Genomic DNA, 60101 nt, shown 5'->3' on the forward strand with positions numbered 1-60101 from the left:
CCCTCACTCCCCATCACCCTACCGCATCACCTCCATCTCCCCCTCACTCCCTATCACTCTCCTGCATCACCTCCAACTCCCGCTCACTCCCTATCACTCTCCCCATCACCTGCATCTCGCCCTCACTCCCTATCACTCTCCCGCATCACCTCCATCTCCCCCTCACTCCCTATCACCCTCCTGCATCACCTCCATTTCCCCCACTCCCTATCACCCTCCCGCAACACAACCATCTCCCCCTCACTCCCCATCACCTCCATCTCCCCCTCAGTCCCTATCACGCTCCTGCATCACCTCCAACTCCCGCTCACTCCCTATCACTCTCCCCATCTCACCCTCCCGCATCACCTCCATCTCCCCCTCACTCCTATCACCCCCCGCATCACCTCCATCTCCCCCTCACTCCCTATCACCCTCCCGCATCACCTCCATCTCCCCCTCAGTCCGCATTTCCCTCCCCACCACTTCCATCTCCCCCTCACTCCCTATCACCCTCCCCATCACCTCCATCTCCCCCTCACCCTCCCGCATCACCACGATCTCCCCTCACTCCCCATCACCCCATCTCCCCCTCACTCCCCATCACCCCATCTCCCCCTCACTCCCGATCACCTTCCCCATCACCTCCATCTCCCCCTCACTCCCTATCACCCTCCCCATCACTCCATCTCCGCCTCACTCCCTATCACCATCCCACATCACCTGCAACTCCCACTCACTCCCTATCACCATCCCGCATCACCTCCATCTCCCACTCACTCCCTATCACCCTCCCGCATCATCACTATCTCCTCCTCACTCCCCATCACTCCATCTCCCCATCACCCTCCCCATCACTCCATCCTCCGCTCACTCCCCATCACCCTTCCCATCACTCCATCTCCCCCTCACTCCCTATCACACTCCCCATCACTCCATCTCCCCCTCATTCCCTATCACCCTCCCGCATCACCTCCATCAACCCTTCTCTCCCCATCACCCTCACCATCATTCCATCTCCCCCTCACGCCCCATCACTCCATCTCCCCCTCAGTCCCTATCACCCTCCCCATCACCTCCATCTCCCCCTCACTCCCTATCACCCTCCCGCATCACCTCCAACTCCCGCTCACTCCCTATCACTCTCCCCATCACTCCATCTCGCCCTCACTCCCTATCACTCTCCCGCATCACCTCCATCTCCCCCTCACTCCCTATCACCCTGCCGCATCACCTCCATCTCCCCCTCACTCCCTATCACCCTCCCGCATCACCTCCATCTTCCCCTCACTCCCTATCACCCTCCCACATCACCTCCATCTCCTCCTCACTCCCTATCACCCTCCCCATCACCCCATCTCCCCCTCACTCCCCATCACCCTCCCCATCACCTCCATTTCCCCCTCAACCCCTATTACTCTCCCCATCACCCTCCCCATCACCTCCATCTCCCCTTCATTGACAACACTCTCCCCTATCACCCCCATCTCCCCCTTACTCCCTCTCACCTTTCCGTATCACCTCCAGCTCCGCCATTACTCCCAGTCCCCTTCCCCTAGGACCCCCAACTCACCTGACACTCCCTGTGTCTCTTCCTCCCCATCCCCCACCCTTCCCCATCACCTAGAGATTTCCATCACTCCCAGCTTCCATTATCTGCCACCATAAAGAAGCATGTAAAGATTGGCTGTCACTGAGCTGAAGTCAGATCTCAAGGAGTACCTCAAGCTCATGAAATTGAATCTCGGGGGAGGGGAGGGTGGGGGGTGGGGTGGGGTGGGGGGTGGGGGGGTGGGTGGGGGGGGAGGGTGTGGGGGGGGCTGGGGGGGAGGGGGGGAGGGGGTGGGGGGTGTGGGAGGGAGGGAGGGAAGGGTGGGGGGGAGAGGGGGAGGTGGGAGGGGGAGGGGGGAGGAGGGGGGAGGAGGGGGAGGAGGGGGGGAGGAGGGGGGAAGGGGGGAGGAGGGGGGAGAGGGGAGGGGGGAGGAGGGGGGGAGGAGGGGGGAGGGGGGAGGAGGGGGGAGGGGGAGGGGTTGGGGGGGAGGAGGGGGGGAGGGGTTGGGGGGGAGGGGGTGGGGGAGGGGGAGGGGGGGAGGGGGAGGGGGAGAGGGGGAGGAGTGAGGGGGTGGGAGGGGCGAGGGGGGAAGGGGGAAGGGGAGGGGGTGGGAGGGGCGAGGGGGGGGGGTGGGAGGGGGTGGGAGGGGCGAGGGGGAGGGGGTGGGAGGGGCGAGGGGGGAGGGGAGGGGGGGAGGAGAGGGGGGATGGGGGGAGGGGGAAGGGGGGAGGGGGGATGGGGGATGGGGGGAGGGGGGATGGGGGAAGGGGGGAGGGGGGGATGGGGAGGGGGGGATGGGGGGGATGGGGGGAGGGGGGGATGGGGAGGGGGGGGAGGGGGAGGGGAGGGGGTGAGGGGGAGGGGGTGGGAGGGGGGATGGGGAGGGGGGGGAGGGGGAGGGGAGGGGGTGAGGGGGAGGGGGTGGGAGGGGCGAGGGGGAGGGGGAGGGGGAGGGGGTGAGGGGGAGGGGGTGGGAGGGGCGAGGGGGAGGGGGAGGGGAGGGGGTGAGGGGGAGGGGGTGGGAGGGGCGAGGGGGGAGGGGGAGGGGTGAGGGGGGGGGAGGGGAGGAGGGGGAGGGGAGGGGAAGGAGGGGAAAGGAGGGGAGAGGAGGGGGGGGGAGGGGAAGGGGGGAGGGGAGGGGAAGGTGGGGGGAGTGGGAGGGGAAGGGGAGAGGAGGGGGGGAGGGGAAGGGGGGAGGGGAGGGGAAGGTGGGGGGAGTGGGAGGGGAAGGGGGGAGGGGAAGGTGGGGGGAGTGGGAGGGGAAGGGGGGAGGGGAAGGGGGGATGGGAAGGTGGGGAGGGGAAGGAGGGGAGGGGAGGGGAAGGAGGGGGTAGAAGGGAGAAGGGAGAGGGGGGGCAGAAGGGGGGGAAGGGGAGGAGGGGGAGGAGGGGAAGGTGGGGGCAGAAGGGGGGGAGGAGGGGAAGGTGGGGGCAGAAGGGGGGGAAGGGGAGGAGGGGAGGAGGGAGGGAGGAGGGGAGGGAAGCGGGGAGAGAGAGAGGTAGGGAGAGGGAGAGAGAGAGAGTGGTAGGGAGAGGGAGAGAGAGATGGGGATAGTGAGAGGGGGGATAGGGAGAGAGAGAGGGAGAGAGGGGGAGAGGGAGAGAGATGGAAACCCTGGGAGCTCTTCAGGAACCAGCTTCACCAATCTGCAAATAGTCAGTTTTGGACATTAGACTAACAATAGCTATTCTGTATGGTCAAGTCAGGGGGTTTCTAATTAATAATAAAAACAGAAAATGCTGGAAAACTCAGCAGGTCTGACAGCATCGGTGGAGAGAGAAACTGAGTTAACATTTCGAGTCGCTATGACTCTTCTTCAGAGCTAACCAGAAGGCTCATACGGACTCGAAACGTTAACTCTGTTTCTCTCTCCACAGATGCTGTCAGACCTGCTGAGTTTTTCCAGCATTTTCTGTTTTTATTTCGGATTTCCAGCACCCACAGTATTTTGCTTTTATGTTTCTGATTAATGTTTTGTCGCAAGTAACGAATAAAGCAAATTATCAAACATGTTACTATCTCCAAAATCAAAGCAAAGTATGACAGAAGCCGGAGATCTGAAATAAAACTCAGCAGTATCTGTGGAGAGCGAAATAGAGTTAACATTCCGAGTCCATCTGATTCTTCACTGGAACTGAAGAGAGGTAGAAATGCGATGGTTTAATGCTGTTGGAAAAGGGGGGAGGGGCAGGTGGAGCAAAAGAGAAGGTCAGGGATTGGTTAGAGGGCAAGGTAGATTAAATTACAAAGATGTCATGGAACACTAGGCAAAGGCAGTGGTAAGGGTTGGAGAAAAGGAACAAAGCATTGGTCTTGTGGATGTGTTAGTAGCAGAATAAAGGTCAGCTCTGTCTGAAAATAAAAACATGAGAACAAGATACAAGACCAGCACTTGGCAAAAAAAATTCAAAATGAAGGTCAGAGATCATGGTCTAAAATTGTTGAACTCAATGTTAAGTCCAGAAGGCTGTAAAGTGCCTAGTCGGAAGATGAGGTGCTGTTTCTCCGGTTTGCGTTGGGCTTCACTGGAACATTGCAGCAGGCCAAGGATGGACATGTGGGTATGAGAGCAGGGTGGTGTGTTGAAATGGCAAGCGACAGGGAGGTCTGGGTCATGCTTGCGGACTGAATGGAGGTGTTCCGCAAAGCGGTCACTCAGTCTGCGTTTAGTCTCTGCAATGTAGAGGAGATCACATGGTGAGCAGTGAATACAGTAGACTTAACCAAAAGAAGTACAAGTAAATCACTGCGTCACTTGGATATAATGTTTGGGGCCTTGGACAGTGAGGAGAGAGGAGGTAAAAGGGCAAGTGTTACACCTCCTGTGATTGCATGGGAAGGTGCTGTGGAATGGAGATGACGTGTTGGGTAATAGAGTGGATCAGGATATCGTGGAGGGAACGGTCCCTTTGCAATGCTGGCAGGGGAGGGGAAGGTGTGTTTGGAGGTGGTGAAGATGGTGGAGGATAATTCTTTGAATGTGGAGGCTAGGGACTTTCCTCACTTCCCACCCTACCAAGCTTGAGGAACAGCACCTCATCTTCTGATTAGGCACTCTCAGCCGTCTGGACTCAACAATGAGTTCAACAACTTCAGACCATGAACTCTGTTCTCCATTTTGATTTTGAATTTTTGCCACATGTCAGTCTGTATCTTGTTTACATTATTTTACTTTTTCAGACAGAGCTGCCCATTATTCTGCCATTAACACTTATACTGGACTAATGCTTTGTTCCTTTACCACAACTATTACCACTTGTTTTCCTTTTTGTTTCATGACATCTTAGCTATTTAATCTCCTCCTCCCTCTAACCCATCCCTGACCCACCCTTTTGCTCACCCTGCACCCCGCCCTGACTTCTCCAACAGCATAAAACCCATCACATTCCTAACTCCCTACAGTCATATTGGACTGGAAACGTTAACTCGGTTTCTCTCTCCACAGATGCTGCCGGAGCTGCTGAGTTTTTCCAGAGTTTTCTGTTTTTAATTTCATATTGCTATCTCTTGTTGCATGAATTTGTTAAAAGGATATGGAAAGAATTGTCCACCGTTTTATTTGGACTTCAGTGCAGGGAGGAGGACGAGTGTGTGGGACAGGGATCTGCAGCTTTGGGGGTGCCAGAGAGATAAAAGCATTCCAAAGAAACTAAAGTTTTCTGAATTTCGACCCTGTACTTGACGGTAATCATTTTTCTAATCTTTTACAGGGCATTACAAGGGCGGGATTTGCAGATGGGTAACTCAACCCAAAAATTAAATTGAGATCTGACATAATTGCTCGATTCATTAGGACCTGAATAGCACCCCCTTGAATGTGAAAGGGGAAATATTTATTTGTTATGTCCGTGGGAAAAGATTTCACACGTCAGTGTGACTGGAAAAGCACCGAGACACACACCCGAGTTATTGTTCCAGTTCACTGACTGTAGAGAGACCTTGAACACCAGATGTACAGCCTGAAAGAGGGTGGGGTCGGGGGGAGACTATACATGTTGTGTGTGTGGACGAAGATTCAACTGATCATCCGACCTGGAGGGACATAAAGACACCCACAACACAGGGAATGTGTTGAAATGTGGAGACTGTGGGAAGGGATTCAGTTTCCCATCCCAGCTGGAAAATCATCGTCGCGGTCACACTGGGGAGAGGCCGTTCATCTGCTCCGTGTGTGGAAAAGGATTCACTCGATCATTCAACCTGCTGGCACACCAGTGAGCTCACTCTGAGGAGAGGCCGTTCAGCTGCACTGACTGTGGAAAGAGGTTCAGGTGTTCATTCAGCCTCATTGCACACCAGCGAGTTCAGACTGGGGAGAGGCCGTTCAGCTGCTCGGTGTGTGGGAAGGGATTCATTCAGTTGTCCCGTCTGCTGGCACACCAGCATGTTCACACTGGGGAGAGGCCATTCACCTGCTCTGTGTGTAGGAAAGGATTCACTCAGTCATCCAACCTGCTGACACACCAGCGAGTTCACACTGGGGAGAGGCCATTCACCTGCTCAATCTGTGGGAAGGGGTTCACTTAGCTTTCTACCCTCCTGATACATCAGCGAGTTCACACTGGGGAGAGGCCATTCACCTGCTCAATATGTGGGAAGGGGTTCACTTAGCTTTCTACCCTCCTGATACATCAGCGAGTTCACACTGGGGAGAGGCCACTGCTCCATTTGTGGGAAGGGATTCACTGATTCATCCAATATGTTGAAACACCAACGAGTTCACAAGTTACTTCAGGGATTGGAATCTGCTGTTGCTGCTGCTATTATCACATCCAGGACTGAACCGTGCTCATTCTGACATTGGGGTTTGTTTCTGCTGATGTTAATAATCCCTGTAACTGGGCTGGAGTTTAATATTCTGGATCTATAGCTGATTGTGTTCTCGGGGCTGCAGTGTCACTTTCAGAACCGCTGTCTCTGATCATCTCCCATAACTCAGGAACTCTCATCAGAAAATCATTTACAACAAGATTCTGAACCTTTACTTCAATCCCAAATTGGTCTTTGGTTCAAAATCTACAGTTCGGCCTCAGCAAAAATTAACATCTCCAATTAGACAGTGCTGATGAATCCTTACTGACTTACACATTACACACAGTGACACCTTCATTATCCACCAGAAAGAAGGGGAATGGGAATTGGGGTTGAATCGAGCGTCTCCAAATGTTAGCCCTCCCGCCTGGTACAGCAATCCCCTCAGCACAGGAATGGAGACAAGTCCAATCCAGCTCATTGGCTGAGTTAAATCTTTGTGGGCCTGCAGGACTGGTTTATTTCAGACAGGAGCAGATTGGTGTCAGTGGTGATGGAGCTGGTTTATCCCATCATCATCATTTAGGCTATGTGCATCCAATGTAGCATGTTGCCCTCTTCATGCCTTGTGTGTTCATCTCTACTCCTTTGACTTCTGACCCATGTGGTTCCAAGATATTAGATGTCATCTGTCCATCCCCCATCTCTTTCCTGTTCTTACCTGCCTCTCCATTGACCTTTTCTTGTTCACATGTCATCATTTTTTCAAGAAACATGCCCAGCCCATCTCCGTTTGGCTTTTTATCTTCTGACGATGTCCTTAACTCTGGTTTTCTGGCCTATTTCATTGCAGCTGATTTTATACCCAATGGGTTTGTGCAATATCTGTCTTTCCGTGTTGTATAAATTGTTTGTTCTATATATTTAGTAGTAGTCCATGGTTCTGCCTCATACATCATGGTCGGTAGCATCCTCCCCCTTAATGCCAGTGGTATTTTCTCATCCTGCCAGATTCAATACTTCTTCATTTGTACAATCCTTCATCTTAAACGTTTAGCCCAGGCATTTGTATTCAGTTACTTCTTCAATTTCTTAAATCTTCAGTTTGTGTATATCTTCTGTCTTGAAGTTCATTATAGATTTTGTTATTTTCTTTTATGCATTTTTAGTCCAATATTTTTACCCTCTTTGTTTTAGTTCGATTGTGCTTCCAAGTCTTTAACAGGTGAAGTAATTTGTGCAACATCATTTACAAAACCCAAATCTGTTATTTTCTCCATCAATATTTAACCCTTTCTCCTCTAACATTATCTTCAGTATGTCTTCCATTACTGTGCTGAATATTTTTGGTGAGATTATATCACTTTGTCTCATTCCTCTTTCAATATTTATCAATAATTTTACATCTTTGTCGATTGTGTATTCTGGCCTGTGCAGATATGTGTTACGATCTTCAAATAGCCCTCATTTATCCCTGTTTTCCTTTAAAGCTATAAATAAACCTGGGTTCCACTGAATAAAATGCCTTCTCAAAGTTAATGAATCCAACACACAGGTTCAGCTGGTATTCATTTGTCTTTTCAATTAGTTTGTTTATTGTATTTTAGATGCTGTACTGTAGAGTATCTTTCTCAAAACCCTGTCGGTTCCCTTGCTATTTGCCTAATACTGTCTCGATACTATTTTGAGTAACTCTAGTTGAATTTTGTACAAATGAAATAATAGACAGGTGGGTTTGTGGATCTAAATGTCAGTTTTATCTCCTATTTAGAACTATAGAACCATAGAAAAGTTACGATGCAGAAAGAGGCCAATGAGCCCATCATGTCTGCACCAACCAGAAAGAGGAAAAAGAAACTAGCTGCTCATATTTATCCCGCTTTCCAGCCCTGGTCTGTAGCCTTGCAGGTTACAGCACTTCAGATGCAGATCCAGGTACCGTTTAAATGAGTTGAGCATTTCAGCCTCAACCACCAACTTAGGCAGTGAGTTCCAGACACCCACCACCCTCTAGGTGAGAACATTTTTCCTCATGTCACCTCTAATCCTTCTACCAATCCCCTTAAATCTGTGCCCCCTGGTAATTGACCCCTCATCTAGGGGAAACAGGTCTTTCCTGTCTACCCTATCTAGGCCCCTCATAATTTTGTACACCTCAATTAGGTCACACCTCTCCTATGGAAAACAGCCCCAGCCTATCCAATCTCTCCTCAGTTGCAATTTTCAAGCCCTGGCAACATTCTTGTAAATCTCCTCTGCACTATCTCCAGAGCAATTATGTCCTTCCTGTAATGAGCTAACCAAAACTGTACACAAAATTCCAGCTGTGGCCTAACCAGCGTTTTATACAGTTCCAGTATTACATCCCTGCTTTTGTATTCAATACCTCGTCCAATAAAGGAAAGCATTCCATATGCTTTCTGTACCACCTTATCCACCTGTCCTGCCACCTTCAAGGACCTGTGGACATGCACTCCAAGGTCTCTCGCTTCCTCAACCCCTCTCAATATCCTCCCATTTATTGAGTATTCCCTTGCTTTGTTTGCCCTCCCCAAATGCATTACCCCACATTTTTTCAGACTGTATTCCATTTGCCACTTTTCCACCCACTCAACCAAACCATTGATATAATTCTGGAGACAACAGTTATCCTCTTCACTATCAACTACATGGCCAATATTTGTGTCATCTGCAAATTCCCCAATCATACCTCGCACATTTAAGTCCAAATCATTAACATATGCAATAAACAGCAAGGGACCCAACACTGAGTCCTGTGGAATGCCACTGGAAACCGCTTTCCATTTGCAAAAACATCCATCGACCATTACCCTTTGCTCCCTGTAACTGAGCCAGTTTTGGGTCCAACCTGCCACCTCCCCCTGTATCCCATGGGATCTCACTTACCTGACCAGTCTGCCATGTGGGACCTTGTCAAATGCTTTACTCAAATCCATGTAGACAACATCCACTGCACAATCCCATCAATTCTCCTTGTTACTTCCTCAAAAAATTCTATTAAGTTAGTAAGACACGATCTTCCCCTAACAAAACCATGCTGACTATCCCTGATCAGTCCGTGCCTTTCTAAGTGACAGTTTATCCTGTCTCTCGGAATTGATTCCGATCATTTTTCCACCACCAAAATTGGACTGACCGGCCTATAATTTTTTGGCCTATCCCACACATCCTTTTTAAATAATGGTACAACATTCACAGACCTCCAATCCTCTGGGAGCTTGCCTGTATCTAGTGAAGATTGGAAAATGATCCTCAGAGCATCCGCTATTTCCTCCCTGGCTTCCTTTAACAGCCTGGGATCCAATCAATCTGGCCCTGGTGACATCAAGGATGCCAGTCCCTCCAGTACTCCATCCCTCACTATACTTATTGTATCTAATGTTTCACATTCCTCCTCTTTAACTAGAATGTCTGCATTGTCCCTCTCCTTAGTGAAGACAGAGCCAAAGTACTCAATGAGAACCCTGCCCACATCTTCTGCAGCAATGCACAAGTTACCATGTACATCTCTGATAGGCCCGACCCTTTCCTTAGTTATTCTCCTGCTCTTAATGAACTGGTAAATATCTTTGGGTTTTCCCTGCCAATATTTTTTCATGTCCTCTCTTTGCTTTCCTAATTTGCTTTTTGACTTCACCCCTGTACTTTCTATACTCCTCTAGGCTTTCTACGGTATTAAGCTGTTTGTGACTGTCATGAGCTTTCTTTTTCGGCTTTATCTTACCCTGTATGCTTCTGGATAATCAGGGGGCTCTAGATTTGGCAGTACCAACCTTTTTCTTTGTGTTGACATGTCTACACTGTGCCCGTAGAATCTCGCTTTTGAATGCCTCCCATTGATTTGACACCATTTTCCCTTCTAATAGCTGTATCCAGTCCACTCTCACCAGCTCACCTCACAGCTTTGTAAAATTTATCTTCCCCCAATTTAGAATTTCACTCCTGTTCTATCTTTGTCCTTCTCTATAATGATGCTAAGTCTAACTGTATTATGGTCACTATCTCCAAAATGGACCCCACTGCTACTTCATCCATTTGCCAAGCTTCATTCCCTAAGACTAAATCTAGAATTGCACCCATCTCATTGGGCTTGTTATGTGCTGGCTGAAAACGTTCTCTTGAATGCAGTTCAAAAATTTTGCACCCTCTGTGCCCCTCACACTTCATATGCCAATTGATATTAGGGTAGTTGAAGTCTCCAACTATTGATTTGCACTCAGAAATTTGCCTACATATTTGCTCTTCTAACTCCCTTCCACTATTTGAGGGTCTATAAGATTGAGAGAGTGCAGAGAAGATTTACTAGGATGTTGCCGGGTCTTAAGGAGTTGAGTTACAGGGAAAGATTAAACAGGTTAGGACTTTATTCCTTGGAGCATAGAAGAATGAGGGGAGATATGATTTACATATGAAGTTTACAAAATTATGAGGGGTATAGACAGAGTAAATGTGAGTAGGCTCTTTCCACTTAGATTAGGAGAAATAAACACGAGAGGAGATGGCTTTAGGGTGAAAGGGGAAAGGGTTTAGGGGAAACATTAGGGGGAACTTCTTCACTCAGAGAGTGGTGAGAGTGTGGAACGAGCTACCATCTGACGTGGTAAATGCGGGCTCACCCTTAAGTTTTAAGAATAAATTAGATAGATACTTGGATGGGAGAGGTCTGGAGGGTTATGGACGAGGTGCAGGTCAATGGGACTAGCGGAATAATATTTCGGCACAGACTAGAAGGGCCGAATGGCCTGTTTTCTGTGCTGTAGTGTTCTATGGTTCTATAGTACACTCCATGTCGTGTGACTGCCTCTTTTTATATCTGAGCTGAACCATATGACCTCATTTGATGCTTCATTTAGTATATCATCCCTCCTCATAGCTGTAATTGTTCCTTTGGCAAATAATGCTACATCCCCACTTTTTTTATCTCCCTCTCTAGCCTGCCTCAAGATCCAGTGATGTTGATCTGTCATTTTTGCCCCTCTTTAAGCCAAGTTTCCATTAGAACAGTGATATCATGCTGCCATGTATCTATCTGTGCCCTTAGCTCATCAGCTTTGTTTGCTATATTCCATGTATTTAAATAAATACCTTTTAACATTGCCAAATTCCTGTACTGTACACTTTTTAACCTGTGCTGCTTCTGTCTTTTCAGAGTTACTCACTAATTCACCACCTCCCATTCCCTGTCTGAATTTCCCTCAGGTTTTCAGGCTTCTGCCAATCTACTCGGGTATATGGGAGGTGGTGGCATAGTGGTATTGTCACTGGACTATTCTCAATGGGGACGTTTCAATGTGGAAGTGTCAACAGGGAGGTTTCAACAGGGAGGTTTCAATGGGGAGGTTTCAATGGGGAAGGTTCAATTTGGAGGCTTCAATGGAGAAGATTCAATGGGGAAGTGTCAATGGGGAGATTTCAGTTTGGAGGTTTTAACAGGGAAGTTTCAATGGGGGAGTTTCAATGGGGAAGATTTAAATGGGGAGGTTTCATTAGGAAGGTTTCAAGGGGGCGGTTTGAATGGGGAGGTTCCAATGGGGAGGATCCGCTGGGGAGGTTCCAATGGGGAAGTTTCAATGGGGAGGTTCCAATGGGGAGTTTTCGATGGGAAGGGTTCAATGGGGAAATTTCAATGGGGGGCTTTCAATGGGGAAGTTCCATTGGGGAGTTTTCAATGGGGAATTTTCCATGGGGAGGTTTCAATGAGGAAGTTCAAATGAGGAAGGTTCAAAGGCAAATTTCAATGGTGAGGATTCAATGGGGAGGTTTCAATGGGGAATTTTCCATGGGCAGGTTTCAATGGGGAATTTTCCATGGGACGGTTTCAATGGGGAAGTTCAAATGGGGAGGTTTCAATGGGGAATTTTCAATGGGGATGTTCCATTGGGGAGGTTTCCAAGGGGAGATTTCAATGGGGAAATTAAAATGGGAATTTTCAAAGGGGAGGTTTCAATGGGGAGTTTTCAATGTGGAGGTTTCAATGGGGAATTTTCCATGGGGAGGTTTGAATGGGAAGTTTCAATGGGCAAGTTTCAATGGGGAGGTTTCTACAGAGAAGTTTCTGTAGGGAAGCTTCAATGGGCATGCTACAATGCGAGTATCAATGAGGAGCTTCCAATGAGGAGCTTCCAATGAGGAAGTTTAAATTGGGAGGTCTCAATGGGGAAGTTTCACTGAGAACTTTCAAAGGGGAAGTTTCAGTGCAGGAGTATCGGGAAGTTTCAAATGGGCCGTTTTCAATGGGGAATTTTTAAGGGGAAGTGTCATCCATAGGGCGGAAATTTTACCTCATTGTGTGAGTGCGTGCCCAACCCGAATGAGTGTAAAATGATGCGTGATGATGTCGGGTGAGCATCCCAACGTCCTCAGGCACTCGGATGATATTTCGATCGGCTGGCGCACGTCGGAGTGTGCAGCAGGCACGCCGACACTTTAAAGGCCTATTAAGGCCATTAGCAATGTAACTGAATTTTATTTTTTGCTGCCCATTCACCTTTACAGTTGGCAGGCAGGCGAAAAGTGGCCTTTGCATTATTTGCGAAACCTCACCCACGAACAGGATGAGGTTTCGACCCATCTTTAAAAATAAAATTTTCATACTAATTTCTAACATGTCCTTGCTCATGTCACAGACTCACATGAGGGGACATGTTTTCTAACATATTAAAATTCTTTATTTTAATTTTTCATATCTTCATCTCCCTTAGGGAGCTGTGTGCCTCAGGGAGCTTATCCAGTGCGCACTCACGCGCATGCGTGAAGTTACACTCTCGCCCTCCTCCCCTCCGCACTGCCGGGTGAAATCACGGTCCGGCCCTGATCGCGGGCAGCGGCCAGCCTCCTGACCGCTCTCACCCGCCCCTGCCCAGCCTGCCCAATGGGATAAAATTCTGCCCATAGTTTCAATGGGGAATTTTGAAAGCAGTACTTTAAACAGGGAAGTTTCAACCAGATGTTTCAATGGGGAGGTTACAATGGGGAAGTTTCAATGGGGAATCTTCAAAAGGGAAATTTTATTTGGTAGGTTTTCATGGGGAGGTTTTAATGGGGAGGTTTTCATGGGGAGGTTTTAACGGGGAGGTTTTAACGGGGAGGTTTTAATGTGGAGGTTTCAGCGGGGAAGGTACAACAGGGAAGTTTCAATGAGGAATTTTCAAAAGGGAAATTTTATTTGGGAGGTTTTAATGGGGAATTTTCAATGGGAAGGTTTCAATGGGGAGGTTTCAATGTGGAAGTTTCAATGGGGAAGTTTCATTGGCGAGGATTCATTGGCGAAGTTTCATTGGGGAGGTTTCGACGGGGAGGTTTTAGTGGGGAGGTTTTAATGGGGAGGTTACAATGGTGAAGTGTCAATGGGGATGTTTCAATGGGGATGTTTTAATTGGGAGGTTTGATTGGGGAGGTTTTAATGGGGAGGTTTTCATGGGGCAGTTTCAATGGGGAAGCAACAATGGGGCGGTTTCAATCGGGAGGTTTTAATGGGGACATTTCAATTGGGAAGTTTTAATGAGGAGGTTTCAGTGGGGTGGATTCAATGGGGAGGTTTCTATGGGGAGGTTTCTATGGGGAAGTTTCAATGGGGAGGGTTCAATGGGGAGGTTTCAATGGGGTGGATTCAATGGGGAGGTTTCTATGGGGAGGTTTCTATGGGGAGGTTTCTATGGGGAATTTGAAAAAGGGAAATTTTAATGGGGAGTTTTCAATGGGGGAGTTTAAATGGGGAATTTTCAAAAGGGAAATTTTAATGGGAAGGTTTCAATGGGGTGGTTTCAATGGGGATGCTAGAATGGTGCAGTTTCAATGGGGATGTTTCAATGGGATGTGTTCATTGGGGAGGTTTCAATGGGGAGGTTTCAATGGGGAGGTTTTAATGGGGAGTTTTCAGTGGGGAGGTTTCAGTGGGGAGGTTTCAATGGGGAGGTTTCAGTGGGGAGGTTTCAGTGGGGAGGTTTCAATGTGGAGGTTTCAGTGGGGAGGTTTCAATAGGGAGGTTTCATTTGGGGAATTTTCGATTGGGAAATTTTAATGGGGAGGTTTCAATGAGGGGGTTTCAATGGGGAAGTTAAAATGGTGAGGTTTTAATGGGGAGGTTTTAATGGGGAGGATTCAATGGGGAAGTTTCAATGGGGAAATTTTAATGGGGAGGTGTCAATGGGGGAGTTTCAATTCGGAATTTTCAAAAGGAAAATTTTAATGGGGAGGATTCAATGGGGAAGATTCAATTGGGAGGTTTGAATACGGAGGTTTCAATAGGGAATTTTCAAAAGTGCAGTTTTAATGGGGAGGTTTCAATGGGGAATTTTCAATGGAGGGGTTCAATGAGGATGTGTCAATTGGGAGGTTTCAACGTGGAAGTTTCAATGGGGAAATTTCATTGGCGAAAATTCATTGGCGAAGTTTCATTGGGGAGGTTTGAATGGGGAGGTTTGAATGGGGAGGTTTCATTGGGGAGGTTTCATTGGGGAGGTTTCACTGGGGAGGTTTCAATGGGGAGGTTTGTTTGGGGAGGTTGGAATGGGGAGGTTGGAATGGGGAGGTTGGAATGGGGAGGTTTCAACAGGGATGCTACAATGGGGTAGTTTCAATGGGGGAGGTTTCAATGGGGTGGATTCAATAGGGAAGTTTTAATGGGGAAGTTACAGCGGGTAGGTTTTAATGGCCAGGTTACATTGGGGAAGTTTCAATGGGCAGGTTTCAATGGGCAGGTTTCAATGGGCAGGTGTCAATGGAGAGGTGTCAATGGGGAGGTTTCAAAGGGCAGGTGTCAATGGGGAGGTTCCAATGGGGAAGCTACAATGGGAAGGATTTAATTGGGATGTTTTAATGGGGAAGATTAATTGAGAGGTTTTAATGGGGAAGTTTCAATGGGGCGTTTCAATGGGGATGTTTCAATGGGGACGTTTCAATGGGGTGGATTCAATGGGGACGTTTTAATGGGGAGGTTGCAATGGGGAAATTTCAATGGGGAGGTTTCATTGGGGAATTTTTGAAAGGGAAATTTTAATGGGGAGGTTTCAATGGGGAAGTTACAAAGGTGAGGTTTTAAGGGGGAGGATTTAATGTGGTGCATTCAATGGGGATGTATCAATGGGGAAGTTTCACTGGGGAGGTTTAATTGGGAAGGTTTCAATGGGGAAGTTTCAATGGGGAGGGTTCAATGGGGAGGTTTTAACGGGGAGGTTAGAACGGGGAGGTTAGAACGGGGAGGTTAGAACGGGGAATTTTTAATGGAGAGGTTTCGATGGGGTGATTTCGATGGGGAAGTTTCATTGGGGAGGTTTTAATGGAGAGGTTACAATGGGGAAGTTTCAATGGGGAAATGTTAATGGGGAGGTGTCAATGGGGGAGTTTCAAATCGGAATTTTCAAAAGGGAAATCTTAATGGGGCGGATTCAATGGGGAAGATTCAATGGGGAGGTTTTAATATGGAGGTTTCAATGTGGAATTTTCAATGGGGAGGTTTCAATGTGTAACTTTCAATGGGGAAGTTTCATTGGCGAAAATTCATTGGCGAAGTTTCATTGGGGAGGTTTGAATGGGGAGGTTTGAATGGGGAGGTTTCAGTGGGGAGGTTTCAGTGGGGAGGTTTCAGTGGGGAGGTTTGAATGGGGAGGTTTGAATGGGGAGGTTTGAAAGGGGAAGCTTTGAATGGGGAAGCTTTGAATGGGGAAGCTTTGAATGGGGAATTTTCAAAAGGTAAATTTCAATGGGGACGCTACAATGGGGCTGTTTCATTTGGGAGGTTTTAATGGGAATGATTCATTGAGAGGTTTTAATGGGGAAGTTTCAATATGGACATTTCAAGAGGGAGTTTTCAATGGGGAAGTTTTAATGGGGTGGATTCAATAGGGAAGTTTGAATTGGGAGGTTTCAATGGGGATGTTTCAGTGGGCAAGTGTCAATGTGGAGGTTTTAATGGGGAAGTTATAACGGGCAAGTTTTAATGGGGTGGTTAGAATGGGGAGGTTAGAATGGGGAGGTTAGAATGGGGAGGTTAGAATGTGGAGGTTATAAGGGGGAGGTTAGAATGGGGAGGTTAGAATGGGGAGGTTAGAATGGGAAGGTTATAAGGGGGAATTTTCAACGGGGATGTTTCAATGGGGGCGTTTCAATGGGGAATTTTCAAAAGGGAAATTTTAATGGGGAGGTTTCAATGGAGTGACTTTGATGGGGTGGATTCGATGGGGAAGTTTCATTGGGGAGCATTTAATGGGGAGGTTAAAATGGGGAAGTTTCAATGGGGTAATTTTAATGGGGAGGTGTCAATGGGGGAGTTTCAATTCGGAATTTTCAAAAGTGAAATTTTAATCGGAAGGTTTCAATGGGGAGGATTCAATGGGGAAGATTCATTGGGGAGGTTTAATGGGGAGGTTTCAATGGGGAATTTTCAAAAGGGGAATTTTAAAGGAGACGTTTCAATGGGGGAGTTTCAATGGGGAATTTTCAGAAGGGATATTTTAATGGGGAGGTTTCAATGTGGTGATTTCGATGGGGAAGTTTCATTGGGGAGGTTTTAATGGGGAGGTTACAATGGGGAAGTTTCAATGGGGAAGTTTTAATGGGGAAGTTTCAATTCAGAGGTTTTAATGGGGAGGTTTCAATGGGGAATTTTCAAAAGTGAAGTTTTAGTGGGGAGGTTTTAATGGGGAGGTTTCAATGGGCAGGGTTGAAGGGGGAGGTTTGAAGGGGGAGGTTTGAAGGGGGACGTTTGAAGCGGGACGTTTGAAGGGGGAGGTTTCAAGGGGGAGGTTTCAAGGGGGAAGATTCAATGGGGAGGTTTTAATATGGAGGTTTCAATGGGGAATTTTCAAAAGTACAGTTTTAATGGGGAGGTTTCAATGGGGAGGTTTCAATGTGGAAGTTTGAATGGGGAAGTTTCATTGGCGAAAATTCATTGGCGAACTTTCATTGGGGAGGTTTGAATGGGGAGGTTTGAACGGGGAGGTTTGAATGGGGAGGTTTGAATGGGGATGTATCGATGGGGAGGTATCGATGGGGAGGTATCGATGGGGAGGTATCGATGGGGAGGTATCGGTGGGGAGGTATCGGTGCGGAGGTATCGATGGGGTGATTTCGATGGGGTGATTTCGATGGGGTGATTTCGATGGGGTGATTTCAATGGGGTGATTTCGATGGGGTGATTTCGATGGGGTGATTTCGATGAGGTGTATTCGATGGGGAAGTTTCATTGGGGAGGGTTTAATGGGGAGGTTACAATGGGGAAGTTTCATTGGGGAAGTTTCAATGGGGAGGTGTCAATGGGGGAGTTTCAATTCGGAATTTTCAAAAGGGAAATTTTAATCGGGAAGTATTATTGGGGAGGATTCAATGGGGAGGATTCAATGGGGAAGTTTCAATGGGGAGGTTTCAATGCGAAGGTTTCAATGGGGAATTTTCAAAAGTGACGTTTTAATGGGGAGGTTTCAGTTTCAATGGGCAGGTTTCAATGTGGAAGTTGTAATGGGGAAGTTTCATTGGGGAGGTTTTAATGGGGAGGTTACAATGGGAAAGTTTCAATGGGGAAATGTTAATGGGGAGGTGTCAATGGGGGAGTTTCAAATCGGAATTTTCAAAAGGAAAATCTTAAAGGGGAGGATTCAATGGGGAAGTTTCAATGGGGAGGTTTTAATACGGAGGTTTCAATGGGGAATTTTCAAAAGTACAGTTTTAATGGGGAGGTTTCAATGGGGAATTTTCAAAAGTGCAGTTTTAATGGGGAGGTTTCAATGGGGAGGTTTCAATGGGGAATTTTCAATGGGGAAGTTTCATTGGCGAAAATTCACTGGCGAAGTTTCATTGGGGAGGTTTCAATGGGGAGGTTTGAATGGGGAGGTTTGAATGGGGAGGTTTGAATGGGGAGGTTTGAATGGGGAGGTTTGAATGGAGAGGTTTCAGTGGGGAGGTTTCAGTGGGGAAGCTTTGAATGGGGAAGCTTTGAATGGGGAAGCTTTGAATGGGGAATTTTCAAAAGGTAAATTTCAATGGGGATGCTACAATGGGGCTGTTTCATTTGGGAGGTTTTAATGGGAATGATTCATTGAGAGGTTTTAATGGTTAAGTTTCAATGGGGACATTTCAAGGGGGAGGTTTCAATGGGGAAGTTTCAATGGGGTGGATTCAATAGGGAAGTTTGAATTGGGAGGTTTCAATGGGGATGTTTCAATGGGGAAGTTACAATACGGGGTTTTAATGGGGAAGTTACAACGGGGAAGTTTTAATGGGGAGGTTAGAATGGGGAGGTTATAAGGGGGAGGTTAGAATGGGGAGGTTAGAATGGGGAGGTTATAAGGGGGAGGTTAGAATGGGGAGGTTAGAATGGGGAGGTTAGAATGGGAAGGTTAGAATGGGAAGGTTAGAATGGGAAGGGTAGAATGGGGAGGTTAGAATGGGGAGGTTAGAAGGGGGAAGTTTCAATGGGGATGTTTCAATGGGGAATTTTCAAAAGGGAAATTTTAACGGGGATGTTTCAATGGGGGAGTTTAAAATGGGAAAATTTCAAAAGGGAAATTTTAATGGGGAGGGTTCAATGGGGTGATTTTGATGGGGTGGATTCGATGGGGAAGTTTCATTGGGGAGCTTTTTATGGGGAGGTTACAATGGGAAGTTTCAATGGGGTAATTTTAATGGGGAGGTGTCAATGGGGGAGTTTCAATTTGGAATTTTCAAAAGGGAAATTTTAATCGGAAGGTTTCAATGGGGAGGATTCAATGGGGAAGATTCATTGGGGAGGTTTTAATGGGGAGGTTTTAATGGGGAATTTTCAAAAGTGAAGTTTCATTGGGGAAGTTTCAATGGGCAGGTTTGAAGGGGGAGGTTTGAAGGGGGAGGTTTGAAGGGGGAGGTTTGAAGGGGGAGGTTTGGAGGGGGAGGTTTGAAGGCGGAGGTTTGAAGGGGGAGGTTTGAATGGGGAAGCTTTGAATGGGGAAGCTTTGAATGGGGAAGCTTTGAATGGGGAATTTTCAAAAGGGAAATTTCAATGGGGACGCTACAATGGGGCTGTTTCATTTGGGAGGTTTTAATGGGAATGATTCATTGAGAGGTTTTAATGGGGACATTTCAAGGGGGAGGTTTCAATGGGGAAGTTTCAATGGGGTGGATTCAATAGGGAAGTTTCAATGGGGAGGTATCAATGGGGAAGTTCCAATGGGGAAGTTTCAATGGGGTGGATTCAATAGGGAAGTTTCAATGGGGAAGTTCCAATGGGGAGGTTCCAATGGGGAGGTTCCAATTGGGGAGTTTCAATGTGGAGGATTCAATGAGGATGTTTCAGTGGGGAATTTTCAAAAGGGAAAATTTTAATCGGGAGGTTTCAATGGGGAGGTTCCCATAAGGTGGGTTCAATGGGGAAGTTTCAATGCGGAGGTTTTAATGGGGCAGTTTCAATGGGGAAGCTACAATGAGGAGGTTTCAATTGGGAGGTTTCAATGGGGAGGTTTCAATGGGGAAGCTAGAATGGGGAGGTTTCAATTGGGAGGTTTTAATGCTGAGGATTCAATGGGGATGTTTCAGTGGGGAATTTTCAAAAGGGAAATTTTAATAGGGAGGTTTGAATGGGGAGGATTCCTCCTTTTGAAAATTCCCCACTGAAACATCCCCATTGAATCCTCCGCATTAAAACCTCCCAATTGAAACCTCCTCATTGTAGCTTCCCCATTGAAACTGCCCCAATAAAACCTCCGCATTGAAACTTCCCCATTGAACCCACCTTATTGGAACCTCCCCATTGAAACTTGCCCATTGAAACCTACCGATTAAAATTTCCCTTTTGAAAATTCCGCATTGAAACTCCCCATTGACACCTCTCCATTAAAATGGGGAAATTCTAATGGGGAGGTGTCAATGAGGAAGTTTCAATGCAGAATTTTCTAAAGGGAAATTTTAATCGGGAGGTTTCAATGGGGTGGTTTCAATGGGGAGGTTTCAATGGGGAAGTTACAATGGGGAAGTTACAATGGGGAGGTTACAATATGGTGGATTTAATGGGGAGGTTTTAATTATGAGGTTTCAATGGGGTGGGTACAACGGGGAGGTTTTAATGGGGTAGTTTTAATGGGGAAACGACAATGGGGAGGTTTCATTTGGGAATATTCAAAAGGGAAATTTTAATGGGGAGGTTTCAATGGGGAATTTTCAAAAGTGAAATGTTATTGGGGAGTTTTCAATGGGGAGGAATGAATGGGGAGGTTTCGAAGAGGTGGACTCAATGGGGAAGTTTCAATGGGGTGGTTTCAATGGGGAAGTTTCAATGGGGTGGTTTCAGTGGGGTGGTTTCAATGGGGAAGTTTCAATGGGGAGGTTTTAGTGGCGAGATTTCAATGGGGAGGTTTCAATGGGGAGGTTCCAATAAGGTGGGTTCAATGGGGAAGTTTCAATGCGGAGGTTTCAATGGGGCAGTTTCAATGGGAAAGCTACAATGAGGAGGTTTCAATGGGGAGGTTTTAATGGGGATGTTTCAATGGGGAATTTTCAAAAGGGAAAATTTAATCGGGAGGTTTCAATGGGGAGGTTTCAATGGGCAAGTTTCAATGGGGAGGTTCCAATATGGTGGGTTCAATGGGGAAGTTTCAATGCGGAGGTTTTAATGGGGCAGTTTCAATGGGGAAGTTTCAATGGGGAAGTTTCAATGGGGAAGTTTCAATGGGGAGGTTTCAAAGGGGAAGTTTCATAGGGGAAGTTTCAAAGGAGAAGTTTCAAAGGGGAGGTTTCACTAGGGAAGTTTCAAAGGGGAGGTTTCAAAGGGGAAATTTCAAAGGGGAGGTTTCAAAGGGGAGGTTTCAAAGGGGAAGTTTCAAAGGGGAGGTTTCAAAGGGGAGGTTTCAATGGGGGAGGTTTCAATGGGGAGGTTTCAAAGGGGAAGTTTCAAAGGGGAGGTTTCAAAGGGGAGGTTTCAATGGGGAGGTTTCAATGGGGGAGGTTTCAATGGGGAGGTTTCAAAGGGGAAGTTTCAAAGGGGAAGTTTCAAAGGGGAGGTTTCAAAGGGGAGGTTTCAATGGGGAAATTTCAATGGGGAGGTTTCAACGGGGAAGTTTCATAGGGGAAGTTTCAAAGGGGAAGTTTCAAAGGGGAAATTTCAAAGGGGAGGTTTCAAAGGGGAAGTTTCAAAGGGGAAATTTCAAAGGGGAGGTTTCAAAGGGGAAGTTTCAAAGGGCAAGTTTCAAAGGGGAAGTTTTAATGGGGCAGTTTCAATGAGGAACTTTCCAAAGGTAAATTTTAATGTGGAGGTTTCATTGGGGAAGTTTCAATGGGGAAGTTTCAATGGGGAAGCTACAATGGGGAGGTTTTAATGGGGATGTTTCAGTGGGGAATTTTCAAAAGGGAAAATTTAAGGGGGAGGTTTCAACGGGGGAGTTTCAATGGGGAATTTTCAAAAGGGATATTTTAACAGGGCGATTTGAATGGGGAGGATTCAATGGGGAAATTTTAATGGGGAGGTGTCAATGAGGGAGTTTCAATGCGGAATTTTCAAAAGGGAAATTTTAATCGGGAGGTTTCAATGGGGAGGTTTCAATGGGGAGGTTTCAATGGGGAGGTATCAATGGGGAGGTTTCAATGGGGAGGTTTCAATGGGGAGGTATCAATGGGGAGGTTTCAAAGGGGAGATTTCAATGGAGAGGTTTCAATGGGGAGGTTTCAATGGGGAGGTTTCAATGGGGAGGTTTCAATGGGGAGGTTTCAATGGGGAGGTTTCAATGGGGAGGTTTCAATGGGGAGGTTTCAATGGCGAGGTTTCAACGGCGAGGTTTCAATGGGGAGGTTTCAACGGCGAGGTTACAATATGGTGGATTTTAATGGGGAGGTTTCAATGGGGAGGTTTTAATGGGGAGGTTTCAATGGGGTGGGTACAACGGGGAGGTTTTAATGGGGTAGTTTTAATGGGGAAGCGACAATGGGGAGGTTTCAATTGGGGATATTCAAAAGGGAAATTTTATTGGGGAGGTTTCAATGGGGAATTTTCAAAAGTGAAATTTTTTTGGGGAGTTTTCAATGGGGAGGAATGAATGGGGAGGTTTCGATGGGGTGGACTCAATGGGGAAGTTTCAATGGGGAGGATATAATGGAGCAGTTTCAATGGGGAAGCTATAATGGGGTAGATTCAATGGGGTGGATTCAATTGGGTGGATTCAATGGGGTGGATTCAATGGGGTGGATTCAATGGGATGGATTCAATGGGATGGATTCAATGGGATGGATTCAACGGAGTGGATTCAATGTGGTGGATTCAATGGGGTGGATTCAATGGGGTGGATTCAATGGGGAAGTTCCAATGGGGTGGATTTAATGGGGAAGTTTCAAAAGGGATATTTTAATAGGGAGGTTTGAATGGGGAGGATTCAATGGGGAAATTTTAATGGGGAGGTGTCAATGGGGAGTTTCAATGCGGAATTTTCAAAAGGGAAATATTGATCGGGAGGTTTCAATGGGGAGGTTCCAATAAGGTGGGTTCAATGGGGAAGTTTCAATGCGGAGGTTTTAATGGGGCAGTTTCAATGGGAAAGCTACAGTGAGGAGGTTTCAATGGGGAGGTTTTAATGGGGATGTTTCAATGGGGAATTTTCAAAAGGGAAAATTTAATCGGGAGGTTTCAATGGGGAGGTTTCAATGGGCAAGTTTCAATGGGGAGGTTCCAATATGGTGGGTTCAATGGGGAAGTTTCAATGCGGAGGTTTTAATGGGACAGTTTCAATGGGGAAGTTTCAATGGGGAAATTTCAATGGGGAGGTTTCAACGGGGAAGTTTCATAGGGGAAGTTTCAAAGGGGAAGTTTCAAAGGGGAAATTTCAAAGGGGAGGTTTCAAAGGGGAGGTTTCACTAGGGAAGTTTCAAAGGGGAAATTTCAAAGGGGAAGTTTCCAAGGGGAGGTTTCAAAGGGGAGGTTTCAAAGGGGAGGTTTCAAAGGGGAAGTTTCAAAGGGGAAGTTTCAAAGGGGAGGTTTCAAAGGGGAGGTTTCAATGGGGGAGGTTTCAATGGGGGAGGTTTCAAAAGGGAAGTTTCAAAGGGCAAGTTTCAAAGGGGAGGTTTTAATGGGGCAGTTTCAATGAGGAACTTTCCAAAGGTAAATTTTAATGTGGAGGTTTCAATGGGAAAGTTTCAATGGGGAAGTTTCAATGGGGAAGCTACAATGGGGAGGTTTTAATGGGGATGTTTCAGTGGGGAATTTTCAAAAGGGAAAATTTAATGGGGAGGTTTCAACGGGGGAGTTTCAATGGGGAATTTTCAAAAGGGATATTTTAACAGGGAGGTTTGAATGGGGAGGATTCAATGGGGAAATTTTAATGGGGAGGTGTCAATGAGGGAGTTTCAATGCGGAATTTTCAAAAGGGAAATTTTAATCGGGAGGTTTCAATGGGGAGGTTTCAATGGGGAGGTTTCAATGGGGAGGTTTCAATGGGGGGGTTTCAATGGGCAGGTATCAATGGGGAGGTTTCAAAGGGGAGGTTTCAATGGGGAGGTTTCAATGGGGAGGTTTCAATGGAGAGGTTTCAATGGGGAGGTTTCAATGGGGAGGTTTCAATGGGGAGGTTTCAATTGGGTGGGTACAACGGGGAGGTTTTAATGGGGTAGTTTTAATGGGGAAGCGAGAATGGGGAGGTTTCAATTGGGGATATTCAAAAGGGAAATTTTATTGGGGAGGTTTAAATGGGGAATTTTCAAAAGTGAAATTTTTTTGGGGAGTTTTCAATGGGGAGGAATGAATGGGGAGGTTTCGATGGGGTGGACTCAATGGGGAAGTTTCAATGGGGAGGGTATAATGGAGCAGTTTCAATGGGGAAGCTACAATGGGGTAGATTCAATGGGGTGGATTCAATTGGGTGGATTCAATGGGGTGGATTCAATGGGGTGGATTCAATGGGATGGATTCAATGGGATGGATTCAATGGGATGGATTCAACGGGGTGGATTCAATGTGGTGGATTCAATGTGGTGGATTCAATGGGGTGGATTCAATGGGGTGGATTCAATGGGGAAGTTCCAATGGGGAAGTTCCAATGGGGTGGATTTAATGGGGAAGTTTCAATGGGGAGGTTTCAATGGGGAAATTTCAAAAGGGATATTTTAATAGGGAGGTTTGAATGGGGAGGATTCAATGGGGAAATTTTAATGGCGAGGTGTCAATGGGGAGTTTCAATGCGGAATTTTCAAAAGGGAAATTTTAATTGGGAGGTTTCAATGGGGAGGTTCCAATAAGGTGGGTTCAATGGGGAAGTTTCAATGCGGAGGTTTCAATGGGGCAGTTTCAATGGGAAAGCTACAATGAGGAGGTTTCAATGGGGAGGTTTTAATGGGGATGTTTCAATGGGGAATTTTCAAAAGGGAAAATTTAATCGGGAGGTTTCAATGGGGAGGTTTCAATGGGCAAGTTTCAATGGGGAGGTTCCAATATGGTGGGTTCAATGGGGAAGTTTCAATGCGGAGGTCTTAATGGGGCAGTTTCAATGGCGAAGTTTCAATGGGGAAATTTCAATGGGGAGGTTTCAAAGGGGAGGTTTCACTAGGGAAGTTTCAAAGGGGAGGTTTCAAAGGGGAAGTTTCAAAGGGGAAATTTCAAAGGGGAAGTTTCCAAGGGGAGGTTTCAAAGGGGAGGTTTCAAAGGGGAGGTTTCAAAGGGGAAGTTTCAAAGGGGAAGTTTCAAAGGGGAGGTTTCAAAGGGGAGGTTTCAATGGGGGAGGTTTCAATGGGGAGGTTTCAATGGGGGAGGTTTCAATGGGGGAGGTTTCAAAGGGGAGGTTTCAAAGGGCAAGTTTCAAAGGGGAGGTTTTAATGGGGCAGTTTCAATGAGGAACTTTCCAAAGGTAAATTTCAATGTGGAGGTTTCATTGGGGAAGTTTCAATGGGGAAGTTTCAATGGGGAAGCTACAATGGGGAGGCTTTAATGGGGATGTTTCAGTGGGGAATTTTCAAAAGGGAAAATTTAACGGGGAGGTTTCAACGGGGGAGTTTCAATGGGGAATTTTCAAAAGGGATATTTTAACAGGGAGGTTTGAATGGGGAGGATTCAATGGGGAAATTTTAATGGGGAGGTGTCAATGAGGGAGTTTCAATGCGGAATTTTCAAAAGGGAAATTTTAATCGGGAGGTTTCAATGGGGAGGTTTCAATGGGGAGGTTTCAATGGGGAGGTATCAATGGGGAGGTTTCAATGGGGAGGTTTCAATGGGGAGGTATCAATGGGGAGGTTTCAAAGGGGAGGTTTCAATGGAGAGGTTTCAATGGGGAGGTTTCAATGGGGAGGTTTCAATGGGGAGGTTTCAATGGGGAGGTTTCAATGGCGAGGTTTCAACGGTGAGGTTTCAACGGCGAGGTTACAATATGGTGGATTTTAATGGGGAGGTTTCAATGGGGAGGTTTTAATGGGGAGGTTTCAATGGGGTGGGTACAACGGGGAGGTTTTAATGGGGTAGTTTTAATGGGGAAGCAACAATGGGTAGGTTTCAATTGGGGATATTCAAAAGGGAAATTTTATTGGGGAGGTTTCAATGGGGAGGAATGAATGGGGAGGTTTCGATGGGGTGGACTCAATGGGGAAGTTTCAATGGGGAGGGTATAATGGAGCAGTTTCAATGGGGAAGCTATAATGGGGTAGATTCAATGGGGTGGATTCAATTGGGTGGATTCAATGGGGTGGATTCAATGGGATGGATTCAATGGGATGGATTCAATGGGATGGATTCAACGGGGTGGATTCAATGTGGTGGATTCAATGGGGTGGATTCAATGGGGTGGATTCAATGGGGAAGTTACAATGGGGAAATTTCAATGGGGAGGTATCAATGGGGGAGTTTCAATGGGGAATTTTCAAAAGGAAAATTTTAATGGGGAGGCTTGAATGGGGAGGTTTGAATGGGGAGGTTTGAATGGGGGGGGTTTGAATGGGGGGGTTTGAATGGGGGGGTTTGAATGGGGGGGTTTGAATGGTGGCCGTTCGCATGGGGGGTTCGCATGGGGGGGTTCCCATGCAGGGGTTCCCATGCGGGGGTTCCCATGCAGGGGTTCCCATGCGGGGGTTCCCATGCTGGGCTATGTTCTGCCGGGACGTTTCAATAGGAAAGTTTCAAACATACGAACATGGGAACAAAGAGCAGGAGTAGGCCATTTAGCCCCTGGAGCCTCCTCTGGCATTGAATAAGATCATGGCTGATCTGTGAGGAAACCTGAAATCTGCAGCCCACCTACCCCTGATAACCTATCACCCCCTTGCTTACCAAGAATCTATGCAACTCTGCCTTAAAATTATTCAAAGACTCATGACCCACTGAGTAAAAAAATTTCTCCTCATCTCTGTTTTAAATGGGTGACCCCTTATTTTTAAACAGTGACCCCTAGTTCGAGATTCTCCAACAAGATGAAAACCCTCTCCACATCCACCCTACCATAACCCCTCAGGATCTTATATGTTTCATTCAAGTCACCTCTTACTTTTCTATACTCCAGTGGATACTCCAGTCTAGTCTGTCCAACCTTTCCTCATAAGACAACCCAGCCATTCCAGGTATTAGTTGAGTAAACCTTCTCCGAACTGCTTCTAACGCATTTACATCCTTCCTTAAATAAGGTGACCAATACTGTACACAGCCGGGAAATTTCACCGGGGAGATTTCAACAGGGCAGTTACAGCTGGGAAGTTTGAGCTCGGAAGCTTCATGGGAAGTATAGTCGGGTAGCTTCTTCCGGGATGTTTCAACAGGGAACTTATATCTGGGAAGTTTCAATGGGGAAGGTTCAGCTGGGACATTTCTGCCAAGAAGCTTCAACAGGGAAATTTCAAGGAAGTTTCAATGGGGAAATTTGAGCTTGGAACTTTCAACGGGGAAGTTTCACCGGGGAAGTTTCACCAGGGAAGTTTCAACAGGGAAGTTTCACCAGGAACTTTCAGCTTGGTAGTTTCAGCCCAGAAGCTTCAGTGGGGAAACCTAGAAAAATGGGAGCAGGAGTAGGTCATTCGGCCCTCGAGCCTGTTCCACCATTCAATATGATCATAGCTGACGCTCTATCTCAACGAGGAAGTTTCAGCTGGGAATTTTCAATGGGGAAGTTTCAATGTGGAAGATTCAAGAAGGAAGTTTTAGCAGGGATGTTTCACCATGGAAGTTTCAACAAGGAAGCTTCAAAGAAGAAGTTCCAGTGGGGAAGCCTCAGCGGGGATGATTAAACGGGGAACTTTCTACGGGGAAGTTTCAGCCGGAAGCTTCCAAGGGTTAATTTCAATGGGGCAATTTCAATGGAAGTTTAAGTGGGGAAGCTTCAATAGGGAACTTTGCTCGGGGAAGTTCAGCCGGGAAGTTTCAGCCCGGAAACTTCAATGGTGATCTTTCAAATGAGAAGTTTTAACGGGGAATTTTCACAACAGTGGACCACAGCCCAAATTACTTATGGGCATATTGAACTTTTTAAGGATGACGTGTTTTTTGAAAAGCAAAGACACTTGAGTAAAAGATGGCTGAGAATGTAAAGTAACTACTTCTGGGAAATTCCTACGTGCATTATAGTTGACTGACTAATCTCGAGAGAACATGGAATGTCACATGTAAAATGATGTCAAGGCCTACTTCAGACGCTTGAAAGGAAGAAATTAAATACAAAAGACTGAACTTTAATCTCCTGTGGTTGCAGAGACAATGGAGACTGTTTACCACATCTCAGCAGAAACCATCTCCTGTTGAGTTATATCTCAGAATGTGGAAATAGTCTGAGTTGAAAGAAAACGGACTCCGAGTGAAAGATTTGTTTGTTTTTTCCCATCCAGGAATAGACAAGGAAATGGGTTAAAAAGCTAGCTGCAGACCTGATCTGGGGGTGCTAGACTGCTGTGACTGCAGAAGAAGATCAATCTGTAGGCCCTCTCTCTCTCTCTCTGTTACTGGAGGCAAGTCACCAAAGTCACAGTCAAAAAGGAAACAGGACAGCTACTTCAGCTAACCCGCAGAAACAAGTGTCTCCAAACCAACTGCTAAAGTCAGCTGTACTGGAATCACCCAACTTAATGTCCACAATGTTTCGCCATCTACTCCTCACGGACAAACCAAAGGCTGCTTCATATTTTTTTTCACTTTTATTTGGACTCAACTTCTTATTTCTGAGCTGTGTATATGTATGTTGTGTTTTTATTATTTTTTCTCGGGTTTTTAGTAACTAATAAACTTACTCTTTCTTTGACTCCAGAAAGCCTGATTAAATTGGCTCCTTTTAAAACATATATACATTTGGACAGGGAAAAGGTATTCACAGGGGAAGGGATCCCTTTTAAATGAACCTTGTTGTGACCAACCAAGGGGGTTGAATAAAGAAGGGGAAGCCAGTTCATTCCTCCTCACCCGGGAGCATAACAAAATTGGGGTCCCGTTCAGTAGGTTAACAAATTGGGGGACCTCGCCCAGGGACTGGTTGTAACAAACTGGGGGTTCAGTGCCAGAATAATTCCCACAGACAAAATGAAAGAATTAAAGTGGGGAAAGTAAATTGTTTGTCTGAAACCAAATTTTTAAAAAGACAGAAAAAGGTTTTCTTGAGCCTGCCCTACTGAAGTGTAAAAACATCTACATTTGATGCCAGTGTTTATACAGGTGGAAGGGATGTTAGTTATGAAAATGTAAGAATAAATGGGTCATTCTCGCTTTGGCAGGCTGTGACTAGTGGGGTACCACAAGAATCAGTGCTTGGGCCCCAGTCGTTCACAATATATATCAATGATTTGTATGTGGGGACAAAATGTAGTATTTCAAAGTTCGTGGATGATGCAAAGCTAGGTGGGAATGTGTGTTGTGGGGAAGATGTAAAGTGGCTACAGGAGGATTTGGACAGACTTAATGAGTGGGCAAGAACATGGCAGATGGAATATAATGTGGAAAAATGTGAGCTTATCCACTTTGGCAGAAGGAACGGATGTGCAGAGTATTTCCTAAATGGTAAGAGATTAGAAAGTGTAGATGTACAAAGGGACCTGGGTGTCCTTATCCATGAGTCACTGAAAGCTAACATGCAGGTGCAGCAGGCAACTAGGGAGGCTAATGGAATGTTAGCCTTTATCACAAGAGGATTTGAGTACAGGGGTCGTGAATCACAGAATCAGAATCACAAAGCACACAGTGCAGAAGAGGCCCTTCGGCCCATCGAGTCTGCACCGACACATGAGAAACACCTGTCCTACCTTCCTAATCCCATTTGCCAGCACTTGGCCCATAACCTTGAACGTTATGATGTGCCAAGTGCTCATTCAGGTACTTTTTAAAGGATGTGAGGCAACCTACCTCCACCACCCTCCCAGGCAGCGCATTCCAGACCGTCACCACCCTCTGGGTAAAAAAGTTTTTCCTCACATCTCCCCTAAACCTCCTGCCCCTCACCTTGAACTTGTGTCCCCTCGTGAAGTCTTGCTTCAATTATATAGAAGCTTGGTTAGACCGCACCGGGAGTACTGTGTGCAGTTTTGATCCCCTTACCTTAGGAAGGATATTATTGCCATGGAGGGAGTGCAGTGAAGGTTCACCAGACTTGTTCCAGGGATGGTAGGACTGTTTTATGAAGAGAGATTGGGGAAACTGGGCCTGTATTCTCTAGAGTTTCGAAGAATGAGAGGTGATCGCATTGAAACCTACAAAATACTTAAAGGAAGAGACAGGGTAGATGCAGGTAAGATGTTTCCCCTGGGGGAACCAGGGGACACAATTTCAAAATAAGGGGGAAGCCACTTCCGACTGAGATTAGGAGAAATTTCTTTACTCAGAGGTTTGTGAATCTTTGGAATTCTCCACCCCAGAGGGCCGTGGAAGCTCAGTCATTGAGTATGTTTAAGGTAGAGATTGACAGATTTCTGATTAATAATAACATAAAGGGTTAGGGGATAGTGTGGGTAAAAGGCAAACGTGTTTGATCAGCCATGATTGTATTGAATGGCAGAGCAGGCTCGATGGGCTGAATGGCCTTCTCCTGTTCCTCTGTAATCACTTTGCCCCTCAAACAGCTAAAACAACTAGCGAGGCGTTTAGGATTAGAATTTCCTCCAAAAGCCAGAAATTTTAAAAGGGGTGACCAACGGTCTACAGGTGGAAATTGAGGATGATGAAATGGATAGAGCAGCGGTCAAGAGATTAAAATTGAAGCAGCGGAAATAAGAATTTCAGGAAAGAGAAAAGGAATGAGGAAGGGAAAGAGAAAGAGAGAAAGGGAAAAGACAGGAAAGGGAACAGAGAGAACAGACAGAATTTCAGGGCAGAGAGGGGGAAAGGGAGTTTAAACTAAAGCAGCTCGAGCTGAGGGGCAGGGATCCTACTGTGTCCCTTGAAGAAATCACAAACTCAGACTTAAAGGCTGAGGCAATCCAGTTTGCTCATTTAATCCCTAAATTTGATGAAGCAGAGATGGAAACTTCTTTATCTCTTCCGAGTGGTTAGCACAGCAGTTAAAGTGGCCAGTCCAACAGTGACCCCTATTACTGCAGAGTAAACTTTCAGGAAAAGCTCACGAGGTTTACTCCCTCTTGTCTGAGGAAAGTGCTGTTGACTATGAAGCAGCAAAAAGGGTCATTTTAAGTGGGTACCAGTTAGTTCCAGAGGCATACAGTCAGTAATACCACAATCTCAGGAAACAGCCTGACCAGACATACCTGCAACTTGCTTTTGAACACTGGGTGAGAACACTTAAAACAGGAACCACTTACGAAAACCTCCATGAAATAACTCTCCTCGAGGAGTTTAAAAACTCCCTACCCTTCCCAATAAGAACACACCTAGAGGAACAGAGGGTGTCGGACCAGGCAGGCAGCCTGATGATTATGAGCTGATCACAAACTCTTCTCCGCAAAAGAGACCCTCCCCTAGTAACCCCCAGCTAACTGGAAAGGATAGAGGTGGAGAGAGTGATAGGAAACTGAACCCCCATGGGAGAGAAGGAAATGTTGGGACCCTCCTCAGCACAGAAAGGATGGTGCTGAGATGAAAAGTGAGGCCAAGAAGCTGAAAGGAGGGTGGAGGGGTGGGCACCTCCGGGTCAACTGCTGGAGGTTACAGGAAAAAACAAGTGGGATTTATTGGGGCACATACACCCTGTGCAGAGAATGGGAGTCAGTCAGGGAGCATAGCAGACCAGGCTATGGCTCTGACTGCGGCTGTGAATCCCTGTAGAGGCATTTCTGAGAGTGCAGGTGAGGTTAAACAAACTCCTGAGAATTACAAGGATTTTGTCACATTTCCCCAGCGTAAGGAGAGTAAGCCTGACATGATACTGAGGGATAAAGCGGCCAGCCAGACTCTACCGCTGGGAAAAGGCATGACCTTCCCACCAGAGAGTGCAGTAAGTGTCAAGGTGCTGGTAAAGGGGATTGAAGGAAGATATCTGCCCATCTCCTTATACCAGGCACGTCTGGAGTGCGACCTTGTGTCAGGAACAGTGACTGTGGGAGTCATCCCCAGTTTGCCTGTGGACAGGGTTGACCTTGGCAATGACCTGGCAGAATCAAAGGTAATAGCATCCCCAGTGGTCTCAGAGAAGCCAACTGAGGTCAGGGAGACAGAAAAGCTGCAGGAGAAAGTGCCTGGCATTTTCCCTGACTGTGTGGTAACCTGGGCTATGGCCAGGCAAGCTTCATCAGCGGAGGCTGAAGTGGCACTGCAGACAGAAGACCCTACAGTCTGGTTATCTGAAACATTTATCGGAAGTCTAGAAGACCTCAAGGAAGTAATAAATTGATCTTCCTTGGGTGACCTATTGTTAAAAACATTAGCTCAGACTGCACACACTGAAGCTGAGGCAGAAGCAGTCCCTGAATGCTACTACATTGAAAATGAGGTGCTGATGAAGAAATGGAGACTCCTTCACCGACCTGCAAATGAGGAGTGGACAGTGATCCACCAGGTGGTGGTGCCGCTAGGGTACTGGTGCCACTAGGGGGCTACTGGTGCCGCTAGGGGGGTACTGGTGCCACTAGGGTACTGGTGCCGCTAGGGTACTGGTGCCGCTAGGGGGGTACTGGTGCCGCTAGGGTACTGGTGCCGCTAGGGTACTGGTGCCGCTAGGGGGGTACTGGTGCCGCTAGGGTTCTGGTGCCACTAGGGGGGTACTGGTGCCGCTAGGGGGGTACTGGTGCCGCTAGGGTACTGGTGCCACTAGGGGGGTACTGGTGTCGCTAGGGGGGTACTGGTGCCGCTAGGGTACTGGTGCCACTAGGGGGTTACTGGTGCCGCTAGGGGGGTACTGGTGCCGCTAGGGTACTGGTGCCACTAGGGGGGTACTGGTGCCGCTAGGGGGGTACTGTTGCCGCTAGGGTACTGGTGCCACTAGGGGGGTACTGGTGCCGCTAGGGGGGTACTGGTGCCGCTAGGGTACTGGTGCAGCTAGGGTACTGTTGCGGCTAGGGTACTGGTGCCGCTAGGGTACTGTTGCGGCTAGCTCACAAAATTCCAATGGCTGGTCATGTCGGTATATGCGAAACCCAAGCCTGCATCAGCCAGCATTTTTACTGGCCACACCTCCACAGGGATGCAGTAAGGTTTTGTAGAACCTGTCACACCTGCCAGGTTGTGGGAAACCCCAGTCCGCAATAAAACCTGCACCTAGGATTCCCGTGCCGGCTTTTGCGGAACCATTTAGCAAGGTGTTAGAGGACTGTGTGGGGCCCCTACCCAAAACAAAAGGGGGCTATCAGTGTATCCTTACCATCATGGATAGGCTGTTCCCCTGAGAATCACATCTACTGAAACAGTGAGGGAATTGACCCAATTCTTTACCAGGTATGGTCTACCCACCGAGGTCCAGTCAGATCAGGGCTCAAATTTCATGTCCAAAATATTCCAGGAAGTCATGGGTAACCTGGGCTGAAGACTTCAGTGTATCAACCACAGTCGCAGGGGGCACTAGAACGTACCACTAGACCCTAAAGACAATGTCCAGGGCATGCTGTCACCAGTACCCCCATGACTGGGATAAAGGACTGGGTTTTCTTCTGTTCACCACCGGTGATGCAGCCAATGAGACCACCGGGTTTAACTCCTTTGAATTAGTTTATGGACACCAAGTGTGAGTGTTAGGGGGAAGAAAGTAAATGAGAATTTATGGTAAGGGAGAATTCATTATAAGGGAATGAATTACTTAAATTAGAATCTATAGGCAGGCCAGCGCAAACCAGTAAATCAACAATTAAACAGTTAAACCAGATGAACCTTATACACTCTCAAACTTTGTACACCTTCAGGGTTTGCAATCACCAGCAAGGTCCTGGGAGTCAGACTGGAGTCAGAGGAAGTGTGCTCTTCAACAGATAGGGGAAGGACAGATGGTCCCAGCTTAGATAGGAGGGAAGGTCTCTGCCTGGGTGAAGGTGGGGTCAGATGATGCATGTACCTTTTACCAGAGACATGTCTGTTTAACGTAAACCTATATGTTGACAAGATCGGAATCTGGAGGATGTTCTTGTACGTGACCAATAATGTATAAATATGGTGAAGACTTGTAGTTTAGCAGAGTACTGTCTCAAGCTGTATTGAGATAGTGCCCTCCTTGCAATTGCTCGAATAAACGATCGTAACCTGTACCTGTGTCTCCTGTGGTCCGTTCATCAAAGATACCATCAGTGAGAGCCTCAGAAACTAATTAAGGAGAGGTTTTAAAGAACAGAAGGAGGAAGTCCCCATGTTAGACTACATAACAGTGTTCCGGGAGAGACTCATGTGAGCCTGTGATGTGGCCCCAGAGCACTTAAAAATCTCCCAGGCAGCTATGAAGAGACAGGCAGACTAACATGCTAGGGCCCGAACCTTTCAGCCAGGAGACTCTGTGTTAGTCCAATACCAGGTGAACCCCTAAAAGCCCGGTTCAGTGGCCTGTACAGAGCAGCAAAGAAGCTCGGGGAAGTGAAATATCTAATTGAGACCCCAGATCGGTGGAAAAAGCAAAGGTTGTGCCATGTCAACATTATAAAGTAATATCACAGCCGAGAGGGGGGGTCAAGCAGGTAATGGTCTGTCCCATTGCCACCGACCCAGAGGATGAGGGTAGCAGTGGGGATAAATTGGACTGAGGTGTGGGTGAGGCCCACATTGAACCCCCTATTACTCGGCTAACAAACACAGAGATACTAATGAACTTATACTGCTTATTCACCCACCTAAATCCTCCTGTGCAGAGCAGTGAGCAGACTTGTCGAGGCTGCTCCCTGTATTTAAAGGTTTATGCAGAGACAAGCCACACTTAGCTCTACGTGATGTGGATGTTGCCATCAGGTAACATCCCTATCATCTAGGCTCTGAAAAGGTGGCCCAGGTTCGGGAGGTGATTAACTACGTGCTGGAGCACCAACTAATAGGGCCCAGCAGCAGTAGCTGGAGCTCCCCAGTTGTGCTCGTGCCCAAGCTGGATGGCTCCACAAGGTTTGGCATTGACTACCGAAAGGTTAATGCAGTGACCAGATACCACAGCTGGAAGACTGCATAGATAGGGTCGGTAAAGCAGCCTACATTACAAAGGTAGATTTATTCAAGGGATACTGGCAGGTTCCCTTGACTGCCCGCGTGAAGGAAATCTCCGCCTTCGTAACTCCAGATGGGTCATACCAGTGTCAAGCCTTGCCATTTGGACTCCGAAATGCCCCAGCCACCTCTCAAAGGCTGATGAACCTGGTAGTTAGTGGCGGGCTTATCCAATTGCATCATGTACCTAGACAACCTCCTTGTGTCCAGGAACACCTGGGAAACTCATTTAGAGCAACTGGAAGCTCTCTTCCAGAAAGTACAGTCAGCTGACCTAGTGGTCAATCTCGCAAAAAGCGAGTTCGCTAAGGCTCAGGTGACCTATCTAGGACACGTAGTGGGTCAAGGACAAGTACTGCTCAGGGCTGCAAAGGTACAAGCAGTAGCACAATTCCCCATTCCCACAACAAAATGGAAAATCATGAGGTTCTTGAGGATGTGTGGGTCCTATCGAAAGTTTGTCCCAAACTTCAGCGCAGATGCCACTCTGCTGACAGTCCAACTACAGAAAAAAGCAAAGGTAGTCTGGACTGAGAAACGCCAGACAGCTTTTGAAAGGCTGAAACCTTTTTAATAGGAGAGCCTGTGCTTGCAGCTCTGGACTTTAACCAAGCATTTAAAGTAGCCATCGATGCAAGTGACATCGGGGTAGTGGCTGTCCTCCTCTAGGAACATGAATCAGAGATAGAGTGACCAATCAGCTACTTACCCAAAAAACTAAAAAACCCATCAGAAACGGTACTCCAGTGGAGAAGGAAACCCTTGGTTTATCACTGGCTCTCATACACTTTGAGGTCTATGGGCTGAAATGGATACAGGGAGACCACAGTCTAAAACTGTCCACAACCACTTAACCTTTGTGGAAAAGTTTAAGAAACATGATGTCAGGTTATTCTATTGGAGTTTGTTTCTCCAACTGTACCACCTAAAAATCACCCACATTGCTGGGAAATCAGATGTGATTGCAGACGCCCTGTCCAGAACTTAAAGAGACCCGGTTAGAACTGAAAATATAATATTGTCCAAGGCTAGAAGAATGAATGTGTGTGTGTGAGTGTGTTTGTTGTTTTACATATTTCTTTCCCTTTGTAATGAAATGAAAATGAATGTGGAAGTGTCATGACAACAGATTACAGCCCCAAATTACTTATGGGCAGATTGAACTTTTTAAGGAAGGCGTGTTTTTAAAAAAGACATACAAGCAAAGATACTGAGCAAAAGGTGGCTAAGAATGTAAAGTAACCAATTCTGGAAAATTCCTATGTGGATTATACTTGACTGACTAGTCCCAAGAGAACATGGAATGTTCCCCTAAAAGAGTGTCAAGGCCTACTTCAGACACACTTGAAAGGAAGGAATAAAATGCAAAAGACTGAACTTTAATCTCCTGTGGTTGCAGAGACAATGGAGACTGATTACCACATCTCAGTAGTCATTCAAAACCATACTCAGTTCTGTTGAAGGGTCGTGAGGACTCGAAACGTCGACTCTTTTCTTCTCCACCGATGCTGCCAGACCTGCTGAGTTTTTCCAGGTAATTCTGTTTTTGATTCAAAACCATCTCCTGTTGAGTTGTGTCTCAGTTATATCTGAGTTGAAAGAAAACGGACTCTGGGCAAAAGATGTTTTTTTTTCCCCTTTCCTGGAATACACAAGGAAATGGGTTAAAAGCTAGCTGCAAACCTGGTCTGGGGGTGCTTGTGTGCTGCGACAGCAGAAGATGATCAACTTGTTAGCAAAGTTATCTCTCTCTCTCTCGTTGGAGGCGATTGAGCAAAACCACAATCAAAAAGGAAACAGGACAGCTTCTTCAGCCAACCTGCAGAATCAAGTGTCTCCAAACCAACTGCTAAACTGCAAGTCAGCTCTCCTGGAATCACCCAACTTAACGGCCGCAACGTGTCGTTATCTACCCCTCATGGACAAGCCAAAGACTGATTCGTGTATCCTTTTTTAACTTTTATTGGGCTCAACTTCTCATTTCTGATCCGTGTGTATATGTTTTATGTTTTTCTTGGGTGTTTAGTAACTAATAAACTTACTCTTTCTTTGAGTCAAGAAAGACTGGTTAAGTTGGTTCCTTTTAAAACATAAATACATTTGGACCAGGAACAGGCATCCACAGGAAGGATCCCTTTGAAATTAGCCTTACTGTGAGCAGCCCGGGGGGTTTGAATGATGAAGTGGGGCCGGCTCATTCCTCCCCGCCCAGGAACAGAACAGAATGGGGGTCCGGTTCGGGAAGTTAACAGACTAGGGGCCTGTCGGGTACGGGTTGTAAGGAGTTTCACCGGTACTCAGGGAGGTTCAATCCAGGCACTGGGGAGGGAGAAGGGGCCGGCTTCCTCCGCCAGGGGGCGGCAGTGAGGGAATTGCTCCATCTCAGGGCTAGCACACGCAGGCTGGGCTGAATGGCCTCTTCCTGATTCTCAGTCTCTCAGGGGAGGAGCTGCGGCCGCCTCCCGGACCCGAGCGATCACACCCTCGGCCTGAAGGAGCAGCGGAGCCCGGGGAGAGGGAGAGGCCCCGGGCCCCGGGCCGAAGCGGGAGCGGCGCCGCTCCGGCGACATGAGGAGGTCGGGACCGCTGGAGCTGCGGCGATGGAGTGAGGGCCGCCCAGGCCCCGGCCCCGGCCCCGGCGTCGCCGCTCTGCACCGGGCCGCAGAGATGCTGCAGCTGCGGAGGGATTTCCCGGGGGCTCTGGCGGCCTCTCAGCGGGGCCTAGAGCTGGAGGAGAGCGGCAGCAGGTAGGGAAATGAGACCGGGGGGGGGGGGAGGAGAGGGGAGGGGGTGTCAATGGGGTGGGGGAGGAGAGGGGAGGGGGCGTCAATGGGGTGGGGGAGGAGAGGGGAGGAGAGGGGAGGGGGCGTCAATGGGGTGGGGGAGGAGAGGGGAGGGGGTGTCAATGGGGAGGGGGAGGAGAGGGGAGGGGGTGTCAATGGGGAGGGGGAGGAGAGGGGAGGGGGCGTCAATGGGGTGGGGGAGGAGAGGGGAGGAGAGGGGAGGGGGCGTCAATGGGGTGGGGGAGGAGAGGGGAGGGGGTGTCAATGGGGAGGGGGAGGAGAGGGGAGGGGGCGTCAATGGGGTGGGGGAGGAGAGGGGAGGAGAGGGGAGGGGGCGTCAATGGGGTGGGGGAGGAGAGGGGAGGGGGTGTCAATGGGGTGGGGGAGGAGAGGGGAGGAGAGGGGAGGGGGCGTCAATGGGGTGGGGGAGGAGAGGGGAGGGGGCGTCAATGGGGTGGGGGAGGAGAGGGGAGGAGAGGGGGCGTCAATGGGGTGGGGGAAGAGAGGGGAGGAGAGGGGAGGGGGTGTCAATGGGGAGGGGGAGGAGAGGGGAGGGGGCGTCAATGGGGTGGGGGAGGAGAGGGGAGGAGAGGGGAGGGGGCGTCAATGGGGTGGGGGAGGAGAGGGGAGGGGGTGTCAATGGGGTGGGGGAGGAGAGGGGAGGAGAGGGGAGGGGGCGTCAATGGGGTGGGGGAGGAGAGGGGAGGGGGCGTCAATGGGGTGGGGGAGGAGAGGGGAGGAGAGGGGGCGTCAATGGGGTGGGGGAAGAGAGGGGAGGAGAGGGGAGGGGGTGTCAATGGGGAGGGGGAGGAGAAGGGAGGGGGCGTCAATGGGGTGGGGGAGGAGAGGGGAGGAGAGGGGGCGTCAATGGGGTGGGGGAAGAGAGGGGAGGAGAGGGGAGGGGGTGTCAATGGGGAGGGGGAGGAGAGGGGAGGGGGCGTCAATGGGGTGGGGGAGGAGAGGGGAGGGGGCGTCAATGGGGTGGGGGAGGAGAGGGGAGGGGGTGTCACTGGGGTGGGGGAGGGGAGGGGAGGAGAGGGGGCGTCAATGGGGTGGGGGAGGAGAGGGGAGGGGGTGTCAATGGGGTGGGGGAGGAGAGGGGAGGGGGTGTCACTGGGGTGGGGGAGGGGAGGGGAGGAGAGGGGGCGTCAATGGGGTGGGGGAGGAGAGGGGAGGGGGCATCAATGGGGTGGGGGAGGAGAGGGGAGGAGAGGGGAGGGGGTGTCAATGGGATAGGGGAGGAGAGGGGAGGGGGTGTCAGTGGGGTGGGGGAGGGGAGGAGAGGGGAGGGGGCGTCAATGGGGTGGGGGAGGGGAGGGGAGGAGAGGGGAGGGGGCGTCAATGGGGTGGGGAAGGGGAGGAGAGGGGAGGGGGTGTCAATGGGGTGGGGGAAGAGAGGGGAGGGGGCGTCAATGGGGTGGGGGAGGAGAGGGGAGGGGGCGTCAATGGGGTGGGGGAGGAGAGGGGAGGGGGCGTCACTGGGGTGGGGGAGGAGGGGGGAGGGGGTGTCACTGGGGTGGGGGAGGGGAGGAGAGGGGAGGGGGCATCAATGGGGTGGGGGAGGAGAGGGGAGGGGGTGTCAATGGGGTGGGGGAGGAGGGGGGAGGGGGTGTCAATGGGGTGGGGGAGGAGAGGGGAGGGGGTGTCAATGGGGTGGGGGAGGGGAGGGGAGGAGAGGGGAGGGGGCGTCAATGGGGTGGGGGAGGAGAGGGGAGGGGGTGTCAATGGGGTGGGGGAGGAGAGGGGAGGGGGCGTCAATGGGGTGGGGGAGGAGAGGGGAGGGGGCGTCACTGGGGTGGCCGAGGGGGTGTCACTGGGGTGGGGGAGGGGAGGGGAGGGGGCATCACTGGGGTGGGATGGGGGAGAAGGTGTCATTGGGTATGTGTGGTGTTCACTGGGTGGGCAGTGTGTCACTGTGCACCCACACTGCTCCCAGCCACATGGGGAACTGCTGTTGTCCCTAGTTTGTATGATGTTGAGTATGTGCTGCATGTGGATCACTCATTAAATGATTGGATTGTGTCTCCTAATCTTCATTCAGCACTGTCCGAAGTGGGGATGTGAAATTCTCCTTGTGCATCATTGGAATTCAGGCCCTGGCTGAACTGAACCACTGGGACCAAGTGTTGGGCTGGGTCCTGGAAATCTATGAGATCCCAGAGAAAATCCCTGTCAAAATCCTTCAGATCTGGTGAGTTTATTCATCTCCTTGAAAGTGGACACACATCAACATTAATCTCACAAATCGCCAGGATGCTGGGCTGAATGATCATTTACTTTGTGAAATGTTTGTCATTCAGCTCCAAAAGCTCAGGGTTCTACAAAAGAACTGGGGATTGTTTCGGGTCATTGTGGATTGGTACTAAAAACAGGAAAAGCAGTGGTTCAGTCAGGGATCCCCCCACTCATTCAAACCACATGCTGAGAGAATGATGGAGTCCCACCATGTGAGAGAGAGAACTTCACTCTGTATCTAACCCTGTGCTGTACCTGTCCTGGGAGTGTTTGATGGGGACAGTGTAGAGGGAGCTTTACTCTGTATCTAACCCCGTGCTGTACCTGTCCTGGGAGTGTTTGATGGGGGCAGTGTAGAGGGAGATTTACTCTGTATCTAACCCCGTGCTGTACCTGTCCTGGGAGTGTTTGATGGGGACAGTGTAGAGGGAGCTTTACTCTGTATCTAACCCCGTGCTGTACCTGTCCATGGGAGTGTTTGATGGGGACAATGTAGAGGGAACTTTACTCTGTATCTAACCCTATGCTGTACCTGTCCATGGGAGTGTTTGATGGGGACAATGTAGAGGGAGCTTTTATCTGTATCTAACCCCGTGCTGTACCTGTCCTGGGAGTGTTTGATGGGGACAGTGTAGAGGGAACTTCAGTCTGTATTTAACCTTGTACTGTACCCGCCCTGGACTTTTGTTACTTCCCAAGAGTGAAGCTTAACCTGCTGAGTCTTTGCAGCATTTTCTGTTCTTCTTTCAATGAATCAGATGATCAAGTTCTTTACCTGATGAATCTGTGTGGGCTCTTTGTGATATTACAGCAACTGTTCCATGTTGTAAGCCCTGAGGAAGCCACTGATGCTGTAAGCTCGGCCTCTGAAATTAGCAATGTTGGAAGCTGATGAATTTGTGTTTGTCTGTGTGTATGACAGCATCGTTCTGTACAGCAAGGTTGGTGAGCCAAGCCGGATGCAGCAGATAGTGGGCAGTTGGTTGAAGCACTGGACCAGTCCGAGCGCCCTGGGCTGTGGTCCAGGGCTGGTGTTGGAGCTGTACCTGCTGCACGTACTGCTACCACTTGGACTTTATGCCGAAGCGGAGGAATTGATCCTGGAAACAGCATTGCTGACAGACCAGCAGAGGGGAACAGTGCTACAGGTCATAGAAAATAGGAGATCCCAGCAGCAGGAGCAAGTGTCAGTGGGCATCAGGAGCCACGTTCCAGCAGGCTCCAGTCAGCATAGACATCCAGGTAACTGTCTTCAGCACGGCTTCCCTCCCCCACCCTGTGTAACTGTGTCTGCCCTTGCCCAGCAGAACTGCCCCTGTTGGCCCTCTGCAAAGCTCTTTGCCCCCTTTCCCTGAACTCCCAAGGAGTTAATGGGTGCCAACTAATTAATGAGTTAATGGGTGCCAACAGTCCTCCACACTGTCCTAGCCTTGATCATTAGCTGTCAGCAGGGTAATGAACCATACAACCCCAATCCTGCTGTCACTGCCCAGTGTGTGTGACAGAATGAGGTGCTTTACACATCAGCAGTATGTTTGTCAGACAGTATCATCCATTAACACTCTGCTAGCAACAGAATGAATGGATTCCTGAAATCACACTTTGCTCTTGAGTTAACAACTTCAGGAAAGGATAATGAGTAATTATTCCTAGGAATAGGAAGAGTACCAGCTGTACCCTCAAAAACCCTTCCCCATCTCCCTCTGGCTTCTTCCCAGCCCCCTCTCTCTACCCCTCCGCCCCCCCCACTTCCCCCTCAGCTTTCTGCCCATCCTGTAACACTGGAACTTCTCTTATCAAAGGCACATGTGATACCTTATGTGTCTGTGATTCTGTCAAACTATCTCTTTGTTTCCTCTCCACTGTCATCCAGCTGCACTCGCCTGCTTCTATTCTTCTCTATTCAGTCATAGCCAGAGAGCTGCCTTCACTGGCTTCTCTTTCCATTCCTGCAGTTCCCTAACAATCTTTCTTTGGCAACTTTCTGTCACTCATCTACTTGCTGCCACTCGGCATCATCATCCAAAAGCACAATGTCAGTTGCTTCCTGAACACTGATGACATACTCCCCTGTTGCCTCTGATTTGCCAAGCTGCTTGTCTGATGTCCAGTACTGTATGAGCTTAAAGTTTCTCCAATTAAATATTGAGAAGACATTGTCAGTCCTCATCCTCAGTCCCCACCACAAACTCTGTTCCTTAGTCACCAACTCCATTCCTCTCCCTGGCAACTGCCTCAGGCTAAACCAGACCATTCACAACCTTCATTCCTTCATTTCATATTTGACCCTGAGATAAGCTTCCGACATATCTGCACCATGACCAAGCTCTGTGACATTGCCTGACTCTGCTCATTTATCTGCTGCTGCAATCCTCATCCATGCCTGTGTTACCTCAAGACTCGATGATTTAAACATGCTCCTGGCCGACTCCCATCTCGCCTGCTCCAACAGTATTGACCTGGTTGGGTTTTATGAGAATGATGAAAGCTCGTTATGCTGACTTATTTTCCTCTCTGTCTCTCTCTGTTTGCAGCACACAACTCACTGTTCAAAGTTATTCAGCAAGTGCTGGCATTGTCCTGTAGGTGCCTGCATTCGGTGTCTCTCCGCAAGTTGTTTTTGGCTGTGTTTTTAGCCTACCTGCTGATTGTCAGACTGGACCCTGGTGAGTGTATTCCGCTAGTTCATGTTTTCCCCTCCTCCCAACTTCTTCCTCCAAAGACTGATGACATCCTTCTCTGAGCTCTGACAATGCTGTTCTCAGTACAGTCAGTAGGAGCTGATTCTTATAGCCAGTATCGATGGTGTCCTGCCCCTTCTGATAATGTTACACCTGGGATTGGTTGCTGATCATATGAAGAACCACTGTTACCGACTGTTTGGTGCTAAACCACAGTTACCCTCCTGCTGAGTTAGATCTTTACTTTTTTTTTAAATGGCTTGGATAACGAGCTCTTATTTTCACAGCCCTCTGCACTCCACAAGCGTAGTGACACTAAAGCTTATTCAGCACATAACTGATGCTTTCTGAGTGTTCAGCTAGCTTCGAACAGAGCTGTGATGATCCAAGGACTTTGTACTGAGTGTTGCTTTGACCAAGACCGGCTGATCCGATCACCTCAGCAGATCAGTGATGAGCTGGCCCAATCGAGAGTGCCGAACAGTAATTGCATCATCGTTTGGATCTTTTGGTCACTTGAACACTTTGAGTTTTGAATTTCTGATCCTAAATTATGATGTTATTTCTTGAAAGATATGAACCATTAAGCGGTGGTATTGTAGGATGGTAGGATGTATGGTTGAGACTGACCAAGAGGTGCCCCGGTGAAAATACTACAGCTGTTTCCTGAGCACTGAAACGGAGACACGAGTGTTGGAGGAGTGCAAAGAGTTTGGGTTGTGGGGAAAGGCCAGAGACTCTTGGGCTTTCTGGCTCTGTGAAGAGGGAAACACGGAGAAGTGAAATATTATTTCAAATTTAATAATGAAAGGAGAATAAGGAGACTCTAGGATTGATATCAGGAAGTTCTTCAGAAAGAGTGAGGTGGACGCTTGTATGTGAGCATTTCACAGAATCACAGTTGTTACAGTGCAGAAGGAGGCCATTCGGCCCATTGTGTCTGCACTGACTCTCCAAATGAGCATTATGACTCAGTACCATTCTCCGGCCTTTTCCCCGTAACCCTGCACATTGTTTCTATTTAAAAATCATCTAATGTCCTCTTGAATGCCTCGATTGAACCTGCCTCCACCACACTTCCAGGCAGTGTATTCCAAACCCAAACCACTTGCTGTGTGAAGAAGCTTTTTCCCACATCATGTTTCCCTCTTTTGCAAATCACTTGAAATCTGTGCCCTCTTGTTCTCAATCCTTTTCCGAATGGGAATAATTTCTCCCTATCTACCCTGATCCTTGGCCCATCAGGTCTTTGAAAGACCTATTCAATCAATTCCACTCCCCTGCTCTTTCCCTATAGCCCTACAAATTTCTCCTTTTCAAGTAATTATCCAGTTGCCTTTTGGGAATAAGTTGAGTCTATTTTCCCCATCCTCCACATGGAGGCCAGTCTCTTCACTCCCAATCTTACATTTCACAGCCAATCAGATCAGTACAATTGACTGCTCATCAATTTCTCAATGGCCTTACTTGTTCCTATTGTTGTCTTTTCCCAAAGCCTCTCCAGCAGCCATATCTTGGCTCACCAGCCTCCAGAACATCATCAGGCAGATATGGAAGACTATGTTTGCCCCCTACAACAAGGCAAGAATTTGCAAGTGAGTCTTGGTGTGTCCTGTTTGAGGTCTATGTCCAGGTCAATGAAGCTCTTAACCATCTTATTCAACAGATGAAGTCCTGGAACTGGAGAAAATTCATTCTGACCAGTCTGGCAGACCATTCTGTACATTGTCAAGTCTCCACGTTTCACAGCCTCAGTATGGGGCAGATGAGAGAAATGTTGCTGTTTTGCTCAACCTTCCCCAGTAATAATTCCTCCCAGCAACACACTAGTCTGTAGTGAAGGGGTGATTATGTCTGTCCTTCTATTGCTGCTGTTAGTTTAATTTGGACGTGGGATCTTGCTGATCAGTTATCGGAGGGATGAGGAGTGTCGACCTGCGTGTGGTTGATGTAAGTGGATTGTGGAGGAGGTGTCTCTATTAGCAGGTGTACATTGAATCAGTGTAACACAGCTTTCCAGACAAGCTGACCCTGGCATGGCTCAAGGTAGCACTGGTTCAAGCAATGCAATGAAATGCGCAGGCACCATTGCCAAGGCTGACATTGCGGCTGAATAAACACTGCAATACAAGGTATGGAAATCAGCTCCTTGATAAAGACTAAAATATGGAACTTACCTGACATTTACAAACAGAACACAAAGTGACTCATTCTCTGGGAGCTTACCAGCTTGAAGTCAGATGTGACATCCAGACAGACTTATAGGGGGGATCTAATTGGATGTGAGTTCATTTGTAATCTGTAGGAAAATGACAATTAAAGTTTCACCTAAACTTGACACTTGTTGTGACTTTGTTGTTTGGGAATTCAGTTTCCTGGGCTGTGACTCTATCAGGACTGATCCTGTCAAGATTGTCGACACCCTGAAGTCAGGAACCATTCTTGAGTCCTGAACCTGCTCAAGGTCAGAGGGCGACGTACGTCAGCATTTTGTGGGGGCCGACCAATGGGTTGCCTCTGTGGTATCTGTCCAATTATGAATGGGGATGCAGTTAGAAGGCGGGGCTGGAAGTGGCAGGCCCCATTTAAAGGGTTCCCGTCAGTTTTCAGAATTTCAGAATCAGGAACAGGCTTTCAGTGCATCAACATGTGGCAGGCTGTTGTGGGAGGGTGGCCCCACATTTCAGTGACACCTCCCTGGAGGTGATGCTAGTCAGAACCAGGAGGAATGTCTTATATCCAGACAGTGACAGGAAGAGGCCAACCAGGCAGACCTAGGAGGCTGGACATTGCCAGCAAGATCAACAGCTGCAGCATGGTCATGGAGTCATTGTGGCAAAGAATGAGGCCATTCGCATCGAGTCCATGCTGACTCTCTGTACAGCAATCCAGTCAGTCCCATTCCCCGCTGGTGTCTATTAGTCTGCTAAGACAGAGAGCTCTGCAACCTTCCTTTGTAATTATTAATGGTGGGAACATTAACAATATCAGGAACCCAAACAAAGGCATATACACCCCTTGTAACAGCCAAAGTGAAGAGGTAGGAGTCATATGACATGACCCCCTAACTGGAGGAACCTGTAATATTGCCCTGTGGAGCTGCAAAGCTCAGTCTGCCATCTGCCATCTAGCAGAACAAGGTCTTGGTCTAGGTTTGAATGGCTGGCCCCTACCTACACTGTTTCTACTGAAACTTCAGAACTTCTATACCATCGCCTACAAGACAAATTCATCTCATTATGGAAGTCAACTCTACTGGATAAGTGGATTATCCAGCATCAGCTCAGCTTGCCGACCTCTGTGAAGGAATTCACCAACACACTTTTGATTCTGGGCCTGGACTCATGTGAAACAATAATTCTTTGCTCTGTAAATCTTTCTTTCTCTAACCCTCTTTTATTGTATGAATGCACAGGGGGCTACGTTGCAACACCACCACCCCCTCACCAAACTGTGTTTTGACTGTGTGCGAGTAAACTAACCTTCTGAGTTTATCCTATTTCGAGTTTGCTGTAGGGTTGGAAATAAATATTGGATCACACCAACCAAAAGGGGTTGGGAAATATGCCAGCACTTATAAAGGGGGAAATCAAAAAACCTTTCTGTTTATGGATGGATGGTGAGAAGAGAAATCAGGACTGTTTAAATTAAAACCCTTCCTGTCCATAACAGAAATTTGGGGTTTATTTGGGATAACCCATTTGAATTTGACCAGAGTCCAAGTTAAGAGGTGAACCAAATCTGATAGAAAAGAGTTTGTTGGAAGCTAAGAGGAAAACTTGGTGGATGGAACAAATTTTAACACACAAGTAATTCACCACAGCAAATTCCTTTTTCCTAACACTAAGAAAATGGCAACATTCGATGCCCAGATGTTTGTCCAGCAAGGCATTTTGAATGGTAGAATTTCAGTGGCTTTTAGCACAGAGCAACTGTGCTAAGCAAATTGCCCAGTAACATGAAGAGAAGTGGGTCTCTGGAATACTAATCCAGTGACGAATCCACTACATCAACACCTCCCCTTTTGTAGATGGTACACACTGCTGCCACTGTGTGTCAGTGGTGGAGGGAGTGAATGTTTGTGGATGTGGTGCCAATCAAGAGGTTGCTTTGTCCTGGATGGTGTCAAGCTTCTTGAGTGTTGTGGGAGCTGCACTCATCCAGGCAAGGGGAAGTATTCCATCACACTCCTGACTTGTGCCTTGTAGATGGTGGACAGGCTTTGGGGAGTCAGGAGGTAAGTTACTCATTGCAGGAGGAACCTCTGACCTACTCTTGTAGCCACAGTATTTATGTGGCTAATCCATTTCAGTTTCTGGTCAATGGTAACCCCCAGGATGTTGATAGTGGGGGATTCAGTGATGGTAATGCCATTGAACATCAAGGGGCGATGGTTAGATTCTCTCTTGTTGGAGATGGTCATTGCTTGACACTTGTGTGGTGTGAATGTTACTTGCCACTTGTCAACCCAAGCCTGGATATTGTCCAGGTCTTGCTGCATTTGGGCATGGACTGCTTCAGTACCTGAGGAGTCGCGAATGGTGCTGAACATTGTGCAATCATCAGCGACCATCCCCACTTCTGACCTTATGATGGAAGGAAGGTCATTGATGAAGCAGCTGAAGATGGTTGGGCCTCGGACACTACTCTGAGGAACTCCTGCAGTGATGTCCTGGAACTGAGATGACTGACCTCCAACAACCACAACCATCTTCCTTTGTGCTGGGTATGACTCCAACCAGCGGAGTCTTCCCCCTGATTCCCATTGATTTCAGTTTTGATAGGGCTCCTTGATGTCGCACTCGGTCAAATGCGGCCTTGATGTCAAGGGCAGTCGCTCTCACCTCACCTAACGTCCCCCTACCCTTCCAAAAATGTGAGCAAGCTCATGGTACTGCTCGGGGACACAGGGACCACCTGGTTCTTAATGTTGGAGGGAAACCTAAACCTACCCAGCACCCCCCCACCCCCCCAACTCACTTGAGTCCTCCCTGAAGGCCAAAGCCCTGATCAGTGGAGTGGGAGGAGGATCTGTATTTGCAACCCTTGATAAGGTCCACCTATAGTGTGACCTTGTTTTAGGCCCTGTTACATTAGGAATTGCTCCTGAGCTACCAGTACCAGGAATTGATTTCCTCCTTGGATACAATTTGGCTGGCAGCAAGGCGTTAATTAGTGAAAGAAATGAGGCCCAAAAAAGTGAAATAGCACGCATAAACATGGAGCGAGGGCTGCTCGAATGTAGCACTGTCAAAGCCAGGCCAATAAATTTAAAAGAGGTCCAGGAAAGGACACTAGAATCTAAAATAGATTCACAGAGTATCCCCAAATTAATTAGGGATCTGTTAGCCTATCTATGTCCTGTTAGTTGATTGGTATGATCCTCACTGTTTGCCATACCTCTAAGTTTGGTATCAAAGAACAAAGAAAAGTACAGCACAGGAACAGGCCCTTCGGCCCTCCAAGCCTGCGCCGATCATATTGCCCGTCAACTAAAACATTTTGCACTTCTGGGGTCCATATCCCTCCATTCCCATCTTATTCATGTATTTGTCAAGCTGCCTCTTAAACACCACTATCATACCTGCTTCCACCACCTCCTTTGGCAGCAAATTCCAGACACTCACTACCCTCTGCGTAAAAAACTTGCCCCGCACATCTCCTCTATAGTTTTCTCCCCTCACCTTAAATCTATGTCCCCTAGTAATTGACTCTTCCACCCTGGGAAAAAGCTTCTGACTATCTACTCTGTCCATGCCACTCATAATTTTGTAAACTTCTGTCAAGTCGCCCCTCAATCTCCGTCACTCTAGTGAGAACAATCCGAGTTTCTCCAACCTCTCCTCATAGCTAATAACCTCCCGACCAGGCAGCATCCTGGTAAACCTCTTCTGCACCCTCTCCAACACCTCCATGTCTTTCTGGTAATGTGGCGACCAGAATTGCACGCAATATTCCAAGTGTGGCCTAACCAAGGTTCTATACAGCTGCAGCATGACTTCCCAGCTTTTGTACTTAATACCCCTGTCAATGAAGGCAGGCATGCCATATACCTTCCTGACTACCTTATCCACCTGCGTTGCCACTTTCAGTGACCTGTGGACCTGTACACCCAGATCCCTCTGCCTGTCAATGCACTTAAGGGTTTTGCCATTTACTGTATAATTCCTGCCTGTACTAGATCTTCCAAAATGCATTACCTCGCATTTGTCCGGATTAAACTCCATCTGCCATTTCTCCGCCCAAGTCTCCAACCGATCTATATCCAGTGACAATCCTCTTCACTAGCTGCAACTCCTCCAACCTTAATGTTGTCTACAAACTTACTAATTAGCCCAGTTACATTTTCCTCCAAATCATTTATGTATACTACAAATGGCAAAGGTCCCAGCACTGATCCCTGCAGAACTCCACTAGTCACAGCTCTCCATTCAGAAAAGCACCCTTCCACTGCTACCCTCTGTCTTCTATGACCAAGCCAATTCTGTATCCATCTTGCCAGCTCACCTCTGATCCCGTGCGACTTTACCTTCTGTACCAGTCTGCCATGAGAGACCTTGTCAAAGGCCTTACTGAAATTCATGTATATAATATCCACTGCCCTTCCATCGTTGATCATCTTTGTCACTTCCTCAAAAAACTCGATCAAGTTAGTGAGACATGACCTCCCCTTCACAAAAGCATGCTGCCTCTCACTAATACGTCCATTTGCTTCCAAATGGTAGTAAATCCTGTCACGAGGAATCTTCTCCAATAATTTCCCTACCACTGACGTAAGGCTCACCGGCCTGTAATTTCCTGGATTATCCCTGCTACTCTTCTTAAACAATGGAACAACATTGGCCATTCTCCAGTCCTCTGGGACCTCACCCGTAGCCAGTGAGGATACAAAGATTTCTGTCAAGGCCCCAGCAATCTCCTCCCTTGCCTCCCTCAGTACTCCGGGGTAGATCCCATCTGGCCCTGGGGACTTATCCACCTTAATATTCTTCAAGACGCCTAACACCTCTTTTTTGATCTCAACATGATCCAGGCTATCTACACACACTTCCCTAGACAAATCGACCGCTAAGTCCTTCTCTTTGATATTAGCACATTTTGAAATTCACTCGGTATTTCAATAGCCATGTCATGCATCTATATCAAGAAAAGTAGTGGCCACAGCACTGATCCTTGTGCAACATCACCGACCACCATCCTCTAGTTTGAAATACAATCATTTTCCATGACTTGTTATTTTCTGTCCTTAAGCCAATTTTTTTTATCCAAGCTGACATTGACCCTCCTATTCCAAGAGCCTCAATTTTGTTAACCGGCCTTTTATGTGGCACTTTGCCAAAGGCTTTCTTAAACATCCATGTAGACAACATCCACTGCTTTCCCTTCATTAACCTTCCCTGTTATTTCATCAAAAAATTCAATTTGATTGGTCAAGCACAATCTGCCTTTTTAACGCCTCATCTCCATCTCGAAAATCTCCAGCTCAGAGACATTGAGCTGGGGTGCAAATTGGAGAGACTCTGACACATCAGGAAGGGGGACAAGTTTCTGGACAGTTTACAGTTTTATCCAGAATACAGTCACACCCCGGGGGAAAACACATGTTCAGGAAAAAGAGGGTGTGGCTGACAGGATGTCAGCTAGAGGGGATTTAGGAGAGTTTGGGGAGGAGGTACCACAAACGCTGGTCCTGTCCAAGAGTACTGGCTGTCCGTGAGGACAAGGCTACAGGCCAGAAAGCCACAACGCAGACCAAGGCACCATGGCTCAGGATGCTGTCCAGGAGTAGGGGGCTTGATAGAATAGAAATGGGGTTTCTACATAGGGAACTCTTATCATTTGGGGACAGCGTCCTCTACAGTCTAGAGCAAGAATCCCAAAGGGTGCTTTGCTTAGCCAGGCTAAGGGATATCTCATGGCAGCTGGAGAGGAACTTGGAAAGGGAAGTGGTTAATCCAGTTGTTGTGGTCCATCTTGGATCAAACAACCTCGGGTTGAACAGGGAGGAGGTTCTCTTCAAAGAGTATCAGGAGTTAGGGTCTAAATTAAAAAGCAGGACCTCAAGGATGATAATCTCTGGATTACTGCTTGAATCATATGCAAATTACTATAGAAGCAGACAGATCAGGAGAATTAACATGTGGCTAAAGGACTGTTGTGGGAAAAAGAGTTTCCTTTCCATGGGACTCCAGCACCATTTCTGGGACAGGATGGAGCTGTAGCAATAGGATGGGCTCCTCTGAACTGGGATGGGAACCTTGTCCTGGCAGAAATGGTGGCAAAGGCTTTAAACTAGTAAGGGGTTGGGGGAGGGAACTACAAGAAATGTAAGCAGCCTAAATGTAAAGAGCAGGGGAGGAGGTCAGAGGGATGAATAAAGTAAGGGAGGACATTAATGCCAAGGGATAGGACGAGCCATAGAATGGGAGTTTAAAAAAATAGTTAAACATAAAGTGAGACGAAATAAAGATGAGTTAAGATGTCTATACAATAATGCACTCAGTCTCTGTAATAAAACAAGGGAACTGGAGGGAAACATGCCTTGGGAGGAATCAGATATGGTAGGGATTACTGAGACATGGCTACAGAGAAATCAGGACTGAGAATTGCAGGGTTTTACATAGACAAGGTAGAGAAGAAGAACAGGGAGATGGAATAGCAGGACTTACTCAGGATACTGAGGAGGACTGCAACAAATTACGTGAGCACTTTTATGATCCGCATAGAGACCAATAACTTTTAAATAAGAAAGGAATCCCCACAATGCCAAAAGGAACAACTGCACAAGATTTCAATTTTTAAAACGTTTACTGTAATGAACCAACTGAAATCAACACATTTCAAACATTAATGAACAGGTGAAGGATATTTCAATTAAAAAAGTAAATTTCACTTTAAATAGTCGCTACAACAAAGATACTCATCGTGTAGTTACAAGCATTCACATTACTTCCCACACAAATGTGGAATCACGTATAATCTCGGTCCTTCCAACTCAGCTGACATTTTGCAGGATTTCTCACTACCCATCCAACCACTTCAGCTCTTGAGTTGCGTTCACCAGCAACTGTATTCAAACCAAAGACCCCACTGACACGGCGCACATCTACAAACCCTCTCCCACTCAGGTCACGACAATCCTGACGACACAGATACTCCCTTTTTCCAGCCCTTAAAATAGCCTGTCAGGCTGTGGCACTACATCAACAGCAGCAATATCCAATCCACAATCCCTCGCTCTTCCTATTTTCAGTATTCTGTCCTTTCCAACTGTATAACACAAACATTAACACAGTCTCAGCTCTATTCTCAGACACCTGCTTGAACATCTGGATCTGTTCAAAGACTGCCAAACAGAGAATTTTTCCATCCGGACAGAGCCTTGTTTCTTTACTCTCTGCACAAATTCTCAGTGTTCTGAACTGCTAAACAGAGAAAAAAAAAGCCTGAAACTCAACCCCACTGCAATTAGCTTTGTATTTACCTTTTTCTTCTTAGCTGTTCATCCCATGTGACTCCAGGTCACATGGTCATTTCTTTGAACCTAATGATGTCATAATCAGGAACGCAATTAACCCTCTTTCAAAATACTCACCAGTCCACTTTGTTCTTAAATGATCATCACACAAAAGAAAATACAGGCTTTATCCAGCACATGGGTCTTCATAGGACATTAATAAACTTGCAGAATGGGCAAATGGGGGGAGGTGGTGGCATAGTGGTAATGTCACTGGACTAGTAATCCAGAGACCAAGGCTAATGCTCTGGGGACACGGCACAGCATCTGGTGGAATTTAAATTCAATTAATAAACCTGGAATTAAAAGTTTGTCTAATGATGACGACAAAACCATTGCTGATTGTCATAGCAAATCCATCTGGTTCACTAAGGCCCTTTAGGGAAAGAAACCTGCCATCCTTACCCATATGGCCTACAAGCGACTCCAGACCCACAGCAATGTGTTTGACCCTTAAATGTCCACTGAAAAGACCTAGCAAGCTACTCAAAACCACTACAAAGTCGAAAAGGAATGAAACCGGATGGGCCACCTGGCATCGACCTAGGCACTGGAAATGACAACGGCAAACTTAGCCCTGCAAAGTCCTCCTTAAGAACATCTCGGATCTTGTGCCAAAATTGGGAGAGCTGTCCCACAGACCAGTCAAGCAATAGCCGGATATAGCCATACTCACGGAATCAAACCTTACATACAATATCCCATACACCACCATCATCAGAGATTGCAGCACAGAGGTATACAGTCGGGAGGGAGTTGCCCTGGGAGTCCTCAACATTGACTCTGAACCCCATGAAGTCTCATTGCATCAGGTCAAACATGTGCAAGGAAACTCCCTGCTGATTACCACATACCGCCCTCCCTCAGCTGTTGAATCTGTGCTCCTCCATGTTGAACATCACTTGGAGGAAGCACTGAGGGTGGCAAGGGCGCAGAATGTACTCTGGGTGGGGGACTTCAATGTCCATCACCAAGAGTGGCTCGGTAGCACCACTGCTGACTGAGCTGACTGAGCCCTAAAGGACATAGCTGCTAGACTGGGTCTGCAGCAAGTGATGAGGGAACCGACAAGAGGGAAAAACTTACTTGACCTCACCAATCTACATGCCTCAGATGCATCGGTCCATGTCAGTATTGGTTGGGTGATCACTGCACAGTCCTTGTGGAAACAAAGTCCTGTCTTCACATTGAGGACACCCTTCATCATGTTGTGTGGCACTACCACTGTGCTAAATGGGATAAATTTCAAACAGATCAAGCAACTCAAGACTGGGCGTCAATGAGGCGCTGTGGGCCATCAGCAGCAGCAAAATTGTACTCAGCCACAATCTATAATCTCATGGCCCAGCATATCCCCCACTCTACCATTACCACCAAGCCACAGCCTCAACTTTGGTTCAATGAAGAGTGCAGGAAGGCATGCCAGGAGCAGCACCAGGCATACCTAAAAATGAGATGTCAACCTGGCGAAGCTATAACACAGGACTACTTGCATGACAAACAGCGGAAGCAGTATGCGATAGACAGAGCTAAGACATCCCACAACCAACAGATCAGATCTAAGCTCTACTGTACTACTACATCCAGTCATGAATGGTGGTGGACAATTAAATAACTCACTGAAGGAGGAGGAGGATGCTCTACAAACATCCCCATCCTCAATGATGGAGGAGCCCAGCACATCAGCACAAAAGATAAGGCTGAAGCATTCGCTACAATCTTCAGCCAGAAGTGCCGAGTGGATGATCCATCTCGGCCTCCTCCAGAGGACCCTAGCATCACAGATGCCAGTCTTCAGCCAATTTGATTCACTCTACATGATATCAAGAAACGCTGAAAGCACTAGACACTGCAAAGGCTATGGGCCCTGACAACATTCTGGAATTGGAACTGAAGACTTGTATTCCAGAACTTGTCAAGCTGTTCCAGTGCAGCTACAACACTGGCATCTACCCGGCTATGTGGAAAATTACCCAAGTATGTCCTGTACACAAAAAGGACAAATCCAACCTGGCCAATTACCGCCCTATCAGTCTACTCTCCAGCATCAGTAAAGTGATGGAAGGGTCATCAACAGTGCTATCAAGTGACATTTGCTTAGCAATAACCTGTTCCACCAGGGTCACTCAGCTCCTGACTTCATTACAGCCTTGGTTCAAACATGGACAAAAGAGCTGAACTCTCGAGGTGAGGTGAGAGTGACTGCCCTCGACATCAAGGCAGCATTTGACAGAGTGTGGCATCAAGGAACCCTAGCAAAACTGGAGTCAATGGGAATCAGGGTGAAAACTCTCCACTGGCTGGAGTCCTATCTAACACAAAGCAAGTTGGTTATGGTTTTTGAAGGTCAATCATCTCAGCTCCAGGACATCACTGCAGGAGTTCCTCAGGGTAGTGTCCTCAGCTCAACCATCTTCAGCTGCTTCATCAATGACCTTCCTTCCCTCATAAGGTTAGAAGTGGGGATGTTCACTGATGATTGCACAATGTTCAGCACCGTTCACGACTCCTCAAATACTGAAGTAGTCCATGTCCAAATGCAGCAAGTCCTGGACAACATCCAGGCTTGGGCTGACAAGTGGCAAATAACATTCGTGCCACACAAGTGCCAGGAAATGACCATCTCCAACAAGAGAGAATCTAACCATTGCCCCTTGATGTTCATTGGCATTACCATTGCTGATTACCCACTATCAACACTGACCAGAAACTGACCTGGGCCAGCCACGAGTACTGTGGCTACAAGAGCAGGTCAGAGGCTGGGAATCCTCTGGCGAGTAACTCACCTCCTGAATCCCCAAAGCCTGTCTACCATCTACAAGGCACAAGTCAGGAGTGTGATGGAATACTCCCCACTTGCCTGGATGAGTGCAGCTCCCACAACAATCAAGAAGCTCAACACCATCCAGGACAAAGCAGCCCACTTGATTGGCATCACATCCACAAACATTCACTCCTTCCACCACTGACGCACAGTAGCAGCAGTGTGTAGCATCTACAAGATGCACTGCAGGAATTCACCAAGGCTCCTTAGGCAGCACCTTCCAAACCCGTGACCTCCACCATCTAGAGGACAAGGGTAGCATATGCATGGGAACACCACCACCTGGAAGTTCCCCTCCAAGCCACTCACCATCCTAACTTGGAAATTTATCACTGTTCCTTCACTGTCGCTGGGTCAAAATCCTGGAACTCCCTTCCTAACAATACTGTTGGTGTACCTAAACCACAGGGACTGCAACGGTTCAAGAAGGCAGCTCACCATCACCTTCTCAAGGGCAACTAGGGATGGGTAATAAATGCTGGCTCAGCCAGCGATGCCCACATCCTGTGAATGAATAATAAAGAAAAATTGGCAAATGAAGTTAAATGCAGATAAATGTGAGGTCATATATTTTGGTCGGAAGAATAGAGAGGTCATTTATTACTTGGAAGGTGAAAGTCTAGGTGAAGTAGAGGAACAAAGGGATCTAGGAGTACAAATGCACCAATCTCTGAAAGTTGCAGCACAGGTTAACAAGGCCATTAAAAAGACTAACCAAACATTCGGCTTTATTTCTAGAGGGACAGAATTGAAGCATAGTGAAGTTATGCTAAAACTGTATGGAACCTTGTTTAGAACGCTGACGCTGAAGGGGAATCTGACCGAGGTCTTTAAAATGATGAAAGGTTTTGATAGAGCGGATGCAGAGAGAATGTTAAGATAAAAGCAAAAAATTGCGAATGTTGGAAATCCAAAACAAAAACCAAAATACCTGGAAAAGCTCAGCAGGTTTGGCAGCATCTGTGGAGAGGGACACAGTTAATGTTTCGAGTCTTCTGTTGAAGGGTCATTCGGACTCAAAACGTTAACTGTGTCCCTCTCCGCAGATGCTGCCAGACCTGCTGAGTTTTTCCAGGTATTTTTGTTTTTGTTGCAGAAAGAATGTTTCCTCTTGTGGGGAAGAGTATAACTAGAAGCCATCAATGTAAGATAATCACTAAGAAATTCAATAGGGAATTCTGAAGAAACTATTTTTCTCAAAGAGCGATGAGAATGTGGAACTCACTACCACATGGAGAGGTTGAAGCAAATAGTATAGATGTATTCAAGGGGAGATTAGACAAGCATATGAGGGAGAAGGGAATAGAGGGTTACAATGGGTCATTTAGATGAGTAAAAATGGGAGGATAGAATGGAGAATAAACAGCAGCCTGGACTGATTGAGCAGAATGGTATGTTTCTGTGTCTTATAACCCATGTACACCAAGGAGGTGTATGTCCAGTGCCAACCCTCATCCAAAGGAAGGGATCAAAACCATAGGTTTGGGAGGATAGTAATGTAAACAACACTAGGATCATCATAAAAACAAAAAACTGCAGATGCTGGAAATCCAAAACAAAAACAGAATTACTTGGAAAAACTCAACAGGTCTGGCAGCATCGGCGGAGAAGAAAAGAGTTGACGTTTCGAGTCCTCATGACCCTTCAACAGAACTGAGTAATATTAGGAGAGGGGTGAAATATAAGCTGGTTTAAGGTAGGGGGGTGGGGGGAGAGAAGTTGGGTGTTGTAGGGACAAGCAAGCAGTGATAGGAGCAGATAATCAAAAGATGTCACAGACAAAGGAACAAAGAGGTGTTGAAGGTGGTGATATTATCTAAACGAATGTGCTAATTAAGAATGGATGGCAGGACACTCAAGGTACAGCTCTAGTGGGGGTGGGGTGGAAAGACTAACAGGGCACTAAAAGTATAGATTTAAAAATAATGAAAATAGGTGGGAAAAGAAAAATCTATATAAATTATTGGAAAAACAAAAGGGAGGGGGGAGAAACGGAAAGGGGATGGGGATAGAGGAGGGAGTTTAAGATCTAAAGTTGTTGAATTCAGTATTCAGTCCGGAAGGCTGTAAAGTGCCTAGTCGGAAGATGAGGTGCTGTTCCTCCAGTTTGCGTTGGGCTTCACTGGAACAATGCAGCAAGCCAAGGACAGACATGTGGGCAAGAGAGCAGGGTGGAGTGTTAAAATGGCAAGCAACAGGGAGGTTTGGGTCTTTCTTGCGGACAGACCGCAGGTGTTCGGCAAAGCGGTCGCCCAGTTTACATTTGGTCTCTCCAATGTAGAGGAGACCGCATTGGGAGCAACGAATGCAGTAGACTAAGTTAGGGGAAATGTAAGTGAAATGCTGCTTCACTTGAAAGGAGTGTTTGGGCCCTTGGACGGTGAGGAGAGAGGAAGTGAAGGGGCAGGTGTTGCATCTTCTGCGTGGGCATGGGGAGGTGCCATAGGTGGGGGTTGAGGAGTAGGGGACGATGGAGGAGTGGACCAGAGTGTCCCGGAGGGAACGATCCCTACGGAATGCCGCCAGGGGGGGTGAAGGGAAGATGTGTTTGGTGGTGGCATCATGCTGGAGTTGGCGGAAATGGCGGAGGATGATCCTTTGAATGCGGAGGCTGGTGGGGTGTTAAGTGAGGACAAGGGGGACCCTATCATGTTTCTGGGAGAGAGGAGAAGGTGTGAGGGCGGATGCGTGGGAGATGGGCTGGACACGGTTGAGGGCCCTGTCAACGACTGTGGGTGGAAAACCTCGGTTAACAGTTCCTCTGACATGTCCTCCTTCTTCCTTAACCGAAACTATTTTCAATCAGGGAGATATGATATACTATAAAAGAGAAGGACTTAACAAGTGGAAAGGCCCAGGAAAGATTATAGATAAAGATAGTAAAACAGTCATTTTACAAAATGGGAACCAGACTATTCGGGTACACTCATCGAGGTTAGTTGGTGCGGATCACAAATTTGCAGGTTCGGAAAGTGTAGGAAGGGATGAGGAACCATGTACTTCTCATACCCATATGTTGCATAATTGTGAGGACCAGGTAGCTGAAGTTGACGGGGTATCTGAAGATAGAGACAGTAATTCGGACAAAGAAGATGAGGCAATTTGTCCCAGACAACTGCCGAAAGCTGGCACTAAAGTTACGTACTTGCCAGAAAGGGCCAGTCAATGGCGGGATACGACAATTATACGTAGAACAGGAAGGCCACTGGAAAATATAAAGACTGGTAAATGTACGAGATAAAGGACAGGAGGTTAAGCCTATGGATTGGGAACATGAAGTACAAAAATGGAAGGCATGTAGCCGCAGTATCTGTTCAGACAGTGGGTCTGAGTGAACATGCCTCTAGGAAGTGATCACGAAATGAAGAACATCTATAAATGGGAGAGGGAGATCAAACAGTAACAATCTGGAGCGTGATAGAAGGCAGGATAGAGGACGTAGCTTAACAAGGTCAAGGAATATGGTACAGACTGGTACTGCTACAAGAAGAAGCCCGTGATCGAGAAGTCTTAGTAGATACAAACAAATTAGACGATTAATTAATAAAGGATGCCAAACAGCAAGAACTACATAGTTGGAAAGAATTTGGGGTGTACACAGAGGTGCCAGATAAGAGACAAACAGCTCTATCGCATAGATGGACATGCATGGAAAAGGTGCTTCCTGATGGGACTTATAAAGCTAAAGCCAGGCATGTAGCACGAGAGTTTGAAGAAATATTGGGTGACCGGGATATAAGAGTAGATTCACTTTTGGCAGGGAAAGTTATGCTGAAGATCTTTTTAGCTCTATTAGCTACAAATACTTGGGAATGTAAGTCCATTGATATTAAACCTGCTTTTTTGCAGGGACACCAACTTCAAAGGGAAGTTTTTTTCTGTCCACCAAAAGAGGCACCAAATGCAGAGGGGACACTCTGGAAGCTAAATAAATGCAAATATGGTTTAAATGATGCCCCCAGGGTTTGGTATTTCTCAGTGAGGTCAGTTTTATTAAAGTTGGAAGAAGACCAGGCAATGTTTTATTGGCACCACGAAGGGAAACTTGCAGGCATCTTTATGATGCATGTAGATGGTTTTTTGTGGGGTGGTAGTAATGAATTTGAAACAGTTGTCATTAATGGACTCAGAATGGAGTTTAAAATTGGAAGTCAGGCAACTGGTGTGTTTAAATACATTGGATTGGAAATCAGGCAGAGCGGATCACATGTCCTTTTACATCAGCAATCCTATTTAAGGAATGTCAATCCCATTAGGGATTGCAATTAGTCGTGGTAGGGCCTCCCAGAAAGATACAGCAATTTCTGAAATGAAGAAGAGGAACTCAGAAGTCTAATTGGGCAGTTGACTAGGCAAACAAACAAGGCCAGATGTCTGTCTTGATGTTTTGGAATTGAGCCCTAAAATGAACGATCCCAATGTTGAAGAAATCATTCGGACAAACAAAACATTGACAATATTAAAAATGGAGCAGTGTGTTTTGAGATGCCCATCTTTGGGTGATCTTAGAAAAATGAAACTGATTGTGTTCAGTGATGTGTCTTATGCAAATCTATGTGATAGATTTTCGAGTACAGAAGGATTTATATTTCTCATAGGGGAAAAGGGCAAATGCTGCCCTTTGGCATGGGAACCTAAAAAGATATGAAGAGTTGTAAAAAGTGTTAGCAGCAGAGACTCTTGCCTTTGTTGAGGCGGTAGATATGGCATTCCTTATATCAAATATACTGGCTGAAGTTTCAAATGGGAAAGGGTATTCAGGAATGGTACCTATCGAATGTCTTATAGGTAATACGTCGCTTTGGGAAAATGTTCACTCTACAAAGTGCAATAACGAGAAGAAATTGCAAATTGACATTACAAGCTTAAAACAGATGCTTGAGAATAAGGAGATTGCCCAGATCAAATGGACTGATAGCAGCTACTAGTTATCTGACTGCTTCACCAAAAGAGGAGCAAACTCCAAATAGTTATTAGATCCTCAAAGAGGGACATCTTTTCCTTTAAAAAGACAAAAAAAAACTCCTTTTGTGTGGATAACAGGGGAGACAAGTGTTTTGGGTAGAATTTTATACACTAAAAATAAAACTCTGTTTGAAGAAGCCAGTCTTGGTCTCAGTCTTTATTGCCAAATAGCTATTGGAGCTTAACAACATTCCCCCATTTCCTCCTTTCCCCCTTCCCCTGTTCCCCCTCCGTTCCTCCTTCCCTTTTCTATCTCCCCTTTTGCCCCCTACCCATCCCCTCCTCCTATTTCACCACCACACCCTCCCCTTTCACTCCCCTCCCCTCTTCCCCATTTCCCCCTTA

General features: G+C 47.3%; 1 protein-coding gene across 3 annotated transcripts; it reads left to right on the forward strand.

Moving 5' to 3' along the window:
• The first annotated feature begins 5849 nt into the window (after positions 1-5849).
• Positions 5850-44788, forward strand: pex26 (peroxisomal biogenesis factor 26). Of its 3 annotated transcripts, XM_078537151.1 has the most exons (6): positions 5850-5853; positions 37273-37498; positions 39576-39725; positions 40692-41011; positions 42304-42435; positions 43946-44788. In XM_078537151.1, the coding sequence occupies exons 2-6, from the start codon at positions 37320-37322 to the stop codon at positions 44047-44049; spliced, it is 885 nt and encodes a 294-aa protein (XP_078393277.1). In that variant the 5' UTR covers positions 5850-5853; positions 37273-37319; the 3' UTR covers positions 44050-44788. The 3 variants fall into 3 exon arrangements, with proteins under 3 accessions (XP_078393277.1, XP_078393276.1, XP_078393278.1); XM_078537150.1 differs by lacking the exon at positions 5850-5853 and having other exon boundaries at positions 37179-37498; XM_078537152.1 differs by lacking the exons at positions 5850-5853; positions 42304-42435 and having other exon boundaries at positions 37179-37498.
• Positions 44789-60101: the final 15313 nt, after the last annotated feature.

Source organism: Cetorhinus maximus, unplaced genomic scaffold, assembly GCF_964194155.1.
Source record: "Cetorhinus maximus unplaced genomic scaffold, sCetMax3.hap1.1 HAP1_SCAFFOLD_1980, whole genome shotgun sequence".
In the NCBI taxonomy this organism is placed as follows: domain Eukaryota; kingdom Metazoa; phylum Chordata; class Chondrichthyes; order Lamniformes; family Cetorhinidae; genus Cetorhinus; species Cetorhinus maximus.

Coding starts and splice junctions, on each gene's coding strand:
- pex26 (XM_078537151.1), top strand. CDS start 37,320: ATGAGGAGGTCGGGACCGCTGGAGCTGCGGCGATGGAGTGAGGGCCGC. Junction 39,726..40,691: donor GTCAAAATCCTTCAGATCTG/GTGAGTTTATTC, acceptor TGTGTATGACAG/CATCGTTCTGTACAGCAAGG. Junction 42,436..43,945: donor GATTGTCAGACTGGACCCTG/GTGAGTGTATTC, acceptor CTTTTCCCAAAG/CCTCTCCAGCAGCCATATCT.